The following is a 72,089-nucleotide window of genomic DNA, read 5'->3' on the forward strand; positions in this document are numbered from 1 at the left end:
CAAATCCCTTTGACTGATGCTATTAAATTGCCTCCTTATTCAAAGTATATGAAAGATATTGTTACTAATAAAAGGAAAATCCCCAATGAGGAGATTTCCACTATGCTAGCTAATTACTCTTTCAATGGCAAAGTTCCAAAGAAGTTGGGCGACCCAGGTATACCTACTATTCCTTGTTCTATTAAGAATAATTATGTTAAAACTGCTCTATGTGACTTGGGAGCCGGTGTTAGTGTTATGCCCTTTTCTCTTTATAAGAGGCTTTATTTAGATAAGTTGATACCTACTGATATATCTTTGCAAATGGCTGATAAATCTCTTGCTATTCCTGTTGGTATATGTGAGGACGTTCTGTTCAAGTTACTAATAACATGCTTGATATTAACTGATTTTGTTGTGTTGGAAATGCCTGAAGATGATAATATGTCTATTATTCTTGGGAGACCTTTTCTTAACACCGCGAGGGCTGTTATTGATTGCAATAAAGGAAAGGTTACTTTCAATGTTGATGATAAGGAGCATACCGTCTATTTCCCCAAGAGGATTGATAAAGTATGTGGAGTTAATACTATTTCTAATGTGAGAACTATCAAAATTGGAACTATCGATTGTCCTATATATGAGCCTAAAGAAGGATATCAAAATCTTATGATTGGATCCATATCAATACAATTCAAGGTAACATGATTGATTTGAGGTTTATTTCTTCTTATGCTATGTAAAATTTATTTGGTGGCAAGACTTGATCAACCTTGTTAACAAATACTTTTTATATGCATAGAGGAGGTAAACAACATCTCTTTCTTCCTCCACTTGTTCTACTTGCTGTAGCACTTTTTTTTTTTGCAAAGTTCCTTAGCTAATTAGAGATTTCAAAATTTTTCCTGTCCAGTAATAATAAACTTAATGCCCAGAAATGTGCATTTTTCAAAGTTTTCAAAAATTCACAAAAATTATACCGTTGGTCCTATTTTTCGAAAATGCACACGGGAGCACATGGGGATGACCGGTGGGGCACCCCGGGTGGCACCCCACGGCCGGCGCGGCCGGCAGGGGGGCGCGCCACCTTGGTGTGTGGGTCCCCCTTTGCCCCACTTCAGCATCTCTTCCTCCCACACTCTTCTCTCTCCCGAAAAAATCAACACCAGCTTTCTCTCACTCGCGTTTTTGCTCAAGAGCTCAGGATTTCTCGATCTCTTTGCTCAGCCCAGATTTCTGTCTGAAATTTTGTACATTTGCTCTCCGGTATGTGACTCCTCCGATTATCCAAGTAGAATTTTGTTTGCTTGAGTATATCTTGAATATTTTGCTGCTGTAGGTAACATGTTTAGTGAGCTTGCATGCTTGTTCTAAGATGTATAAACTAGTTTTGATGCATGATTAGTACTCTAGCAAGTTCTTATAGTAGTTCCCCTCAACTATATGTCACCAAATCAAATTTTATATCATTTGTTGAAAAATTTCAGAAAATAGAGTGGAATAGATATCAACTAAACCAACAAGAATTGGAGGTGCAACAAGTCATGATAGTGAACCGCGAAGAGGGAGTATACCCCTCTTACTACCCGTGCACAAACTTCATGAGAAGTGCAGGAATATTGGAAGATGTTCAGAATCTAATTTCTCGTGCAGGGTTGAATGATTTTGTTGATGGAGAACCATGCCAATATGCAAAATTGACTATGTCTGTTGTGCAGGATTTTAAGTTCAATTGGTCGCAATCTAACCCCATGGTTCAGTATAAGATTTATAATAAAACTGTCAACTTGCCATTCAATGATTTTTGTACAGCAATTAGAGTACCGCAATGGGGATCATGCGAGAAGATAAGGGGATCGCCGCGAGAGCTCTTAAGCCTCTTCGAGATGATTTGTCATGGAAGGAGTTTCTCAGAGGATGGTGGCAAAATCACTAGCATTCAACTCCCAGCTATCCGCTACTTTTCTTATTTCATTACTAAATGCGTTCTTGCTAGAAAGAATGGTAGTAAACTATCTATCCAGGATTTAGCTTTTCTAGCTGCTGCACTGCAAGGTAGTAAGACCTATAATTTGGGTGCGTTGATAGCTTATAGACTTGATACTAACCGTGAGAAGGGCGGAATCTGTGGAGGTCTCATCGCCTCTCGTTTACTAGCTTTGCATGGTGTAGAACCTCACCATCTTGATATTCAACTTTCCGTAGAAAAACTTGACATAGTCTTCATGATTAAACATGAATTTGTTTCTGATTCATCTAACTTGAGCAACCTGTCTTACAAGATAACATTTTACAAGAAGACTTGGAGAACAACTAAGAAAACTGAAAAACTAGTAAGATTGCTCGCTGCTGTTCTATTTAACCTTGATTCCAGGGAGGATTGGTCGGTCACAGAAGGTGCACTGAATGCACACATAGAGGGAGGAGGCCATCATGCAAGAGGCAACACGGAGGAGGCCGAGGAACACCTCGACTCGTTATCCGATGCAGCAAGTTCTTCGCATCAACATTTTGGACATGTGGAGCCTCCACGCTTTTCTTCTGCACAGGGACCCTACTATGACTACGCCATGTATGATCCACCGGCGAGGAACAGCGACCCTCGCTGGGGTTGAACTCCACTTAGGCCAAAAGCCTAAGCTTGGGGGGAGGTATACCGGCATCACTCATTCTTTGCATACTATGGTTGCTGGATACTTGTATATACTTGTTTAGTTTCTTCGAGTGGTTTTCTAATGAGAGGAAGATGATATTTGGGGAAGTGCTGCCTGAAAACAGATTCTGGACTGTTACAGAAAAAATTCTCAAAAATATCCAGAATGATATTTTGCGAAGCCAATTTTTGTGAATGTTCCCCAGGTTATTATCTAACTTTCATTAGTTTAACACTTTTCGATTTGAGCAATGGAAGAATTTCTTAAAAATCGAGTACTGTACTGCTGTCAAGTTTGACGAATTTCTGCTGCTTTGTGTTTATGTGACTCTTCTAGTTTCCATTTTCTTGTTTTTGCTTTGTTTCTTTCCTAAAACCCAAAAAGACCAAAAATATTTCTGTTGTTTCTCTTCATCATTTGTTTGTTTTGGTTTCTTGCATTTATTTTATTTTATTTGCTATCGTTGGTTTGCTATAAGAAAATCCAAAAAAGATTTTGCTTTGTTTGCTTGTTTCCTTTTGTTCTTGTTTCCAATTCGAAAACTCCAAAAATATTTGCTGTTCTTCTTTGGTTTGTAAAGTTCATTATGAGTTCAATGGTCTTCGGTGGCTGGAGCGTGGTTTTCATTTCGTATTATCCGAGCTGCGCAAGTGAAAGGCAATAATGACGATCTACGCCAATTGGATTGTGGTGAGAGGCTGGTATGAACTCCATTTGTTTTCATTTTTGTACATATACTCATCCATGTGATCATGCTTAGTTGGTTCATGTGAGGTATATGTCATTTAAGAAAGTCTATTAGTTCATGATCTCTCATGTTTAGCTCCAATTTATTAATATGAGTAGCATGTCATGGATGTTTGCTTGCATTGTTTTATTCATAAGTTGGTATGACATTGTGGTATCCTCCTCTGAATAATTCATTTATATCGACTTGGCACATGCTCACGCATGCATATGACTGAACAAAAGTCAATTAAGCCTCTATGATTTACATTGCTTCAGAGTTCTTGTATCACTTTTATGCCCCGTTAATTTATTTTGCCGCAAGCATGATTATGACAGTTACTGCTCTCTTGATTTGTCGCTCCCTAGTCTTTTGCTAGCCTTCACTTATACTGAGCGGGAACGCTGCTCGTGCCTCCAAACACCTTAAAACCAAGTTGTTCCAAAGTGTCCACCATAAATACCTATGCATGGCATTTCAAACCATTCCAAGTAAATTCTCATGCGCTACCTTTAAAACCTTCAAAATGCTTCTCAATTTGTGTTAATGTTTCATAGCTCATGAGGAAGTATGTGGTGTTTAACTTTCAACCTTGTCATTTACTCTTGACGGACTTTCATTATGGACTAGTGGCACATCCGCTTATCCAATAATTTTGCAAAAAGAGCTGGCAATGGGGTTCCCAGCCCCGATTAATCAAACTTCATTAATAATTCTCTTCACATGTTTTGCTTCGATTCATCAGTAAGCAACTTAATTTTGCAAATAGACACTCCTCCATGGTATGTGATTGATGGAAGGCACCCGAGGATTCGGTTAGCCATGGCTTGTGTAAGCAAAGGTTGGGGGGAGTGTCACTCATAATAAAACTAAAATACGTGTGTAAACAAAAGAGAAGAGGGATGATCTGCCTTGCTGGTAGAGATAATGTCCTTCATGGGAGCTGCTCTTGAAAGTCCGGTTGGCGAGGTAGTTGGTGTACCCATTACCATTCGTTGACAACAACAAACACCTCTCAAAATAATTTTACTCCTGTTTAAAAAATGAAAAGCTCTAGCGCATGTTAATCCCTGCTTCCCTCTGCGAAGGGTCAATCTTTTACTTTTATGTTGTGTCTCCATTCTTTCTTTGAGCACTTTCTTGAGAGCACAACTGTCATTCTTAGTATAATATGCTTGTCTCAAAATATGATTGATTGCGGTATAACTTTGATGCTTTTATCTTTGACAATCACTATTTCTAGTCTTTCTATGAACTTCAGAGGTGCCTGAGCATTTATGTTTTGCTGATCAAATATGGGCAAGCGAGATACCACTTTATCATACTCTTTTATGAACATTGCAATCCTGCTTATAGACATGATTCATGATGCTTATTATTAATTGTTGGTACCTTTCCATGATTGACATAGCTATTAGATGATCTTATTTGCATGTATCTTATTATGAACTGCCTAAGTGTTAGCCATAGCATGAGGATATTTAAATCATAAGAACAAATGTGTTCGTGAAAGTTCTTTTATCGCGTCAGTTGTTAACTGAATTGCTTGAGGACAAGCAATAAGCTAAGCTTGGGGGGAGTTGATACGTCCAAAACGTATCTACTTTCCCGAACACTTTTGCTATTGTTTTGCCTCTAATTTGTGTATTTTGGATGCAACTAACACGGACTAACGCTGTTTTCAGCAGAACTGTTCTGGTGTCTCGTTTTTGTGCAGAAATCCAACTTTCAGGAAAATCCTCGGAATTTATGCGAAAGGTCCTATTTTTCCAGAAGACTCACGGAGCCAGAAGGGCAAGCCAGGTGGAGGCCCGAGGGCCCCACACCATAGGGCGGCGCGGCCCAGGAGGGGGGCGCGCGGCCCTAGCGTGTGGCCCCCTCGGCCGGCCTCCGACGCCCTCCTCTGGACTACTTAAGGGGTTCGATCTAAAAATCGCGACCAAGAAGTCGAAGTCGCCGAAACCCTCCGATACGCCGCCACATCGCGAAACTCCGTCTCGGGGGCCGAAGTCTCTGTTCTGGCACTCCGCCGGGACGGGGAATTGGAGGAGATCATCGCCATCATCACCACCAACGCCTCTCCATCGACCAGCAATGTTTCCCCCATCCATGTGTGAGTAATTCCCCCGCTGTAGGCCAAAGGGGATGGTAGGGATTGGATGAGATTGGTCATGTAATAGCATAAGATTGTTAGGGCATAGTGTCTAGTGTCCGTAATTGGTACTTTGATGATATTGTTGCAACTTGTTATGCTTAATGCTTGTCACTAGGGCCCGAGTGCCATGATCTCAGATCTGAACATGTTATTGTTTCATCATGATATTCATTGTTTTATGAGCTTACCTGCAAGTTGTATACACATGTCGCTGTCCGAAACCAATGGCCCCGAAGTGACAGAAATCGGGACAACCGGAGGGGATGGTAGTGATGTGAGGATCACATATGTTCACGGAGTGTTAATGCTTTGCTCCGGTAATCTATTAAAAGGAGTACCTTAATATCCAGTAGATTCCCTTGAGGCCCGGCTGCCACCGGCTGGTAGGACAAAAGATGTTGTGCAAGTTTCTCATTGCGAGCAGGTACGACTATATATGGAACACATGCCTATTGATTGCTTTGTACTTGGACACCGTTTTATTATTATCTGCAAATGCCCTGCTATGATTGTTACATGAGTTTCTCTCATCCATGCAACACCCGTTATCCGTCCCCGTGCCTACAGTATTTTAATCCTGCTGTTTACTATAATCACTACTGCTGTCTGTGTTACTCTGTTGCTGTTATTTCACTACGCTCATTGCTATAAAACTGTTACTACTGATAAACTCTTGCGAGCAAGTCTGTTTCCAGGTGCAGCTGAATTGACAACTCCGCTGTTAAGGCTTTCAAGTATTCTTTGTCTCCCCTTGTGTCGAATCAATAAATTGGGTTTTACTTCCCTCGAAGACTCCCGCGATCCCCTATACTTGAGGGTTATCACTGCCACCCTACTTTCCACGGTTATTGTTGCAAGTCGTCAAACACCTGACACATAGGGTGAACATGTGTCGCATTGTCCTCATTGCAAGCATTACCGTCTTCGCCATTACGAACCTCGGACAGCAGCCACAATGACTTTCTCCACTTCTGTCGGTTTCGTAAACATCTTTCTTAAGACATGTCCCATGGCACCGACAAGAAGGTGAAGCTTCCACTACTAGGAAAAGGCCTAGCCGTAAGATGGGTGTTAGTAGCGCACCAGGAGGGCAGTGCGCCACTACTACTTAGCAGTGGCGCACCGGAAAGTGGTGGGCCACTATAAAAAATGTAGTAGTGGCGCACCTCTTCTGTGGTGCGCCACCACTAAGTTTGACCATGGGTTAGACCCAGCCTTATACATAGCAATGGCGCACCATGTAGAGGTGCGCCACAGCTATTTTATGTAGCAGTGGCGCACCTCTACATGGTGCGCCATTGCTATGTAAAGGGGATGATGGACATGTTCGGGCATCACTTAGTAGTGGCGCACCATGCTTGGTGCGCCACTGCTAAGTGGTGCCCAAACATTTCCACACCCCCCCCCCCCCCGTGGATCGCCTTTTCGGGTTTGGAAAAAATAAAAGAAATAGATAGAAATTTCAAAAAATAAAATCCTTCGAGATGCCCATGTAATATGTCATCTAGGTTTAGTGAAATTTTAAAAAAATGAATTTTGATATATTATGCAAAATGGCGTCATCTTTCGGTAAAACGGGATTTCTGGTTGCATACGACCTCCGATGAAAAACTTTTTTATATCAAAATCTATCTACGCGAAATTTCCTATTCGAATTCAACGGCCTACGGCCGTTTGGACAAAAAATGGATTCGTCAATTGGAAAACAGAAACAGGACTTTTTTCAGGTTTAAGATTTGGGTGAAAAATTTTCAAAAAATAGAAAAAAAGTAGCGGTGGCGCACCCATGCCTTGGTGCGCCACAGCTAAGCTTCCCGCCCACGAATTTCAAAAAGGCCGGGATTCAAAGTGGAAGGAGCCAGCCACTTACCCCCTCCTCCCTCCTCCCTCCTCCTCCACACATTCTCCTGCTCTCATTCTCCTCTCCACTCCTCCTCCTCTCCTCCTCTACTCTCCTCCTCTCTTCACCTCTCCTACCCCTCTCCTCCTCTCTTCATCTCCCGCGACCTCCTCACTATGTCGAACTCCGGTGACCTCCTCCGCTATGGTGACCTACGGTGACCTTACTCTCCGACGATCCTCCGGCGACCCTCCGGCGACCCTCCGGCGAACCTCTGGCCTCCATTACCTCTAGCCTTCTACATCCTCTTGTTCATCCTCTTCTACATCCTCTTGTTCATCCTCTTCTACATCCTCCATCTCCACAACTCTCTTCACCTCTCCTACCTCTCTCATCCATCCTCACCGGCGGCTAGGCTAAGAAAAATGAGAATGAACATTGCACAAATAATTCTAGCAACAAAAACGAGAAAAAATAACGAGCCAAAAAAAATTTCGAAAAAAGTGTGCCAGATCCAGATCCAGATCCAGATCTAGAAATTTCAAATTTTAGTAGTGGCGCACCTTGTTTCTATCCAGTGGCGCACCTCAGACATTTAGGAGTGGCGCACCATGAAGCTAGTAGTGGCGCACTACCTGGTGCGCCACAGCTAAGCCAAGTAGCAATGGCGCACCACTAGTGCGCCACTACTAAAAGTTAGCAGTGGCGTGATAGTAGTGGCGCACCAGCAGTGCGCCACTGATGGGGAATAGTGGTGCGCCACTGAATAGCCATTTCCTAGTAGTGTTCGCACCTCACCCAAATGAATTCACTTTGGCTGAAGATAAGAGCATGCATGCTCGCATCAATTCTACTCTAGATATCCAGTAGTGCCTTGCGCCAAACCACGGAAATCTCTAAGACGAAGACCAAAACTCAACGGCGACCATATCGAGGAGGCTGACATGAATCAGATCGGCTCCTTGGTTCTCGAAGGATAGTATGGCAGGGCTACCTTTATTTTTTTATGCTGACAAGCTGCCCCCCCCCCCCGCCATCCACACCAATGGCCCCGACCGCCCCCAACGAAGGAGCAGGCCACCACCATCATGCCCGGGACTGCTGCCCCTGACATCCTCGTGCCGCGGGACTAGCCTAGGAGTTCATCTATGTGCCTTCGTTGGTGGCGTCGTGATGCAGCAAGCGCAACAATGATCACGGCCCCTCCAGACCCTAGCCCAGTGGGGCCCTACCCACCACCACCAACCGATGCCATCGTCTGTCGCCAAAGTTGCTTGCCGAGATCTGCTAGCCGCCGACGCCTCACAACACCATTGATGTCTTGGTCCATGTAACATCCCAAATTTCAATAAAAGAAAGTTAGAAGAATTCCAGAGAGCAAAATTTCAAACCAACAAAAACTTTTTAAATTGCATATAGTGCCATGCATAGGACTTGTGCATTTGATTGATATGCCATGATGAGTGTTATTATGTGTATAAGCTAAACCCTAAAACCCTAATGTTATCATGAGAAGATCACCAACCAAATAAATCAAAAAGAGAAAGAAATCAAATAAATGCAAAACCCTAAAAACCCTCACATATGCCCTATGGCATTTTTATAAATTTTGACCCTAGACCAATTTGGTCTTCACCATTAGTTGAATAATGTTACTAAACACTTATTACAACTTTTGGAATCAAAGAATCACAAATCAAATGAATTTCAAATACAAAACTTGCTCACATATGATAATGGTCAAAACTGCCAATTATAGTCTGATCACTACTTTGAGCCATTGCAATTCAATTTTCTCAAACTAAATCTTGCTAACTCTTTTCACCACATCCAAGTCAACATCAAAGTGAACACTTTTTGTAAAGATCACCATGCCAAATTCTTTCTTGATCATGAGCTATGCTCAACCAAAGTTGCAACATTTTAACATATGCAACAATCTCACACTTAGCTATTTTTGCAAATTTGTGAATTCAACAATGCCACCACCACACTTCACCACCTCTGGTCATTTCTAACTAAATGAAATGCTCACAATTCAAAACTTGCAACCATGTGAATTAAATCAAATTTGGACAAATTTTGCAAAATATCAAATATGGAACTATTACACACTATTTCAAATAGTGTTCTACCTCACCCTAATCTACCCCAAACCACCCTAACCGGTCCCCTTATCCCCTCTCTCACTCAAGGCACCACAGCAACCCTAGTGGTGCATGCATAGCATGCATGCACACACCATGCCGGCCATGGCGCCACCTTGCCGAGCCTCCCCTCTCTCCCTTCACTCACCACCCTGGCCACCTTGCCCTAGCTCGCCACCTCGCTTGTCTACGTCGTCTAGCACCAACAGAAGCAAGGTAGACGCCCTAGCTACGCCGGAGGACGCGCGTCCAAAACCGCCAGTATGCCGCTCGCATCGCGACCATGCGCGCCATGGACGCGCACTGGCCACGCGCCACCCCGCCAGTACATGCAACCCCTGGCCGCTCCAGCACGTCGTCGAGCACCGTCGTGACACCTCAGCCGCGCCAGACACGCTCGGAACCAAGACCCTGGACCATCGCCGCCGGAGACGACGACACGATCCCGCGAACGCCGCCGCCAGACATGGAAGCAAAGCGAGCTCTCCAGACGCCGCCCGACCAAGCTGTCGCCACCGTTCGCTTCGCCTGGACAAGGAGAACGTCGCTGCACCCTCACCTAGCCCAACCGCTCGCCGGAATCGCCGCGCGCGTGTCGACTCCAACCCTGCCCCGCAGCACCCAAGCTCCTCTATAAATACCGAGCTCCCCTGAGCAATCCAGGCACACCATCACCCTCTCCTCCCATCCTTGACTCTCCACCACCACTCCACCCATCGAATCGAAGTTGGAGCAGCGCCAATCGAGCGATCGGAGCCGCGGAAGCCCTGGTGCAATCGCCATTGATCCAGGCCTCCTCGAGTTGCGCCACTGCTACAGGCTTCTTCCCCTTCACCGACAACCTCGAACGGAACACCGCCGCCGCTCGCCGGACCCACGGTTCGCCCTCCGACCCCCTAGGCTCGCCGCGCCAGCAACCCTCTCTCGCCGGAGAAGACGATGCACTGGCACCGTCCGATCCTGTTTTAATCCAACGCCCCTCTTTAATCCATACCGATTCGGGTTTAACAGCCGCTGACATGCGGGACCCACTCTGTCAGCAAGCCCAAGCGCACCAGCTGCGTTACTGGGTCGATTTGCTGTGTTTTGAATTGATTCAGCCCATTTAGCTTTCCCGCCAGCCCAGTTAATTCAAATCTCATTTAATCAATTCCAAATGAATTTCAATACTGCCCAAACTTTGAAATTCAATAGATTTAAATGGGCTTAACCAAATTCAATGAATTTTATATTGTTGGAAAGCTAATGAAAATATCTATACAATGCCACTGGTCCCATGACCAGATCAGTTGTAGAATTAATTTGATAAAAAGAAGAAGGCAGGGACTTTTCCTTATTCAAACAATTATTAAAAATCAACAAAAATAGATATTAAGTTAATTACAACTCTAATAGCTCACATTTGACTTACACTAATTGATTATGCAATAAAATGGTGTGGTCACTTTGCATGATCATGCCCTAGTTTAATTAATGGACAATATGGCTAGTTTATGTAGTTGATATTGTCCAAAACTATTAAGTAAATGATATGAAGTCTTATACTTCATTTAAACTTTGTCTCACATGAATTCATGTGATGTTTGGACCCCTGGCCAAACTCACTTATATGAATTACTTGGAGATTTAAATCGTATGTGGCACTATTAAATAGTATGAGGTGGTCTACCTCATTTAAATCATTTTCTCAAATGATAATGATGAATGTTTGACTTAGGTAAATATAAGTTCATATAGGATTGGTTGATAAATTAAATCTTAAGAAGATTTCAATGAGAGGAAATTATTTCTCAAGAACCCTATGGAAACTATCATTTACATATTAAATAAAAAGAAGTAAATTCTCCTCAAGCAACACAACCCATGCACTCTAATTAGATTATTTGTGTGCATAGAATAGTTTGTGTGTTTATATGTGATACATGGAATAGCCATTGAATTAGTGAGTAATTATACTCGTATTCAAATTTAGACGCTAGCACCGGAGATTACACTGAAGAAGAAGGTTGCTACCAAGAGGAGGAGGAGGAGAATTTTGAGAACTACCAAGGCAAGCTAATATTCTTGCAAAGTGCAAAGCCCCTTGGGGCAAGGCACCATGAATCTTACCTTTTCTTACATAAGCCTATCCAAGTTTATACATTACAAGTTTTTACCTGTTTTCTCAAGAAGTTACTTTTATAGTTAACTTTGGTCAAAGTAAGGAAGTTTACTAGAGTAGTAAAGTTAGCCCCCATCAAGCAAAGCAAGATAGCACCCCTCATGATATAGAGCTAGTGCTAATGAATAAAACTTGACTACTCTAGATGGGAACAATGTGACTTGAAATGAATTTGAAACCTTGGAATGAGAAAGCATTCCATTGAATGATTTTTGAAGGTGAATATGACAAAGAGAAGATGGTGATTTTTGATAAACATGATGTTGGTTTGAATGCGATACCTTTCCAATTAGTAAGTACCCCCACAATACCTGATTATGGGTAGGGCTTAACTCGGAAGTTTATGCATCTTAGTATGGGTTCCCTCCGAACACACGTCATAGGGGTTACGCTTGAGGCTGCCTCCGTTGTTGAGAAATGATGTGAAATTGAGGTGAATTGTACGGCCAAGCCCCGTGCGGTTCCCGGGTTGATAGTTGGTCTTCACCGGGAGGCCAAGCTCATGGGGAGAGGTGCTCATACTAGGATTTGTAAGTGAAAGGTTATGGTTGATGATCCGCGTATTGTGTTACGATGATTCGGGGTAATCCCGACGGATGAAATCAAATGTTGTGGCACAAGTGTGCAACCTCTGCAGAGTGTAAATCTATTCGAATAGCCGCGTCCACGGTTACGGACGGTTGGAAAGGCCATACAGTTTCCGATGTCATATCTTTGAAAATGATGTTGAAAGATGATGGTGAAATGACTTGTGGTGAATTGAATTGAAATCACCACTTGAATGGTGGGAATGACACTAATGTTCCCACTTGAGTTAGTTAGCACTTGAATAAGTTTTTCTCAAATACTTGTGAACTAAAATTGGCTTTATGCAAATAAACTAGAGCTTAGCAAACCTTACTAGGATGTCTAGCACTTACATTATTATTAGTTTGTGAGTACTTGAAGTACTCACGGCTTTGTCCCTGGCTATTCAAATGGCCAGAGTATGAAGATGAACAAGGAGACGACCAGCAGGACGCCTACGACAACTAGGAGTCTTCCGACGTCAAGCGTTGGCCTGTGGACTAGAGAGTCCTTGTATCTTACGCTTCCGCTATGAACTTGTGTTGTTCGTTGATCAATAGATCAACTATTCGTGTAATATGGATCATGTGATTCCAATTTGTAAGACATTATGGTTTGTAATGAATGATGAATATGATACTTAACTATTATGCCTCGCAACAACAATATTCCTGGGATTGCGATGTATGGCATAATAGGCATGCGGACTTAAAAATCCGGGTGTTGACAAGTTGGTATCAGAGCCATTGTTTGACCTTAGAAGACCTTAGTTAGAATGGGTGTTCTGAAAAACCTAACTTTGAAATCAAATGAAAGAAAATATTTGTGAAAATTTACTTACACTCTTGTCTTTGAGACTTTGCCAAAATTTGATGAATCATGTTCTATTTTATTTGAATCAACTTAAAATTTTGCCACACTTTGCACTCTCTAACTTACTCATCCAATTCTCTTTCAGATGGAGCCGAGTGAACCCATCAACACCAAGTTTTACTAGCTTGGGAACAGAGGGAGCTTGATCTTCGAGCACGACCTCAACGCCGTCTCTGACTTCCTTGGGCGCCCACACCCCGAGTTCCACGGGGTTCAGCTGGACGACACGCCCGGAGGATAGTTGCAGTGGGTGATCACTGCCGACTTGAGGGGCAAGATGGAGCCTCCCACCTCGGAGAGGATCCTCTTCTCCTTCCGCGAGAGCAACTGGCTCGACAGACTCGCACGTGGCCTTCAGGAGGCACTTGCGCGCCTCTGTGGACAGAACGTGGTGCGCATCCTTGCCTCTCGCTTCGCGCATCTCGTGAGGCGTGATGCCATGGGAGTGCCCATGGAGCTGCAGCCACACCCGGAGTTGAGGCACCACGCTGAGCACCTGGACTTCATGCTCTATCAGACTCAGAAGGACCTCGACGCCACTCGCGCTTACGCGAACCAGACCCATGCTCACATCATCGAGCATGGTGAGGTGATCAAGCTACTCAACAACGACCGCAAGAGCCTTCGCCAGCAGCGTGCCAAGAAGGATGCTACGATTGTGCGCCTTCGCGCCAAGATCGCGTCACTTGAGGCCACTGTCAAGGCCCAGGAGGATCAGATCAGAGAGCTGGAGGATGACGACGGAGGCATCGATCTTCAGGGATGAGGAGCCTTCCTGAGCAACGACGACGACTTTGAGGAGGACGAGTTCACCGAGGAGGAGGACTACGAGTTCCTGGAGGCAGGACCTGACGACTACGTCCCGATCGATGTCGAGGATGAGGAGTAGTTGCACTAGTTTCACTTATGTAGGTGTGAGTTGTATCCCGTCCTTTGTATCGTACATGAGAATGGTTCTTAAAACCATTGGAGTATGTGTGTGTTAGTTTGTACTATGTGTTGAAGGAATGAATGTTATGTTTGTCATGAAAAGATTACAAGTTTTCAAATGTTTTCAAACATTACCAAAATGAACCATAGAATGTTCCCTCTCATCTCATGATCTTCTATATCTTCAGATGGCCCCTCCCAATCGCACCAACGACGTGATGATGCAACTGCTGCAAACCCTGCTTGCCGACAGGGAGACAGAAAGAGCTGAACGCCAAGCCAACATCACCGCCTTGCAGACCATCGCCAACCAAGGCCATGGAAATCATGACCACCCTGGATCCAAACTCAAGAACTTCCAGAACACCAATCCCCCGGTGTTTAGCAAGACCGAGGAACCCCTCGACGCCGACGACTGGCTCCAGACTATGGAGAACAATCTGGAAGTAGCCGGAGTGGAAGCCAACGAGAAAGTCTTGTTTGCAACCCATTATCTCGCTGGACCAGCCCGCGCTTGGTGGACAAGCACCCGTGCCATGAACGGAGGTCAATTCATGACTTGGGAGGATTTCAAGCTAAAGTTCAGCAAGTACCATGTACCCCCGGGTCTTATCAAAAAGATGAGGGATGAGTTCCGTGAACTGAAACAAGGTCGCATGACGGTGGTTGAATACCGCGACAAGTTTCTTACACTGTCGAGGTACGCCCCTGATGAGACCGACACCGTTGAGAAGAGGAAGGAGAGATTCCTGAACGGACTGCATGATGAGATGCACACTGTCCTCGTCAACATCCCTTCGCCGACCTTGAAGCCCTTGTTGACTCTGCCATCTAGATGGAGGGCAAGCTGAACCAAGCCAATGAGAACCGCAAGCGCCGCATGGCGAATCAAAGTGGGTCTAGCCATACCCAGAAGTTTCGCCCCAGCTCAAGTGGAGGTTTCACTCCGAGAAACAACAAGCCACCGATGCAGAACTCGCGCCCCGGTTATCAGAACCGGAGTGGAGGAAACTCCAAGCCAGGAGGCTACAACAACAACAACTACAACAACAACAACTACTACAACCGCGCTCCGCCCAGAGCCCCCAATAACAACAACAACACCAACACCGCCCCCACAACCGGAAGTAACGCCGTCCCCGTTGCGAACAAGCAGGACAAGGCCACCATCACTTGTTATGAGTGTGGTGTAGTGGGGCACTACTCCAACGAGTGTCCCAAGCGTCTCGCCAAGCTCACCGGCAACACCGCTGCACCTGCTCAGCAGCAACGCCGTGTCTCCACCGGCAAGAAGTTCGCCCCCAACAACCCCAATAACCGCAACGGCCGCCTCTACCACATGAACGCCAAAGAAGCCCAGGAAGCACCAGATGTTGTACTGGGTATGTTTTCTGTCAACCACATCCCTGCCAGAGTGTTGTTTGATTCCGGAGCATCTCATTCTTTTGTCACCGAAGACTTTGCATCAACAAGTAAAATTCAACCCCTCCGTTTGAAGCATGTTATGATAGTTCAAATCCCCGGATCAACCACCAAAGCCAGAAAATTTTGCAAAAATGTACCAATCAAAATCCATGATGTAGATTTCTATGCCAATCTAATCATTCTGGGAACCAAAGGTTTGGAAGTCGTCCTCGGAATGGACTGGATGTTAAAACACAATGGACTGATAGACTGTGCCAAGAAAGCCATAACCATGACTAGCAGCACCGGTATCGTAGTAGAGCACGTCTCTGAAAAACTACCCAGAAAATTTACCTGCAACCAAAGTGTATCCAAGCCAACTCTGGATCAAATCAGTGGTCGTTTGTCGCTACCCCGATGTGTTTCCGGATGATCTACCCGGTATGCCCCCGGATCGGGATATCGAGTTTATCATCGAGTTAATCCCCGAACTCGGACCCATAGCCCGAGAGCCTACGAGCATGAACGCAACCGAGCTTGTGGAGCTGAAGAAGCGGATAGATGATATGTTGGCCAAAGGTCCGATTAGACCGAGTGCATCCCCCGGAGATCCCCCGTCTTGTTTGTGGACAAGAAGGATGGTGCAAATCGTTTATGTACGGACTATCGTAAGCTTAACGATGTCACCATCAAAAACAAATACCCCCTACCCAAGATAGAAGACTTGTTTGATCAACTCACCGGAGCCAAAGTTTTCTCCAAGATCGACCTTAGAACTGGATACCATCAGCTGAAAATCCGAGCCACCGACATTCCAAAAACTGCCTTTACCACCAGATATGGGTTGTACGAGTACAATGTCATGTCGTTTGGACTGACCAATGCCCCCGCTTATTTCATGAATCTCATGAACAAGATCTTCATGAACTTTTTGGACAAGTTTGTCATTGTCTTCATCGACGACATTCTCTTCTACTCCAAGTCCGAAGAGGAACATGAACAGCATTTGGAGACCGTCCTAGAAACCCTTAGACAGCACAAGTTATATGACAAGTTCAGCAAGTGTGAGTTTTGGTTAGAAGAAGTTGGATTTCTGGGACACATCTTGTCTGCAGGAGGAATTGCCGTAGATCCCTGTTGCGGTCAGAAACCCACCGGCGAGCAGCGACGGGCAACACAGTAGAGCCGGGAGGCTCCCGAGATCGCGGGCCGGCCCCGGTCCCTCCGAGCGACGGCCCGCAAAGACTCGGCACGCACGTCCGATGCTGGTGCAAGGGCGTGCCACCCGACCTATACCGGTCGGGAAGGTGATGGAGATGCCTCGCTTAGTTTCCTCGCATGGCATACACATAAACATTAAATACGAGCCTCGATCGGCTCTCGAGCTGTCTCCGTGAATCGGCTCAAAGAGCCGATCCACCCATGATTCGCACGAGGTGTACGAATATATGGTGGTCCCGCTTGATCAAAGTAAAGCTAAAACGATCTACTACGATTTAGGGTTTTCACCACATAATCGGAACATCCTACTCGTGATTGAGCCTCGCGGCCACGCACGGTGTTCGTAAACCGACCCTAGGCAAGGCCTAAAAACCAACACGAGGTTGATCCCCGGAACATCCCGTCTAGGGCTAGCAAACTGCACCCTACGCGCCACTGGATCCTTCAACCCGCTTGTAAGGCCTAACTATGCAGATATTAAACTAATCCTTGAAGAACAAGGAGCAACCATAACGGATCGGATCTACTAAATAATGATCAAGCGGGGTGCCGCCCTTACACCTAAGGTAGGCGTAAGGGCGGCTAGATGTCTAAGGGTTGCACGACGATAGCATATGATACGATGAACAATGCTAACCCTAACACATCTAAGATAACTACATTGCTCGCCATCAAAAAGGCTTCAGTACGAGCAACGCATGAACAGCGAATAAACTTGTACTGCCTAGATTACAAGATGCGATCTAGGCAGCATGATGCTTACCCGGAAGAAACCCTCGAGACAAGGGAGTTGGCGATGCGCCTAGATTGGTTTATGATGAACGTGATTGTTGTTTATTTCATAAATCCTAGATACATATTTATAGTCCGTAGACTTTCTAACGTGGGAATAATCCCCACCGTGCACGAGACAAACTCTAACTAACCGACACATATCCTACTATATTACAGATACAAGGGCAAACTAGCCCAAACTTTGCATATAAGGCCGATTCACGTATATCCTTCCATGTATATTCTTCAAGCCCATCTTGATCGCGGCCCACCTCTGATTCGGTCAAATTCTGGTGATAACACATGCCCCCCTGGTTTTGGAATTGATAATTCCAAAATCACTCTGCTTTTTTCTTCGTCGGGTCATGTCGTGGCAGAGCAAAACCGTCGCAGTATCCATCATCATGATGCCTTGCCTTCTCAACTTCTCCGCATGACCTGGCAGTTTTTTTTTGTTGGGCACCACTCCCTCGGAAACTGCTATGGCATTGAATTTCCACTATATCCCCTTTTATTTAACCGCTCCACACAGTTTGCTTCTTCATCCCCTTCGCATTAGCACTCCAAAAGCCCTCCTGTGCCACCATGTCTTCTTCCTCCTCTGCCTCATCGGATCTTTCCATCCAATCCTCCTCTTTCCGCGAGCCGACGCCGGAGTGGAACCCGGAGGAGGCCCACGCGGCCAACATCCGCCGCGCCATCGAAGCCGGGGAGGAGTCTAGTCACGACTTCTCCGTCTGGTCCGAGGACGACAAGTCCTCGACTGACGGGGAAAGTGACCTCCGCTTCCTCGCCGACGGGGAAACGGAGGAGGAGAGCGATGACGATTGCTTCTCCTGTGACGACTTCACCTCCCCCGAGGGAAACGGAGGAGGAGAGCGATGTTTCATCATCGGCTTTCCTTTGCTTGGGGCGCCACTCCATTTTTTGTGGTCGACCCTCTTCATCCAGGGTTCGCTGAATTTTCGCGGCCAGATCAGGCCGCGCCTTCCTTAGCGTGTTCAGGTATAACCTTTCGGCTTCCTCCAAGCCACGCAGTCGCTGAACCCTACGCTTTTGGGAACGACTGAGTCCATCAGGGCACCACCTTGGTCGGTGGTACCTGTCTTCTTCTTCTTCATCATCGTCTTCCAAATCCTCGAGATCTTCCACCCGAGGGGACTCAGCGTGCTTGTTCCGAGGTGGGAGAGGCCCTAGACGCTTGAACACGGACACGTTAGCTGCATCCTTCCTCTTCTGTCTACATTCTGGGCAGTTGCCGATTGTAGGCAATCGGCTCATTCCTGAATCCCAGCAGTGTCTGAAGAAGAGACAGTCCCAGTGCCTATCCTCGTCGTCTTGCTCCCTTGACTTTTCCTTGGCACGGCGCTCGTATCTCTCCTCGTCGCGGTCATGCCGATGACGTCTCCTGGCGTCCCTAGCCAGACGATCCCTTTCATCATCGTCGTTGGGTCGTCGGCGTTGGTCATATTGACTCACATACTTGTTGAGGAGGTGATCAGAGAGAGGTCGCCTATATCTCACGTTCCTCACTTCTCCCTCTGTGATGTAGCGCTTGCCATCGTGACGGAGCCGATCGCGTGGAACGGCTTCCTCTGTGTCCTTGCTACGAGAGCAGCTGCCCTCGTCTCCGTCCTTACCAGAGTGGTGTCCAAGTCCTACCATGCTGATGTTGAACGAGAAACTTGGCTGGCACCCTCCAGGGTAAGTTTACTCCACCATGTTAACGGTGGGGAAGGGGTGAGTGTCGACTTTCATGGCGTACTGGTTGAAAATTAGACGTCCTTGTTCTATCGCCATTTGGATCTGCTGACGCCACACCCTGCAGTCGTTGGTGGTATGGGAGAACGAGTTATGCCATTTGCATTATGGCTTTCCGTTCAGCTCCTGTACTGTGGGGATTTTGAGGCCTTCAGGTATCTTCAGCTCGCTTCTCCTTGAGTAAGAGGTCGAAGATTTGCTCAGTTTTAGTCACGTCAAAATCAAACCCTCCGGGCGGACCCGGTGGCTTAACCCATTTGCGGGACACGGGGTTGCCCCCGAGTCCATTCAGCCACTCGCTACCTCTTGATCTCCCGCAGAGCCTTCGTCTTCATCCGCCTCAACCGGGACTACCGCACGCTTGAATTTGTCCTGGTACAAGTCCGGGTGGCGCTGTTCATATAACGATAGTTTCGAACCATGTGCGCCGGTGAAGGGTAGTCTCGCTTGGGAGGCCATATCCTTGATTGGTGATGCAAGGCCCACCACCGCCAACTCGACCGCTTCTTTTTCGGTCACACGAGCCGAATAACATCGGTTCCTAACAAGTCCGAAGCGCCGGACGTATTCTGCCACGCTTCTCCACGCTTCGACGTACTTATGCTAGATCGGCAATGCCGGCCTCGGAAGCCTCCGAGTGATACCGCATGTGGAACTGCTCTTCCAACTGCTTCCACGTCCGGATTGAGTCCGGTGGCAGCGATGTGTACCACCCGAAAGCCGATCCCGTGAGGGATCGTGCGAAGAACCTCACACGCAGCTTCATCCGCTGCCGAGATCGTGCCCAGCCGTGCCAAATATCGGCTCACATGCTCGATGGAGCTGGAACCATCTGATCCATTAAACTTGGAGAAATCAGGGAGCCGATATTTGGGTGGTAGCGGGATCAACTCGTACTCGTTGGGGTACGGCTTGGAATAGCCGATTGTCCTCCTTTTCGGCACCATGCCGAACCGGTCTCTCGAGATGGTACCGATTTGATCCGCGGTGCTGGCTGCAGGAGTCGAACTCCGAAGATTCGCCGGAGTGGCATACTTAGCCAGCCATGCTTGCTTTTCCAGCTCCGAGCCAACTGCAGGAGCTGAGCTCGGAGGTTTGTCGGAGTGGCATACTTAGCTAGCCACGTCCGCTTCTCAAGATCTGTTCCCGAAGTTCCTCCCGTTGTTCCGGAGGTCCCTCGTCGTTGCGGTCCGGTTTGCGAGGGCCCGATGCATCGCAGTCTGGCACGTATGTGCATGTGTACCCGTGAGGGATCTCCTTCGGCGCCTCATGCAAGAACTGGTAGTCACTAGGGTCACCACCGATCTTGTAGACGACGTATGCCGGTGAACTCGGCACTTCTGGTGCTGCCAACGCGAATGGCAGCGGTGGACGGGACTCGGAGTGGCATCTCTCCTTGGTAAGTCCCGAGAGCTGGTCCCGACGGAGAGTACCGATGCCTCATGATTTCCTGGATCACCCGAAGAGCGACACGCTCCAAAGTGTTCACCAGGCTCTCAGAATGGCGGTGCAGCGAGTGAGCTACCATGTAGTTAATCTCCTGACGCAGGGACCTGGTGCGTTCTTCTGACGGGGCGGACAGGTCCACTCCATCGAGCGCACCTTTAGGTGAGAACCCTTTCCACCTGACGCCATGTGAGCGGGTTCTGTGAAAAGAGCCGATGAGGTCGGCTTCGAGGATCGCTTTGACCTCGTCATACTTCTTCTTGAGCTCCTCGGTCAGATCCTCGTACGTGACTGGGGTGCCGTCCGCCATCTCCGATGTAGATGGCGATGCGGTTGATGTCGAAGACGGTCCCATCGGGCGTGCCAGAATGTGTTGCGGTCAGAAACCCACCGGCGAGCAGCGACGGGCAACACAAGAGAGCCGGGAGGCTCCCAGGATCTGCGGCTGGCCCCGGTCCCTCCGAGCGACGGCCCGCAAAGACTCGGCACGCACGTCCGATGCCGGTGCAAGGGCGTGCCACCTGACCTATACCCGGTCGGGAAGGTGATGGAGATGCCTCGCTTAGTTTCCTGCATGGCATACACGTAAACATTAAATACGAGCCTCGATCGGCTCTCGAGCTGTCCCGTGAATCGGCTCAAAGAGCCGATCCACCCATGATTCGCACGAGGTGTACGAATATATGGTGGTCCTGCTTGATCAAAGTAAAGCTAAAACGATCTACTACGATTTAGGGTTTTCACCACATAATCGGAACATCCTACTCGTGATTGAGCCTCGCGGCCACGCACGGTGTTCGTAAACCGACCCTAGGCAAGGCCTAAAAACCAACACGAGGTTGATACCCAGAAGTTTCGCCCCAGCTCAAGCGGAGGTTTCACTCCGAGAAACAACAAGCCACCGATGCAGAACTCGCGCCCCGGTTATCAGAACCGGAGTGGAGGAAACTCCAAGCCAGGAGGCTACAACAACAACAACTACAACAACAACAACTACTACAACCGCACTCCGCCCAGAGCCCCCAATAACAACAACAACAACACCAACACCGCCCCCACAACCGGAAGTAACGCCGTCCCCGTTGCGAACAAGCAGGACAAGGCCACCATCACTTGTTATGAGTGTGGTGTAGTGGGGCACTACTCCAACGAGTGTCCCAAGCGTCTCGCCAAGCTCGCCGGCAACACCGCTGCACCTCGCTCAGCAGCAACGCCGTGTCTCCACCGGCAAGAAGTTCGCCCCCAACAACCCCAATAACCGCAACGGCCGCCTCTACCACATGAACGCCAAAGAAGCCCGGGAAGCACCGGATGTTGTACTCGGGTATGTTTTCTCGTCAACCACATCCCCGCCGAGTGTTGTTTGATTCCGGAGCATCTCATTCTTTTGTCACCGAAGACTTTGCATCAACAAGTAAAATTCAACCCCTCGCTTTGAAGCATGTTATGATAGTTCAAATCCCCGGATCAACCACCAAAGCCAGAAAATTTTGCAAAAATGTACCAATCAAAATCCATGATGTAGATTTCTATGCCAATCTAATCATTCTGGGAACCAAAGGTTTGGAAGTCGTCCTCGGAATGGACTCGGATGTTAAAACACAATGGACCGATAGATCGTGCCAAGAAAGCCATAACCATGACTAGCAAGCACCGGTATCGTAGTAGAGCACGTCTCCGAAAAACTACCCGGAAAATTTACCTGCAACCAAAGTGTATCCAAGCCAACTCTGGATCAAATCAGGGTCGTTTGTCGCTACCCCGATGTGTTTCCGGATGATCTACCCGGTATGCCCCCGGATCGGGATATCGAGTTTATCATCGAGTTAATCCCCGGAACTGGACCCATAGCCCAGAGAGCCTACAGCATGAATGCAACCGAGCTTGTGGAGCTGAAGAAGCAGATAGATGATATGTTGGCCAAAGGTCTGATTAGACCGAGTGCATCCCCCTGGAGATCCCCCGTCTTGTTTGTGGACAAGAAGGATGGTGCAAATCGTTTATGTACGGACTATCGTAAGCTTAACGATGTCACCATCAAAAACAAATACCCCCTACCCAAGATAGAAGACTTGTTTGATCAACTCACCGGAGCCAAAGTTTTCTCCAAGATCGACCTTAGAACTGGATACCATCAGCTGAAAATCCGAGCCACCGACATTCCAAAAACTGCCTTTACCACTAGATATGGGTTGTACGAGTACAATGTCATGTCGTTTGGACTGACCAATGCCCCCGCTTATTTCATGAATCTCATGAACAAGATCTTCATGAACTTTTTGGACAAGTTTGTCTTTGTCTTCATCGACGACATTCTCTTCTACTCCAAGTCCGAAGATGAACATGAACAGCATTTGGAGACCGTCCTAGAAACCCTTAGATAGCACAAGTTATATGACAAGTTCAGCAAGTGTGAGTTTTGGTTAGAAGAAGTTGGATTTCTGGGACACATCTTGTCTGCAGGAGGAATTGCCGTAGATCCCTGTTGCGGTCAGAAACCCACCGGCGAGCAGCGACGGGCAACACAGTAGAGCCGGGAGGCTCCCAGGACTGCGGCTGGCCCTGGTCCCTCCGAGCGACGGCCCGCAAAGACTCGGCACGCACGTCCGATGCTGGTGCAAGGGCGTGCCACCTGACCTATACCTGGTCAGGAAGGTGATGGAGATGCCTCGCTTAGTTTCCTGCATGGCATACACATAAACATTAAATACGAGCCTCGATCGGCTCTCGAGCTGTCTCGTGAATCGGCTCAAAGAGCCGATCCACCCATGATTTGCACGAGGTGTACGAATATATGGTGGTCCTGCTTGATCAAAGTAAAGCTAAAACGATCTACTACGATTTAGGGTTTTCACCACATAATCGAAACATCCTACTCGTGATTGAGCCTCGCGGCCACGCACGGTGTTCGTAAACCGACCCTAGGCAAGGCCTAAAAACCAACACGAGGTTGATCCCCGGAACATCCTGTCTAGGGCTAGCAAACTGCACCCTACGCGCCACTGGATCCTTCAACCCGCTTGTAAGGCCTAACTATGCAGATATTAAACTAATCCTTGAAGAACAAGGAGCAACCATAACGGATCGGATCTACTAAATAATGATCAAGCGGGTGCCGCCCTTACACCTAAGGTAGGCGTAAGGGCGGCTAGATGTCTAAGGGTTGCACGACGATAGCATATGATACGATGAACAATGCTAACCCTAACACATCTAAGATAACTACGTTGCTCGCCATCAAAAAGGCTTCAGTACGAGCAACGCATGAACAACGAATAAAGGCAGCATGATGCTTACCCGGAAGAAACCCTCGAGACAAGGGAGTTGGCGATGTGCCTAGATTGGTTTGTGGTGAACGTGATTGTTGTTTATTTCATAAACCCTAGATACATATTTATAGTCCGTAGACTTTCTAACGTGGGAATAATCCCCACCGTGCACGAGACAAACTCTAACTAACCGACACGTATCCTACTATATTACAGATACAAGGGCAAACTAGCCCAAACTTTGCATATAAGGCCGATTCACGTATATCCTTCCATGTATATTCTTCAAGCCCATCTTGATCGCGGCCCACCTCTGATTCGGTCAAATTCTGGTGATAACAATCCCGCCAAAATCAAAACTGTTATGGAATGGCAAGCCCCAACCACCCAAACCGAGGTCCGCGCTTTTCTTGGATTAGCCGGATATTACCGCGGATTTGTAGAAGGCTTTTCGAGCATCGCTCGACCAATGACCCAACTACTGAAGAAGGACAGGAAGTTTGAGTGGACCGACAAATGTGAAGAGAGCTTTCAACAACTCAAGAGTAGATTGACAACCACCCCAATCCTGATCATGCCCGATATCGCAAAGCCCTTTGACGTATATTGCGACGCCTCCAAGACTGGTCTTGGATGTGTACTTATGCAAGAAGGCAAGGTTGTATCCTACCTTTCAAGACAGCTAAAGCAACATGAACAGAACTACCCAACCCACGACCTCGAACTTGCAGCCGTGGTCTTAGCCTTGAAAGTGTGGCGTCATTACCTCATGGGTAATCGATGCGAGATCTACTCCGACCACAAGAGCCTCAAATACATATTCACCCAGAAGGAGCTGAACATGAGACAACGCCGATGGATCGAATTGATCAAGGATTACGACATGGAGATTCACTACCACCCCGGCAAGGCCAATGTGGTAGCGGATGCCTTGAGTCGACTGCCATGCCAGTTGAACTCCATGCTCGCAACCGAACATCCCGGCTTACATCGGAGTTTGAACAGTTCGGACTAGAACTTGTTAGTGAAGGATTCCTAGCCGACATAGAACCGCAACCCACCTTGGTTAGTCGGATCAAGGAAGCCCGTAAGGACAACGCTAGCATTGACGGAATCAAGAAACAGATAGCCGCAGGAAAAGCCCCCGGATTCACCGTAGACGAAGCCGGAGTTCTTTGGTACAAAGAACGTCTCTGCGTACCATCGGACTCAGACTTGAAGCAAGTCATCCTGCAAGAAGCCCATGACACCCTTTACTCAATCCACCCCGGAGGTACCAAGATGTATCAAGACCTGAAGGAGCAATTCTGGTGGCACGGAATGAAGAGAGAAATCGGCAGCTACATCGCTAAGTGTGACATCTGTCAGAGAGTCAAGGCAGAACATCAACGACCCGCCGGACTGTTGCAACCACTACAGATTACGGAATGGAAATGGGACTCCGTAGGAATGGACTTTATCACCGGACTGCCCAAATCCAGTAAAGGCAATGATTCCATATGGGTAGTTGTCGATAGATTGACCAAAGTCGCCCATTTCATCGCCGTAAAAACCACCTACCAAGGCCCAAAGTTAGCGGAACTATACATCTCCAGAATAGTCGCCCTGCATGGAACCCCAAAGTCGATAGTGTCAGATAGAGGATCACAGTTCACCTCAAGATTCTGGCAGAAAGTGCATGAAGGACTAGGAACCCGTCTGAATTTCAGCACCGATTATCACCCTCAGACCGACGGACAGACCGAGAGAGTCAACCGGATATCGGAGGACATGCCGAGAGCATGTGTACCGGAATACGGATCCAAGTGGGAAGACCGCTTACCTTATGCAGAATTCTCTTACAACAACAAGCTACCAAGCTAGCCTACAGATGGCCCCCTTTGAAGCCTTGTACGGAAGGAAGTGCCGTACCCCCTGAACTGGTCGGAAGTCGGAGAAAGCCAAGTTTTTGGCCCAGATGTTCTTCGTGAAGCCGAAGAGAAAGTACACAAGATCCGAGAGTACCTCAAGACGGCGCAATCAAGACAGAAGAGCTACGCCAACAAGAGACGTCGGGAGATGACCTTCGAGATCGGAGACTTCGTCTATCTCAAGGTATCCCCCTTGAAAGGAATGCAAAGGTTTCAACTGAAAGGAAAGCTCGCACCCCGATATGTCGGACCTTTCAAAGCCCTCAGCCGCCGAGGTGAAGTATCTTATCAACTGGAGTTGCCTGAAGAAATGTCGGCTGTGCACGACGTGTTTCACATCTCACTCCTCCGGAAGTGCCTTGAAGTCCCTGAGAAGACCGAAGTGTTCAAGAACATCGATCACCGATCGGTGGATATCAACAAGGATCTGACTTACCGCGAAGTGCCGATTCGCATCCTGGAGGAATCTTACCGAACCACCCACACCCGAAGCATCAAGTTTCTGAAGATGCAATGGAGCAATCATACCGAGGATGAAGCCACATGGGAACGCGAAGACTTCATGAAGAAGGAGTACCCAGATCTCTTTAGTACCTAACTTTCTTTTCGATCTCGGGACGAGATCTTCTGTAAGGGGAAGGGTTTGTAACATCCCAAATTTCAATAAAAGAAAGTTTGAAGAATTCCAGAGAGCAAAATTTCAAACCAACAAAAACTTTTTAAATTGCATATAGTGCCATGCATAGGACTTGTGCATTTGATTGATATGCCATGATGAGTGTTATTATGTGTATAAGCTAAACCCTAAAACCCTAATGTGATCATGAGAAGATCACCAACCAAATAAATCAAAAAGAGAAAGAAATCAAATAAATGCAAAACCCTAAAAACCCTCACATATGCCCTATGGCATTTTTATAAATTTTGACCCTAGACCAATTTGGTCTTCACCATTAGTTGAATAATGTTACTAAACACTTATTACAACTTTTGGAATCAAAGAATCACAAATCAAATGAATTTCAAATACAAAACTTGCTCACATATGATAATGGTCAAAACTGCCAATTATAGTCTGATCACTACTTTGAGCCATTGCAATTCAATTTTCTCAAACTAAATCTTGCTAACTCTTTGCACCACATCCAAGTCAACATCAAAGTGAACACTTTTTGTAAAGATCACCATGCCAAATTATTTCTTGATCATGAGCTATGCTCAACCAAAGTTGCAACATTTTAACATATGCAACAATCTCACACTTAGCTATTTTTGCAAATTTGTGAATTCAACAATGCCACCACCACACTTCACCACCTCTGGTCATTTCTAACTAAATGAAATGCTCACAATTCAAAACTTTCAACCATGTGAATTTGTTATCACCAGAATTTGACCGAATCAGAGGTGGGCCGCGATCAAGATGGGCTTGAAGAATATACATGGAAGGATATACGTGAATCGGCCTTATATGCAAAGTTTGGGCTAGTTTGCCCTTGTATCTGTAATATAGTAGGATACGTGTCGGTTAGTTAGAGTTTGTCTCGTGCACGGTGGGGATTATTCCCACGTTAGAAAGTCTACGGACTATAAATATGTATCTAGGGTTTATGAAATAAACAACAATCACGTTCACCACAAACCAATCTAGGCGCATCGCCAACTCCCTTGTCTCGAGGGTTTCTTCTGGGTAAGCATCATGCTGCCTAGATCGCATCTTGTGATCTAGGCAGTACAAGTTTATTCGCTGTTCATGCGTTGCTCGTACTGAAGCCTTTTTGATGGCGAGCAACGTAGTTATCTTAGATGTGTTAGGGTTAGCATTGTTCATCGTATCATATGCTATCGTCGTGCAACCCTTAGACATCTAGCCGCCCTTACGCCTACCTTAGGTGTAAGGGCGGCACCCCGCTTGATCATTATTTAGTAGATCCGATCCGTTATGGTTGCTCCTTGTTCTTCAAGGATTAGTTTAATATCTGCATAGTTAGGCCTTACAAACGGGTTGAAGGATCCAGTGGCGCGTAGGGTGTAGTTATCTAGCCCTAGACAGGATGTTCCGGGGATCAACCTCGTGTTGGGTTTTAGGCCTTGCCTAGGGTCGGTTTACAAACACCGTGCGTGGCCGCGAGGCTCAATCACGAGTAGGATGTTCCGATTATGTGGTGAAAACCCTAAATCGTAGTAGATCGTTTTAGCTTTACTTTGATCAAGCAGGACCACCATATATTCGTACACCTCGTGCGAATCATGGGTGGATCGGCTCTTTGAGCCGATTCACAGGACAGCCTGAGAGCCGATCGAGGCTCGTATTTAATGTTTACGTGTATGCCATGCAGGAAACTAAGCGAGGCATCTCCATCACCTTCCTGACCAGGTATAGGTCAGGTGGCACGCCCTTGCACCAGCATCGGACGTGCGTGCCGAGTCTTTGCGGGCCGTCGCTCGGAGGGACCAGGGCTAGCCGCAGTCCTGGGAGCCTCCCGGCTCTACTGTGTTGCCCGTCGCTGCTCGCCGGTGGGTTTCTACCGCAACACATTCTCGGCACGCCGGTGGGACAGTCTTCGACATCAACCGCATCGCCATCTACATCCGAGATGGCGGACGGCACCCCGATCACGTACGAGGATTTGACCGAGGAGCTCAAGAAGAAGTATGACGAGGTCAAAGCGATCCTCGAAGCCGACCTCATCGGCTCTTTTCACGGAACCCGCTCACATGGCATCGGGTGGAAAGGGTTCTCACCTGAAGGCGCGCTCGATGGAGTGGACCTGTCCGCCCCGTCGGAAGAACGCACCGGGTCCCTGCGTCGAGAGATTAACTACATGGTAGCTCACTCGCCGCACCGCCATTCCGAGAGCCTCGGTGAACACTTTGGAGCGTGTCGCTCTTCGGGTGATCCGAGAAATCATGAGGCATCGATACTCTCCGTCAGGACCAGCTCTCGGGACTTACCAAGGAGAGATGCCACTCCAGTCCCGTCCACCGCTGCCATTCGTGTTGGCAGCACCAGAAGTGCCGAGTTCACCGGCATACGTCGTCTACAAGATCGGTGGTGACCCTAGTGACTACCAGTTCTTGCATGAGGCGCCGAAGGAGATCCCTCACGGGTACACGTGCACATACGTGCCAGACTGCAGTAACTGGGCACTCACAAACCGGACCGCAACAGACAGGGACCTCCGGAATAACAGGAGGAACTTCGGGAACAGATCTTGAGAAGCGTGACGTGGCTGGCTAAGTATGCCACTCCGACAAACCTCCGGAGCTCAGCTCCCGCAGCTTGGCTCGTAGCTGGAAAAGCAAGCATGGCTGGCTAAGTATGCCACTCCGGCGAATCTTCAGAGTTCGACTCCTGCAGCCAGCACCGCGGATCAGATCAGTACCATCCTGAGAGACCAGTTCGGCATGGTGCCGAAAAGGAGGACAATCGGCTATTCCAAGCCGTACCCCAACGAGTACGACTTGATCCCGCTACCACCCAAATATCGGCTCCCTGATTTCTCCAAGTTTAATGGATCAGATGGTTCCAGCTCCATCGAGCATGTGAGCCGATATTTGGCACAGCTGGGCACGATCTCGGCAGCAGATGAATCTGCGTGTGAGGTTCTTCGCACGATCCCTCACAGGATCGGCTTTCGGGTGGTACACATCGCTACCACCGAGACTCAATCCGGACGTGGAAGCAGCTTGGAAGAGCAGTTCCACATGCGGTATCACTCGGAGGCTTCCGAGGCCGGCATTGCCTATCTAGCACAAGTACGTCGAAGCGTGGAGAACCGTGGCAGAATACGTCCGGCGCTTCGGACTTGTTAGGAACCGATGTTATTCGGCTCGTGTGACCGAAAAAGAAGCGATCGAGTTGGCGGTGGTGGGCCTTGCATCACCAATCAAGGATATGGCCTCCCAAGCAGACTACCCTTCACTGGCGCACATGGTTCAGAAACTATCGTTATATGAACAGCGCCACCCAGACTTGTACCAGGACAAATTCAAGCGTGCGGTAGTCCTGGTTGAGGCGGATGAAGACGAAGGCTCTGCGGGAGATCAAGAGGTAGCAGTGGCTGAATGGACTCGGGGGCAACCCCCGTGTCCTGCAAATGGGTTAAGCCACCAGGTCCGCCCAGAGGGTTTGATTTTGACGTGACTAAAACTGAGCAAATCTTCGACCTCTTACTCAAGAAGAAGCAGCTGAAGATACCTGAAGGCCTCAAAATCCCCACGGTACAGGAGCTGAACGGAAAGCCATACTGCAAATGGCATAATTCGTTCTCCCATACCACCAACGACTGCAAGGTGTGGCGTCAGCAGATCCAAATGGCGATAGAACAAGGACGTCTAATTTTCAACCAGTACGCCATGAAAGTCGACACTCACCCCTTCCCCACCGTTAACATGGTGGAGTGCACTTACCCTGGAGGGTGCCAGCCAAGTTTCTCGTTCAACATCAGCATGGTAGGACTTGGACACCACTCTGGTAAGGACGGAGACGAGGGCAGCTGCTCTCGTAGCAAGGACACGAGAGGAAGCCGTTCCACGCGATCGGCTCCGTCACGATGGCAAGCGCTACATCACAGAGGGAGAAGTGAGGAACGTGAGATATCAGCGACCTCTCTTTGATCACCTCCTCAACAAGTATGTGAGTCAATATGACCAACGCCGACGACCCAACGACGATGATGAAAGGGATCGTCTGGCTAGGGACGCCAGGAGATGTCATCGGCATGACCGCGATGAGGAGAGATACGAGCGCCGTGCCAAGGAAAAGTCAAGGGAGCAAGACGACGAGGATAGGCACTGGGACTGTCCCTTCTTCAGACACTGCTGGGATTCAGGAATGAGCCGATTGCCTACAATCGGCAACTGCCCAGAATGTAGACGAGAAGAGGAAGGATGCAGCTAACGTGTCCGTGTTCAAGCGTCTAGGGCCTCTCCCACCTCGGAACAAGCACGCCGAGTCCCCTCGGGTGGAAGATCTCGAGGATTTGGAAGACGATGATGAAGAAGAAGAAGACAGTACCACCGACCAAGGTGGTGCCCCGATGGACTCGGTCGTTCCCAAAAGCGTAGGGTTCGGCGACTCGCGTGGCTTGGAGGAAGCCGAAAGGTTATACCCGCACACGCTAAGGAAGGCGCGGCCTGATCTGGCCGCGAAAATTCAGCGAACCCTGGATGAAGAGGGTCGACCACAAAAAATGGAGTGGCGCCCCAAGCAAAGGAAAGCCGATGATGAAACATCGGCTGGCACAAACATGGTGTTCATCCTTCCGACGGAGTTTAGTGCTCCGAGATTAGACGAAGCACCCGTGGCACAACTTGACCGCAGCCCACGGCCGGTTATCTTTGAGAAGTCACGAGAAAGAAGCTACGGACATCCGAAGGCCCCGTACTTGCGAGGTTATATCAATGGGCAGCCTCGTCAACAAGATGCTCGGTGGACACCGGAGCGGCAGTCAACATTATGCCATACTCCATGCTACGACGGTTGGGACGCTCTAGCTCGGATCTGATCAAGACCAACGTGACACTGAGCGATTTCAACGGCCAAGCGTCTGACGCACAAGGTGTTCTGAACGTGGATTTGACCGTAGGGAGGAAAACCATCCCTACGACGTTCTTTATCGTCGACAGCAAGAGCACCTATGCTGTCCTGCTAGGAAGAGATTGGATCCACGCCAACTGTTGCATTCCATCCACGATGCACCAATGCGTAATACAGTGGGATGGAGATGAGGTAGAGGTCGTCCATGCAGATGACTCAGCCGAGATTTCAACGGCTGGCATGAACGCTTGGGAAACAGCAGGCCAAGAGCCACTCTCAGGCATCAATTTGGACGACTGCGAGCGCATCGACGTGACAAAGGATGGGGTAGGCTGGTCTTATCCACCGGCCTGACCGTGTAGCAAGAACAAACCGATGGGCAAACGTGGCGAGGCCGATCCTTGGGATCAGCCCCAAAGATCTATGGAGGAACATTGCAAAACCTTCATTGAGCGATTCGATCAACGTGGAGGCCGATTCCAGCAATCGGCCAAAATTATCCTCACCACACAGTCTGCCTGTGTTCAATGTCGATCTGATGGGCAGCGGTTTTATGTCGGCTGATGAGAGTCAACATTAGTCCTAACGGAGTCGACGTTCAAATACAGTGCCTTGGCTAACTACAGAGCCGATATCCGCAGTAACCTGGCAGATTCGGCTCGGGGGGCACCTAGTCAGACGAACATGTGCAGATGAACATGTGTGCAGTGAAATATTGGGGGCCGATAGAAAAAATCGGCCAGTAAAAAAATTCTCATGGTATACAGCCGATGCACGGACATCGACTTTAGAGCTAAGAAACAAAGCCGATGCACAGCCATCGACTCTAGTACAATTACACAAGATCTACCAGCTGCGTGTTCGAGACACGGATTTCGACCAGGTCGGTTTTCAGTTCAGCTGTGAGGCCTTCTGCTTACTCGAGGGAGTGAACAATGAGCCGATTTTGGTGCCTGAACCTTCTCTTCAAGGACTTCCAACCCTTTGCGCCAGTTCAGCAGTACTGTCAGAAGCGTCAGTTTTGGCATACAAGGCAGCCTTGTGCTCATTAAGCCGTTGGTACTTCATCTACAATATCGGCTTTCAAAGGAAGAAAGGTGATCGGCTCTGGTGCATCTACCGTCGGCCTGGCTAAGTTGACCACTTTCTCAGCTACGCTCGTAGGAATAACTAGGACCTCTGCATGGTGGCTGTCTCAATTGCCTGAGTTCAAGGTCCTTTGTCTGATCTGTGCATCCTCACCGATGTTCTCGCCTTGATTGAGGCTCGGGGGGCAGCTGGCCTGGTAGATGCTCTGTTTTATAAGCCGATTGGGGTGTCATCGGCTGATCCTTCGTCGCAACCTTCTTCAAAAATGGTGAATTCTTGCAGAAGAGGATCACTGGACCTGGTGGGAGGAATTTAAGGGCTCTCTTGAAGACTCCACATTATCCACCAGATCTCAAAGTCATCAGTTGAAGAATTGAAGGATGGATTGTGAAGGACCGATGCGTTGCTATCGGCTCATTAAGCATTGGCTAAGTGGACAAATCGGCAAAATCAGTATGAGGGGAAATCGGCTAAATTAGCTCAAGGGAAATCGGCAAAATCCAATTGGGGGAAATTCTTCATTGATAATCAGGATTTCTTACATAAAAGAGCTGATTGATCTCAAAAGGAAGTACTAGGGGATACATTGCCCCATCTACCACTACTGATCCTATGCTAAGGGTCCTATCTATGGGCCGTCGCTGCCCTCGTCGTCGCCGTCGTCGCCGCTGTTGGCGCTACTCCCGGCGGGCTCCTCGTCGCTGCTGTAGCGACCATCGACAGGACCCTCGTTGTCCTCGTCCTCTTCGTCAGCGTCGTCGTCGTCGCTGTCGAAGTCGCTGAGGTTCCCCGGCCAGGGGCAGAAGCGCTTGGCCGGCGGTTCGTCGGAGGAGGTGTCGTCCTCCTCCTCCTCCTTCTCCTCCTCCTCCTCCTCGGGGGAGGTGAAGTCGTCACAGGAGAAGCAATCGTCATCGCTCTCCTCCTCCGTTTCCCCGTCAGTCGAGGACTTGTCATCCTCGGACCAGACGGAGAAGTCGTGACTAGACTCCTCCCCGGCTTCGATGGCGCGGTGGATGTTGGCCGCGTGGGCCTCCTCCGGGTTCCACTCCGGCGTCGGCTCGCGGAAAGAGGAGGATTGGATGGAAAGATCCGATGAGGCAGAGGAGGAAGAAGACATGGTGGCACAGGAGGGCTTTTGGAGTGCTAATGCAAAGGGGATGAAGAAGCAAACTGTGTGGAGCGGTTAAATAAAAGGGGATATAGTGGAAATTCAATGCCATAGCAGTTTCCGAGGGAGTGGTGCCCAACAAAAAAAAACTGCCAGGTCACGCGGAAAAGTTGAGAAGGCAAGGCATCATGATGATGGATACTGCGACGGTTTTGCTCTGCCACGACATGACCCGACGAAGAAAAAAGCAGAGTGATTTTGGAATTATCACTTCCAAAACCAGGGGGGCATGTGTTATCACAAGAATTTGACCGAATCAGAGGTGGGCCGCGATCAAGATGGGCTTGAAGAATATACATGGAAGGATATACGTGAATCGGCCTTATATGCAAAGTTTGGGCTAGTTTGCCCTTGTATCTGTAATATAGTAGGATACGTGTCGGTTAGTTAGAGTTTGTCTCGTGCACGGTGGGGATTATTCCCACGTTAGAAAGTCTACGGACTATAAATATGTATCTAGGGTTTATGAAATAAACAACAATCACGTTCACCACAAACCAATCTAGGCGCATCGCCAACTCCCTTGTCTCGAGGGTTTCTTCGGGTAAGCATCATGCTGCCTAGATCGCATCTTGCGATCTAGGCAGTACAAGTTTATTCGATGTTCATGCGTTGCTCGTACTGAAGCCTTTTTGATGGCGAGCAACGTAGTTATCTTAGATGTGTTAGGGTTAGCATTGTTCATCGTATCATATGCTATCGTCGTGCAACCCTTAGACATCTAGCCACCCTTACGCCTACCTTAGGTGTAAGGGCGGCACCCCGCTTGATCATTATTTAGTAGATCCGATCCGTTATGGTTGCTCCTTGTTCTTCAAGGATTAGTTTAATATCCGCATAGTTAGGCCTTACAAACGGGTTGAAGGATCCAGTGGCGCGTAGGGTGTAGTTTGCTAGCCCTAGACAGGATGTTCCGGGGATCAACCTCGTGTTGGTTTTTAGGCCTTGCCTAGGGTCGGTTTACGAACACCGTGCGTGGCCGCGAGGCTCAATCACGAGTAGGATGTTCCGATTATGTGGTGAAAACCCTAAATCGTAGTAGATCGTTTTAGCTTTACTTTGATCAAGCAGGACCACCATATATTCGTACACCTCGTGCGAATCATGGGTGGATCGGCTCTTTGAGCCGATTCACAGGACAGCCTGAGAGCCGATCGAGGCTCGTATTTAATGTTTACGTGTATGCCATGCAGGAAACTAAGCGAGGCATCTCCATCACCTTCCTGACCAGGTATAGGTCAGGTGGCACGCCCTTGCACCAGCATCGGACGTGCGTGCCGAGTCTTTGCGGGCCATCGCTCGGAGGGACCAGGGCCAGCCGCAGTCCTGGGAGCCTCCCGGCTCTACTGTGTTGCCCGTCGCTGCTCGCCGGTGGGTTTCTGACCGCAACAGAATTAAATCAAATTTGGAAAATTTTTGCAAAATATCAAATATGGAACTATTACACACTATTTCAAATAGTGTTCTACCTCACCCTAATCTACCCCAAACCACCCTATCTGGTCCCCTTGTCCCCTCTCTCACTCAAGGCACCACAGCAACCCTAGTGGTGCATGCATAGCATGCATGCACACACCATGCCGGCCATGGCGCCACCTTGCCGAGCCTCCCCTCTCTCCCTTCACTCACCACCCTGGCCACCTTGCCCTATCTCGCCACCTCGCTCGTCTACGTCGTCTAGCACCAACAGAAGCAAGGTAGACGCCCTAGCTACGCCGGAGGACGCGCGCCCAAAACCGCCAGTATGCCGCTCGCGTCGCGACCATGCGCGCCATGGACGCGCACTGGCCACGCGCCACCCCGCCAGTACACGCAGCCCCTGGCCCCTCTAGCACGTCGTCGAGCACCGCCGTGACACCTCAGCTGCGCCAGACACGCTCGGAACCAAGACCCTGGACCGTCGCCGCCGGAGAGGACGACACGATCACGCGAACGCCGCCGCCAGACATGGAAGCAAAGCGAGCTCTCCAGACGCCGCCCGACCAAGCTTTCGCCACCGTTCGCTTCGCCTAGACAAGGAGAACGTCGCTGCACCCTCACCTAGCCCAACCGCTCGCCGGAATCGCCGCGCGCGTGTCGACTCCAACCCTGCCCCGCAGCACCCAAGCTCCTCTATAAATACCGAGCTCCCCTGAGCAATCCAGGCACACCATCACCCTCTCCTCCCATCCTTGACTCTCCACCACCACTCCAATCATCGAATCGAAGTCGGAGCAGCGCCAATCGAGCGATCAGAGCCGCGGAAGCCCTGGTGCAATCGCCATTGATCCAGGCCTCCTCGAGTTGCGCCACTTCTACAGGCTTCTTCCCCTTCACCGACAACCTCGAACGGAACACCGCCGCCGCTCGCCGGACCCACGGTTCGCTCTCCGACCCCCTAGGCTCGCCGCGCCAGCAACCCTCTCTCGCCGGAGAAGACGATGCACTGGCACCGTCCGATCCTGTTTTAATCCAACGCCCCTCTTTAATCCATACCGATTCGGGTTTAACAGCCGCTGACATGCGGGACCCACTCTATCAGCAAGCCCAAGCGCACCAGCTGCGTTACTGGGCCGATTTGCTGTGTTTTGAATTGATTCAGCCCATTTAGCTTTCCCGCCAGCCCAGTTAATTCAAATCTCATTTAATCATTTCCAAATGAATTTCAATACTGCCCAAACTTTGAAATTCAATAGATTTAAATGGGCTTAACCAAATTCAATGAATTTTATATTGTTGGAAAGCTAATGAAAATATCGATACAATGCCACTGGTCCCATGACCAGATCAGTTGTAGAATTAATTTGATAAAAAGAAGAAGGCAGAGACTTTTCCTTATTCAAACAATTATTAAAAATCAACCAAAATAGATATTAAGTTAATTCCAACTCTAATAGCTCACATTTGACTTACACTAATTGATTATGCAATAAAATGGTGTGGTCACTTTGCATGATCATGCCCTAGTTTAATTAATGGACAATATGGCTAGTTTATGTAGTTGATATTGTCCAAAACTATTAAGTAAATTATATGAAGTCTTATACTTCATTTAAACTTTGTCTCACATGAATTCATGTGATGTTTGGACCCCTGGCCAAACTCACTTATATGAATTACTTGGAGATTTAAATCATATGTGGCACTATTAAATAGTATGAGGTGGTCTACCTCATTTAAATCATTTTCTCAAATGATAATGATGAATGTTTGACTTAGGTCAATATAAGTTCATATAGGATTGGTTGATAAATTAAATCTTAAGAATATTTCAATGAGAGAAAATTATTTCTCAAGAACCCTATGAAAACTATCATTTACATATTAAATAAAAAGAAGTAAATTCTCCTCAAGCAACACAACCCATGCACTCTAATTAGATTATTTGTGTGCATAGAATAGTTTGTGTGTTTATATGTGATACATGGAATAGCCATTGAATTAGTGAGTAATTATACTCGTATTCAAATTTAGACGCTAGCACCGGAGAGTACACTGAAGAAGAAGGTTGCTACCAAGAGGAGGAGGAGGAGAATTTTGAGAACTACCAAGGCAAGCTAATATTCTTGCAAAGTGCAAAGCCCCTTGGGGCAAGGCACCATGAATCTTACTTTTTCTTACATAAGCCTATCCCAAGTTTATACATTACAAGTTTTTACCTGTTTTCTCAAGAAGTTACTTTTATAGTTAACTTTGGTCAAAGTAAGGAAGTTTACTAGAGTAGTAAAGTTAGCCCCCATCAAGCAAAGCAAGATAGCACCCCTCATGATTTAGAGCTAGTGCTAATGAATAAAACTTGACTACTCTAGATGGGAACAATGTGACTTGAAATGAATTTGAATCCTTGGAATGAGAAAGCATTCCATTGAATGATTTTTGAAGGTGAATATGACAAAGAGAAGATGGTGATTTTTGATAAACATGATGTTGGTTTGAATACGATACCTTTCCAATTAGTAAGTACCCCCACAATACCTGATTATGGGTAGGGCTTAACTGGAAGTTTATGCATCTTAGTATGGGTTCCCTCTGAACACACGTCATAGGGGTTACGCTTGAGGCTGCCTCCGTTGTTGAGAAATGATGTGAAATTGAGGTGAATTGTACGGCCAAGCCCTGTGCAGTTCCCAGGTTGATAGTTGGTCTTCACTGGGAGGCCAAGCTCATGGGGAGAGGTGCTCATACTAGGATTTGTAAGTGAAAGGTTATGGTTGATGATCCGCGTACCGTGTTACGATGATTCAGGGTAATCCCGACGGATGAAATCAAATGTTGTGGCACAAGTGTGCAACCTCTCGCAGAGTGTAAATCTATTCGAATAGCCGCGTCCACGGTTACGGACGGTTGGAAAGGCCATACAGTTTCCGATGTCATATCTTTGAAAATGATGTTGAAAGATGATGGTGAAATGACTTGTGGTGAATTGAATTGAAATCACCACTTGAATGGTGGGAATGACACTAATGTTCCCACTTGAGTTAGTTAGCACTTGAATAAGTTTTTCTCAAATACTTGTGAACTAAAATTGTCTTTATGCAAATAAACTAGAGCTTAGCAAACCTTACTAGGATGTCTAGCACTTACATTAGTATTAGTTTGCGAGTACTTGAAGTACTCACGGCTTTGTCCCTGGCTATTCAAATGGCCAGAGTATGAAGATGAACAAGGAGACGACCAGCAGGACGCCTACGACAACTAGGAGTCTTCCGACGTCAAGCGTTGGCCTGTGGACTAGAGAGTCCTCGTATCTTACGCTTCCGCTATGAACTTGTGTTGTTCGTTGATCAATAGATCAACTATTCGTGTAATATGGATCATGTGATTCCAATTTGTAAGACATTATGGTTTGTAATGAATGATGACTATGATACTTAACTATTATGCCTCGCAACAACAATATTCCTGGGATTGCGATGTATGACATAATAGGCATCCGGACTTAAAAATCCGGGTGTTGACAGTCCGTGCAGGCATCGCCGCCACTGTGAGATCTACGCCACCGCACCAGGGAGGCCCGTTGTGATATCCACGCCCCCTGCGCTAGGACGCCGATCGAGGAAGCTCAACCGCCGATGGTTTCCATAGAGAGGGGTCAAGCGATCGCCCAACCTAACTCGCTGTCACTAGTACCACTGCTAACATATTCAAAAAAGTAAGCTCCCGCGAATACAGGTTAGACTTCAAAGTATTTGGATAGGATGAGCTTACGATTAGGCACAACTAGCTACCCGACTGGACAAACTGGTTTTTATCAATAAGAAAATAGATTGATTGATTTATACCAGAGTCATATGACTTAGCTCCGCTCGGCTCATTTAACACGCTGCGACGAGTCAAGGCAGACCCGAGCGGAGCTAAGACATATGCTAGGACATGTATAGGTCTCATTTTCTCGTACACATACAACATAAGAGTCTCAATTATTAAAAGCTCTAACTCGAGTACGGCATTTGTGAGGATGGACTATAGGTAGCTCATATTTTCTGAAAAAGTTCCATATTTTGAGGTTTTGAAAAAGAGAAAAAATCTGAAAATAAATATGGATGTAGTTGGGGATATTTATTACAACTATGTAATTTTTTAATACGAAATACATTGTACTCTAGTCCACACAATAATCACAAAAAAAATAGATATGAGGATAGTGAATTGTAGACATTTTCCAAATCCCCAAAATTTCCAGAATTTTTAATCTTTTGTAACCCATAGTACAACGAGTTTTGTATTAAAAATTTACACGTTTGTAGGGTACATACTTACCGACAATCAGATTTTTTCAGAATATTACAAAACTTTGGAACACCATTTTTTATTTTTTAGAATGAGCTATGTGTAGTTTGAGCTCCAAATTGAGTTTCTGGTCTAACTCCCACCATAATAACAATATTAAGAGTAAAATTTTGTCCCACCCTTTGATATGAAAGAATGAGCCACGTGCGTTTTGGGTTTTATAATAAGGAATTTAAAATTGAATATATACGAGTTAGCCTAAAATACAAAATTAGTCAAGTAGACAACCATTTCATGCTGTTTAAATTTAGTTCCTTGATTATTATGCTACAATGAATGGAATTTTGCATATTTTGTTACATAAATTTAAGTCAAACATGTCTTACATTACATCCTTATGCGGGGAGGGGGGGGGGCAATTGCCCCCTCTCTCCGCTTGGCCATAATTAAGCAATAGCATAGTATAAGTGTTTTGCTTTCGCCTTGCCAAAATTTTGAATCGTACTCCACAATTGTCCGCCACGGCCGTGCTGCCGGAACTTTGACTAGCGACAATGCCAGCGATGACGGGAGGATATGTGAGGACGGGAGAGGGCGGCGGTGCTCTGGAGCGGCCATACGCTGCCGCACGGGAGGGTTCTAGAGGTGGAGTTGAGGAAGACAAGCGTGCATGTCTAATCTTAACCGCTTAGTCGAGAAGGGTTTAGTCCCTTCTTGGTTCCGTCTTAGTTTGTTTGTTTATTTTTCATGTTCTTGCATGCCCTGATGTAAATCCTTTCCTCCAAAAACAGAGCATACCAATCAAGCAAAGCCATAGAAGGCTAAAGCTTAGACCGATCAACTTACAAATAAGAATATCAAATAGTTAATGTTGCGTAGCCCGTCTGATTTTCTTGTCAATTGCAGATGTTTTGGTAATTAGCTGTGCATCATGACCTGGTTTCTTCTAATCTTCTCTATACTAATTCAGCGAGCCCTAGAAGGCCAAATCTTAGGTGTCGATCAACTTACAAAGAAGAAGAAGATCAAACCAGTAACACTTGTCAATGTTGCCTTGCTAGCTCGTCTGGTTTCCCTGTTGCTAATTGCAGATGTTTTGGTGATTAACTGCAGCATCTTGACTTGGCATCTTCTCTGTCATCTTTTAATGTGCAACATTAGACGTGACTAGGAAGTGTGGCGCGGCGCACGCCGCGCCCGTGGCGGTGATCATGTGGTACATAGTTTTGGTATGCAGCACTGGTACAAAGAAGGTTAAAAAATTGATAGCATATATATTTTAAGCGAGCAGTTCAACTTATATTGCATTATGTGGCACATTGATTTGGAAATAGATGGAGGAAAATGGCTGGTACCAATGAGAAGAAAGCTTATTGATGGACACGTCCTACCGTGCCATGGAAGACACTATAGGATAATATGGTGTTGAATGACAGCCAGGTATAGAAGGCCAGAAAGTGGCGGTAGATTATTATACATAAAAAATAAGCGTCCGGCTCTTTTAGTGGCTCGGCAAGCTCATTGTCGGGCCGTTTTATTTCTTGGGATGGATCCAAGATTTAGCCGATTAACTGATAATAATTTCACACTCAAAAAATTATAATAATTATCTATGATTGTGTCAGTTTTTTTGGTTTTGGGATTTTCTCTATCTAGCAATACAACATAGGTTCTAGTAGCAATACACACTGCCATACTACATACAGTTCACTTCTACCATTTATGACAGGATAAAAGCTTAAGTCTTTTAGAGTAAAATGTTCAGGAGCTGGAGCTCTGTGTCCTTGTACCCATACATCAAGAATTGAGCGCGTACATTAGAAGGGATAAACTCACAAACATGCTCCAAGTGAGCCATATATCGGTGCCCATGATCCTGTAGCCGTGAGTACCTTGACCATAGTCGCCAGAAACCTCATCCAGATATCGCTTTCCATAATTTTTGTAGTTGTCTGAGCGTCTAACCACAAAAGAAATGGCAGTGTATGTGGCCTCATACAAATGAGAGTTCTTCAAACCTCCCATAGATGAGAATGTTGTGCAATTCTTGGCGATAGGAGGCAGTATGTCAGTTGGGCTCATGGTCCCTCAAGAATCTGTTGCAATTTTCCTTCATGCTAAATACAATACATTGCTCAAATGCAGCTCAAATTTCTTCATTGTTTTCCCTGAAAACAAAAAATGTTAGGCAACATCCAAATAGACCACAGAACAGCAGAATTACATATATTGATAATAGTGCATTTCAGTTTGTTCCCATTTAGAGCAAATAGAATATCTTGGATAGTTTGTAGGACTAAGGTGTCAGAAAAAATAGACCAAACAATCTTTGAAATATCACCTTCAAAAAATAGACGATCCACACATTCAAACTCGGAACACAACAAACATTTGTTCAAGAAGAATCATAAGAAGTCGGCACTGGTGAAACAACAACCCCAGAGAGAGAGAGAGAGAGGCTGCTCCCGAAACAGAACTGGTTTCATCAACTTAACGCTTTGAAGGAAATCTGGGAGCCATGGAAGTGTAATATCCTGAAAACGGAGACTGTTGCAACTTCCAAATATACTACAGAACTGTACATACAAATTGATAATAGTGCGTTTCAGTTTCTTCCTATTTAGAGCAAATATAATATCTTGGATCGTTTTTCAGATCACACTCTAAGGTGTCAGAAAAAAATACCAAACAGTCTAAGCAATATCACATTAAAAAAATAGACGATCTTCACACTCGGACCACAAGAAACATGTGTTATTTTATCACCAACAGTTTGACAATATCCAAGTTATCTCTCGTAAGCAACTTATTAGGAAACAATAGCCACACATACACATATTTTATGAGCCATGGCAATCTTCCACATTTTAGAGGAATTTTTTTTTGGGACATCACCACAATTGAAAACATCGTAAAAGCTTTTGAGTGAATAAATGGTAGATCCAGAGAGAAGGACCAATGAGGAGTGCTCTGTTCATTAGTAAACAGGACAGCGGACATAACTTCAAGAAGGTCGGCCCATAATCCTATCATGATATAGCTGCCAGATCTTCTAAAGTTAAGTTTCAAGTCAACCCCATCCCAAGCATGTGAGACACAAACATCAGGCTCATTACAGATATAAAACAAATGTCAATATTGAGTTTAGAGGGAGTAGTCCCCAGTGTACCAATCTTTCTAAAATTTTGTATTTTCCTAATTACCTAGAGAACATTTGTAAGAAAAGAGGCCCCAGCAGCCCACATACATTCTTTCCAGAAAGGGGATTCTTGGATTGATCTAGATCGAGTAAAAAGTGGTAGGGCTCATATTACAAAAATGCAGCATGGGCAGGACACTCGCACTGTTGGAGAAAATGATGCTACAGTCATACTTACTATACCAAACAGAGAAATCCACTAATTAAACTAAATTGACTGATATTTTCAATTGCAAAAATAGAAAAAAGCTTGTAAATACTTCTTCATGCATTACCTCAGTTGCAGGATTGTCCATGGTTAGCAAAACAGTCTTATCATCCGGATGGGTTATCAGCAAGACAACCTAATCATACCCCAAGAACACTGCCAATCAGATCTTAAGCCTGTGAATGGCCACACCATATTCAATAGCAGACATCCATATCCGTATCTCTTGTTTTCTTATCTGCATACAGGGGGCAGATAGTTACACATTTTTCGCATGTCCATATCCGTCCATATATCCCACTATCAGTTAGATAGTTACGAACTTAATGATCACGCTATCAGTTAGAAGAAAGCCAATCAGATTTTGAAGGAAGACATTAGCTAATCATACCAGCTAGATTTATTGAAATTATATAATTTCACCAGCAATTATAATTATAAACTTAATGGTCACACAGATTTTTTAAAAAGAAAAGGCAGGCAACCAAAGGAGGTGGCAATGCATGAAACTTACAAACAACCTACGATGACATAGACAACAATCTAGGATGAACTATTTGTTGGCTGAGAGAATAGACCTGGTGGATTTTGAAGAACCACAGGACTCTATTCAGTGACAATTGAGTTAATTCATTATTTGAAATTTTCTTTACCTATACAGCCACAGTGAAAATGCATCAGTAATCACATATGATCTGAGGAACACACTCAATTATGTCTTCCTTGCATTTCAGTGAACACCGTGCGCGTATATGAAGGCATGTTAGCTACAAAGAGCTCAGATCCACAGCTCCTTTAGCCCCAACAACAGAATCCAACAACGGCACTCAAACGAAATATACAGATCTATCCGAAAGTTGTATGCTTTCAGGCTGACAATATGCGGCATCCATCTGCTCCTCCATCTTCTCTGTAGCCACTTGATCCTCTGCAGCCCTGATTGAGTAAAGGACAGGATTAATTTTCTACCGCAAGTGCCTAAAAGAAGTGTTCAAGGTCCAGATTTTCCTAATGTTTATTTGCAGCCAGGCCATGCATCTATAGGACTTCAGCCAAGCAAATTAACCAACCTAAATATGAAAAATAAGCTACCAATAGACTGGAATTGAAGTGAGAGAGAGAAAGTAATACCTGGCCTGATGCACTGCCCGTACTCCAACGATCTATCTAGTTGCCAATCTGATATATGCACATTTCACCAAACAAAAATCCCCAAAATTCACAGGAAAGACATGAACAGAAAAGTAAAAGCATGTGAACAAAAAAGAAAACGAAAATTCCAACAGCGGAGATCGAGCTCAGATGGTATCGCAGCATCTCCATCCTCGTCGCCGCCCCGATGTGGTCACCGTCCAGGCCGTCTCCGCCCCCGCTGCGCCTGTTTTTGGATGAGAAGGAGGAGACAGGAGAGAGGAAACCGATGGGAGGAGGGAGCGGTCCGGCAGACGCGGGCTCTCAGCAGCGGGGACTCCCAGCAACACAACCAGGAGCGTGATGTGCTCCTCCAGCCGGCGTCGGCCCCCTCGGTCTGGCTATCACCAACGCATGGTGACGCACCCGGCGCTGCTCCTCCAGGTACGCCTTGTGGCGCATCGCCGATGGTCGTGGCGGCGGACGGGCGGGACTGGCGAAACCCTAGGTCATCCCTTCCGTGAAGATAGGGTATAGAGGAAGAAGCTCCAGGGGAGAAAGATGGAGGTGAAGATTGAGTTGGGTAGGGAGGAAATCCATAGAAGAGCTCGATCTGGGGAAGAGTCGAGAGAGTACGCGTCTACATTCCAGAACTCTGTTTGTTCGGTGGTGGGTCCTACCACCGTTTTAATCGTTTGAACGAAAAACACACGCGATGAGTGAGCGCTTACCCGTACGTGTCTACAGTGAAAATAGCTGACGTGCCAATGCCTGATTGGATAGAAACCTACCATCTACATGACCTGAATTTCTACAGTACCCAAATTTTTATGGTGAGAGCAAAAGGGTTCAGCTTTTATATATAGTATAATGTGGCTATCGTGCTTATTCCACTATGCACTGCACCCGGTACACAAGGTGCATGCATGTAGCATCAGCCAGAGTTCGGAAAGCGAAAGAGAAGTCCTGCACTGCACACTGCAGAGCTAATCTGAGCACATCTCCAGCGGCGCGACGAAAACGAACGCTGAGCGACCGGTTGCGTCCTGTCTTGACCGAGAATGCGTCAGCCACCTTCTCCAGCGACGCGACGCAAAGTGATCGGATCGTCCGCAGAGACGCAAACCTGCCGCCTGAGGACGCTACGCGGACGCGCAAAGTGTCCGCTCGCGTCTCCACCGGGGCCGTCTAGCAACGAGTCTGCATCGAGGGCATCGCTTCGGCGGTCAGCGCTTCCGCGTCTGCGCCGCAGCCTTTGCCATCAATGGCGCGGCTGCCTATTCTGCGCGCGCACTAGCGGGCGGCGGCTGGGCTTCTGCGCCGCCTTCAATGGCATCGTATCCCGCGCGCGGCCGCCCTTAAAAGACCACCGGCCGCGTTCCTCCTTCGGCCATACCTCCACTCGCACCACCACCGCCGCAACGCCATGGGAAAGAAGAACGACTTCGAGGCCTCCGGCAGCGGCAGCAAGAGGGTGCCGCTCCCCGTCACGCTGAGGAGGCTAATGCACGGCAAATGGTTGCCGTGCGAGGCCTGGTCGTGCAACTACCTGGCGGCTGGCGGCTTAGCTGCCGCCGGGTGCCCATCCCTCCAGTCCCTGCGCGCGAGCCTGACCGGACTGCGAAGATCCGGCGAAGGAGGCGGTACCTGCCGCCGGACCTCCTCGCCGGTCCGGCGTACGCCATCGACTCCGACAGTTGGCGTACGTATCTGTCGACCGAGACGGATAAGAGAAGAAGGGCGGGGTTCATGGGCGACAGGGATTTTCCCTTCGGGGCTGCACCGCCGACTCGTCCAAGAAGAGACGAGGCGCCGAGGCGTCGTCAGCAGGCGCCGACGCGCGCGCAGTACAACGACGACGACGACCGCGACGACGAGGACGACTACATTGAGGCGCTCGCGTACCATAGCGAGGAGGTGAAGGACGACAGCGACGACTACGTCGCGGCCGTCTTCCACGAATGGCAGCAGGCCGTGGCGGAGGGCCGCAATTTCGAGTTCCCGGAGAACATGACGAACGACGAGATGGCGAAGTTTGGCGTCCTCGTCTCCGAGAACGACGCGCCTGTGCAGCCGCCGCTGCCCCGCTACGCCACCGGCGTCATGCCGTCGGGCCTGTCGGAGGATAAAGCCCTTTGACAGGCACTACAGGACTCGGCGGCGCCACAACCGCCGCCGTACAACCCCTGGGCTCCTCCTCCACAGCCGCAGCCCTGGGCGCCTCCTCCACCGCCTCCACAGCCGTATCCTTGGGCGCCTCCACCGCCGCCACAGCCGCAGCCCTGGGCGCTTGCACCGCCGCCACAACCGCAGCCCTGGGCGCCTCCATCTCCAGCACCGTCGGCGCGCCCGACGTACGCTACCCCGGATGGCAACTGGCCGTGGGCGATACCGGAGCTCATCGTGCTCGACAGCGACGAGGGGCAGCAGTAGGCGTTAGGTTTTTTTTTCATGTTTTAACTATGTAAATTATATGTTAAAAAATGATTCGGCTAAAAAATGCGTCGTGTCGCTGGAGTCACCCCCGAGGCAAACGGACGCCCGATCAATTTCGACCATTTCGGCCGATGCAAACAGACGCACGCGGAAACTAAAATGTGTCGCGCCGCTGGAGATGCGCTGATGGCAGCGATGGGATGGAGCGCGCCAGCATGCGCGCTACGGACAACACCTGCTGTAGATGACATGATAAGCCTATCACCAACAGGGGAAGGGAAGAGCAATGGCAAATAGATCTGAGGAGACAACGAAGGAAATGCAGTGTCCCTGTAGCGGCATTCTGTTCCTCGCGCCGTATAGCAACACAAGACGCCTCGGTAGGTGGTTGTGCTAGCACACAGAACCAGTTTTGCATGCCGACTTGTTGCCTTGTTGGTTGTTTTAGGGCGCCCCATCTATTTTACTATTCACGAGTGTCCATTTACGTCGCTTTGTGGATATGAAAATAATCGTTTTTATCCACGCGTCCGTTTGTGTTTGAAATGACTCCAACAGGATAACGTATTTTTTTTACTTGTTTTCTCTCCTCTTCTCCATTTAAAATATACTTCCAAATATTACATATTGGAACATGGTTTTACACAAACTAATACATAATTAGAAACATGGATTACACAAACAAAAATGCGCCTGATGCGTATATTTGAGCTAGGTTTGCGTCACCGGTGACGGCCCGGTCACTTTGCGTCACCCGTTGGAGTTGGTACCAGACACATTTTTCGACCCAGCGGATGTAAACGATCGCTCAGCGTCCGTTTGCGTCGCCCCGTTGGAGATGCCCTTAGGGAATGCAAAGCGTGATGTCCTTTGACATGTGCAACACATTGCGATCAGTTTGGCTTAGAGCATCTCTAGCATAGCCCTTATTCTTCGGAACCGAAAAAAGTTAGTTTAGTCTCCCGAAAAACAAAATGCGAGCGGTTTTGGAGGTGACGCAGAACAGCACCTGTATTTGGAATCGAAAACATCGAATTCAAAATTTGCCGGTAAAGTGATCATCGCAAACAAGCTTAAAAACTGAAATTAAAACATAGTTGGGGCATAATTCGATACATATGATCGCTAAATACATTGCATTTGAGGTGTTCATCGGCGACTGATGACCCACAAGTATAGGGGATCGCAACAGTCTTCGAGGGAAGTAAAACCCAATTTATTGATTCGACACAAGGGGAGACAAAGAACACTTGGAAGCCTTAACAGCGGAGTTGTCAATTCAGCTGCACCTGGAAACAGACTTGCTCGCAAGAGTTTATCAGTAGTAACAGTTCTATAGCAGTAGCAGTAGTGAAATAACAGCAGCAGAGTAACAAAGACAGCAGTAGTGATTTTAGTAAACAGCAGGATTAAAATACTGTAGGCACGGGGACGGATGAACGGGCGTTGCATGGATGAGAGAAACTCATGTAACAATCATAACAGGGCATTTGCGAGATAATAATAAAACGGTGTCCAAGTACAAAGCAATCAATAGGCATGTGTTCCATATATAGTCGTGCGTGCTCGCAATGAGAAACTTGCACAACATCTTTTGTCCTACCAGCCGGTGGCAGCCGGGCCTCAAGGGAAACTACTTGGATATTAAGGTACTCCTTTTAATAGAGTACCGGAGCAAAGCATTAACACTCCGTGAACACATGTGATCCTCACATCGCTACCATTCCCTCCGGTTGTCCCGATTTCGTCACTTCGGGGCCATCGGTTCCGGACAGCGACATGTGTATACAACTTGCAGGTAAGATCAATAAACAATGAATATCATGATGAAACAATAACATGTTCAGATCTGAGATCATGGCACTCGGGCCCTAGTGACAAGCATTAAGCATAACAATTTGCAACAATATCATCAAAGTACCAATTACGGATACTAGGCACTATGCCCTAACAATCTTATGCTATTACATGACCAATCTCATCCAATCCCTACCATCCCCTTCGGCCTACAGCGGGGGAATTACTCACACATGGATGGGGGAAACATGGCTGGTTGATGGAGAGGCGTTGGCGGTGATGATGGCGATGATCTCCTCCAATTCCCCGTCCCGGCGGAGTGCCGAACGGAGACTTCGGCTCCCGCGACGGAGTTTCGCGATGTGGCGGCGTTCGGAGGGTTTCCGGCGACTTCGACTTCTCCCCGTGCGTTTTAGGTCGAGGCCGATAAATAGTCCGAAGGAGGGCGTCGGAGGCCGGCCGAGGGGCCACACCACGGGGCCGCGCGGGCCCCCCGGGCCGCGCCGCCCTATGGTGTGGGGCCCTCGGGCCTCCACCTGGTTCGTCCTTCGGCTCCGTTAGTTCTCTCGGGAAAATAGGGCCTTTCGCATAAATTCCGAGGATTTTCCCGAAAGTTGGATTTCTGCACAAAAACGAGACACCGGAGCAATTCCGCTCGAAAACAGCGTTAGTCCGTGTTAGTTGCATCCAAAATACACAAATTAGAGGCAAAACAATAGCAAAAGTGTTCGGGAAAGTAGATACGTTTTGGACGTATCAACTCCCCCCAAGCTTAGCTTATTGCTTGTCCTCAAGCAATTCAGTTAACAACTGAGCGATAAAAGAACTTTTACGAACACATTTGCTCATATGATGTATATATTCTCATGCTATGGCTAATACTTAAGCAATTCATAATGAGATACATGCAAATAAGATCATCTAACAGCTATGTCAATCATGGAGAGGTACCACCAATTAATAATAAGCATCATGAATCATGTATATAAGCAGGATTGCAATGTTCATAAGAGAGTATGATAAAGTGGTATCTTGCTTGCCTGTATTTGATTGGCAAAACATAAATGCCCGGGCACCTCTGGAGTTCATAAAAAAGACTAGAAGTAGTGATTGTCAAAAGATAAATGCATCAAAGTTATACCACAATCAATCATATTTTGAGACAAGCATATTATACTAAGAATGACAGTTGTGCTCTCAAGATAGTGCTCAAAGAAATAATGGAGACACAACATAAAAGTAAAAGATTGACCCTTCGCAGAGGGAAGCAGGGATTAACATGCGCTAGAGCTTTTCATTTTTATAAAGACAGGAGTAAAATTATTTTGAGAGGTGTTTGTTGTTGTCAACGAATGGTAATGGGTACACTAACTACCTCGCCAACCGGACTTTCAAGAGCGGCTCCCATGAATTATTGCATATTTATGTGGCACTCCTTCCAACCTTTCTTACACAAACCATGGCTAACCGAATTCTCGGGTGCCTGCCAACAATCTCATACCATGAAGGAGTGCCTTTTTATTTTAGTTTTATTATGATGATGACACTCCCCCCAACCTTTGCTTACACAAGCCATGGCTAACCGAATCCTTCGGGTGCCGTCCAACAATCACAAACCATGGAGGAGTGTCTATTTAAGTTAATTAATTCGGGACTCGGGAATCCCATTGCCAGCTCTTTTTGCAAAATTATTGGATAAGCGGATGTGCCACTAGTCCATATGAGAGTCCGTCAAAAGTAAATGACAAGGTTGAAAGCTAAACACCACATACTTCCTCATGAGCTATGAAACATAAACACAAATTGAGAAGCATTTTGAAGGTTTTAAAGGTAGCGCACGAGAATTTACTTGGAATGGTTTGAAATACCATGCATAGGTATTTATGGTGGACACTTTTGGAACAACTTGGTTTTCAGGTGTTTGGAAGCACGAGCAGCGTTCCCGCTCAGTACAAGTGAAGGCTAGCAATAGACTAGGGAGCGACAAATCAAGAGAGCGATGAATCGTCATAATCATGCTTGCGGCAAAATAAATTAACGGAGGCATAAAAGTGATACAAGAACTCGAAGCAATATAGATCATCGAGGCTTAATTGACTTTTTGTTCAGTCATATGCATGCGTGAGCATGTGCCAAGTCGATATAAATGAATTATTCAGAGGAGGATACCACAATGCCATACTTACTTATGAATAAAACAATGCAAGCAAACATCCATGTCATGCTACTCATATTAATAAATTGGAGCTAAACATGAGAGATCATGAACTACCAGACTTTCTTAAATAACATATACCTCACATGAACCAACTAAGCATGCTCACATGGATGAGTATATGTACAAAAATGAAAACAAATAGAGTTCATACCAGCCTCTCACCACAATCAGATTGTCGTAGATCGTCATTATTGCCTTTTCACTTGTGTAGCTTGGATAATATAAAATGAAAACCACGCTCCAGCCACCAAAGACCATTGAACTCATAATGAACTTTACAAACCAAAGAAGAACAACAAATATTTTTGGTGTTTTCGAATTAGAAACAAGAACAAAAGGAAACAAACAAACAAAGCAAAATCTTTTGGGTTTTCTTATAGCAACTAGCAATAGCAAATGAAACGAAGCAAATGCAAGAAACCAAAGCAAACAAATGGTGAAGAGAAACAACAGAAATATTTTTGGTCTTTTCGTGTTTTGGGAAAGAAACAAAGCGAAAACAAGAAATAGCAAACTAAAAGAAACACATAACAACAGGATGACAGAAATCTGCCAAAACCTGACAGCAGTACAGAAATCGATTTTTACAAAAATCTTACTTTGCTCAGCTCGAAAAGTGTTCAACTAATGAAAGTTAGATAACAACCTGGGGAACCTGCACAAAAATTGGCAGCTCAAAATAATGTTCTGGCTGTGCGCACGAATTTTTCTAGTAACAGTCCAGAATCTGTTTTCAGGCAGCACTTCCCCAAATATCATCTTCCTCTCATTAGAAAACCACTCAAACGAACAAAACAAATATGTACAAGTATCCAGCAATCAAAATATGCAAAGAATGAGTAATGCCAGTATACCTCCCCCCAAGCTTAGGCTTTTGGCCTAAGTGGAGTTCAATCCCATCGAGACCATGAGGTAGTATCTCCGTAGTACGACGAAGAAGGATCATATTCCGGGTATGTGCTGGAAGAAGCACCCGGATACGTGACGGTGTGGTCGTAGGAGGCCCCGGCGTCCTCGGAGTCATGTTGTTGGTGGAAGTCTTTTATCTTCAAATGTTCATCCACTTCCTCCTTCGTGCACGACCATGATTGCCTCGTCAATACCGAACAAACCTGGTTGGGGAAGAGGAATTTCCTTCTCATCCCCGTCGAAAAACAACATTCTATAAACCATATTATCTAAAGTAGAATCAGTAGTAACAAAATGATGACTCTTCATAGCAGTAATATCGAGTCTCCTAGGGGCCAATGGCACATCATTAGGATCAATAGGAAGACTTAGATATGTTAAAACGCGCAGTGCGATAGTTCCTCCAAAAATAGGCCCCCTGTTAGTCAGGCGGCGAGCAATAAGAGCACCATGGTGATAATATTCAAGAAAGCAAGATGGTAACTAGAAATGTTGCTAGTGTTCTCCCTACCAAGAATGCTAGTAGCAATGTAGTATGCAAAATACTTAATGGCGGGGAGTTGAATGTTCCTTATCTTGCCACGCTGAATGGTGCGACAATCATCATCGGTGATCCCTCGATAGAGCTCCAACAGGTCCCGGGGTTGTCATCAATCCTACTTGCTGTACCTACAGGGACAATATCCAATGCACGACAAAAATCCTCCAATTTCATAGTAACAGGATTACCATAGATCCTGAATGCAACCGTCGGCTCATATTGTTTGTTGTTGAACTGGAAACTCTCGACGAAGATTTTGGTGAGCATGTAATATTGCTCCCTTTCATCTCCCACATAGGTGGTTAACCCTGCCCTGTTGACAAGGGTTAAGAAATCCTCCAATATCCCTGCATTCCTAAGAAAATCATAGCATGGAAAAGACGAAGCATTAGGAGCCCCGTTGTCCTCTTCGGGTGCGAAGCTAGGCGCGATGATGTCTTCATTGTATGATCGCCTAATCCGGGTGGCGGCCCTAGAAGGCCTCCCGGTGCTGGTTGTCCCTTTCTTGAACAACTCTCCAAAGTTGAACTTCTTCATAGCTTCTCTGAAATTTTTAACAAATGATATAAAATTTGATTTGGTGACATATAATTGAGGGAAACTACCATAGGAACTTGCTAGAGTACTAATCATGCATCAAAACTAGTTTCTACCACTTAGAACAAGCATGCAAGCTCACTAAACATGTTATCTACAGCAGCAAAATATTCAAGATATACTCAACCAAACAAAATTCTACTTGGATGGGTGGAGGAGTCACATACCAAGGAGCAAATGTGCCAAATTTCAGCAGGAAATCTGGGCTGAGCAAAGAGATCGAGAAATCTGGAGCTCTGGAGCAAAAACGCGAGTGAGGGGAACTTGGTACGAGTTTTTTCGGGAGAGAGAAGGTGCTGGGAGGAAGAGATGGCAAAGTGGGGCAAGGAGGGGCCCACACCACATGGTGGCGCGGCCACCACCTTGGCCGCGCCGGCCTGTGGTTTGGCGCCCTCTGGTGCCCCACAGGTCATCCTCCGGTGCTCCCAGTGCCTCGTCGAAAAATAGGACCAACGGTATAATTTTTGTGAATTTTTGAAAACTTTGAAAAATGCACATTTACGGGTATTTAATTTATTATTATCGTCAGGAAATTTTTTGAAATCTCCAAATAACTAAGGGACTTTGCAAATTAAAAATGCTACAGCAACTAGAGCAAGTGGAGGAAGAAAGAGATGTTGTTTACCTCCTCTATGCATATAAAAGGTATTTGTTAACAAGGTTGATCAAGTCTTGCCACCAAATAAATTTTACATAGCATAAGAAGAAATAAACCTCAAATCAATCATGTTACCTTGAATTGTATTGATATGGATCCAATCACGAGAGTTTGATATTCTTCTTTAGGCTCATATATAGGACAATCAATAGTTCCCACTTTGATAGTTCTCACATTAGAAATAGTATTAACTCCACACGCTTTCTCAATCCTCTTGGGAAAATAAACGGTATGCTCCCTATCATCAACATTGAAAGTAACCTTTCCTTTATTGCAATCAATAACAGCCCCTGCGGTGTTAAGAAAAGGTCTCCCAAGAATAATAGACATATTATCATCTTCGAGCATTTCCAACACAACAAAATCAGTTAATATCAAACGAGTTAGTAGTAACTTGAACAGGAACATTCTCACATATACCAACAGGAATAGCAAGTAGATTTATCAGCCATTTGCAAAGATATATCGGTAGGTATCAACTTATCCAAGTAAAGTCTCTTATAAAGAGAAAAAGACATAACACTAACACCGGCTCCCAAGTCACATAGAGCAGTTTTAACATAATTATTCTTAATAGAACAAGGAATAGTAGGTATACCAGGTCGCCCAACTTCTTTGGAATTTTGCCATTGAAAGAGTAATTAGCAAGCATAGTGGAAATTTCCTCATTGGGGATTTTCCTTTTGTTAGTAACAATATCTTTCATATACTTTGAATAAGGAGGCAATTTAATAGCATCAGTCAAAGGGATTTGCAAGAATAAAGGTTTCATCCAATCACAAAATTTATTGTAGTGTTCTTCTTCCGTTGATTTTAGTTTCTTAGCAGGAAAAGGCATTTGCTTTTGCACCCAAGGTTCTCTTTCATTACCATGTTTCTCAGCAATAAAATCTTCTTTAGTGTACTTTTTATTTTTAGCATGCTTTTCAGGTTCTTCTTCAACCTCTTCTTTATCAGGAGTATCATTCTTATCATTATCTTTATCATGTTCATTACCACTTTCAGTTTCAGTATCAGAAATAGAAATACTATTAGGATCATTAGCAGGTTCAGAGGATTCTACAACATTTTTATGCTTCTTCTTCTTTTTCTTCTTAGAATGAGCACTAGGTTCAATGCGTTGAGAATCTTGTTCAATTCTTTTGGGATGCCCTTCAGGATATAGAGGATCCTGGGTAGAGACACCACCTCTAGTTGTTACTTCATAAGCATGTTTTTCTTTAGAATTATTCCCTAACAAGTCATTTTGCACTTTAGTGAGTTGATCAATTTGAGTTTGAATCATATGAAAATGTTTAACAAGCATCTTAACATCATTGGAGGTTCTCTCCACAATATCATGCAATTCACTAATAGCTCGAGAATTTTCCATTAAATGATTCTCTACTCTCATATTAAAATTTTCTTGCTTAACAATATAATTATCAAACTCATCTAAGCATTGTGCAGGAGGTTTCGAATACGGAATATCTTCCCTAGTAAAGCGTTGAAGGGAGTTTACCTCAATCATGGATGAAGGGGGAATTATCTCACATATATCTTCTATGGGGGAAGATTCTTCACATCTTCAGATTTAATACCTTTCTCCTTGAGAGACTTCTTGGCTTCCCTCATATCTTCATCATTCAATTTAATTAAACCCCTCTTCTTCAATATTGGCGTTGGAGTTGGTTCGGGTGTAATCCAATCATCATGATTCAGGCTTATTTTAGCCAATAATTCTTCGAGCGTCGTCTGGAGTTCTTTTCCTGAAAACACAACCAGCACAACTATCCAGGTATGCCCTAGACTCAATGGTTAGTCCGCTATAAAATATATCAAGTAAATCATGCTTTTCCAGATCATGATTAGGCCGAGCTCTAATAAGAGAGCAAAATCTCGCCCAAGCCTCGGGCAATTTCTCTTCATCTCCCTGGTCAAAATTATAAATTCTCTGCAAAGCAATATGTTGAGCACTAGCAGGAAAGTATTTGCGGAAGAAAACATCAAGCAGTTCTTTCGGACTTTTAATAGAATTAGGTGGCAAATTATTATACCAAGTTTTAGCGTCATCCTTTAATGAGAATGGAAAGATTTTAGCAACAAAGTAAGTACGCATCTTGACATCATCAGAAAACAAGCTACTAAGAGTAGATAACTCAGTCATGTGTTCAACAGCACTTTCTTTTTTAGTACCACAAAAGGGTGTTTTCTCAACAATAGCTATATGAGATAGATCAAGAGAAAAATCATAATCTTTATCCTTAATGTTTATAGGAGATGTGGCAAATTTAGGATCAGGAGACAGTTTATATCTAACGGCATGTTCTGCAAGCAACTTTTTAATTTTTCTTGCATCGGTAGTAGCATTGCATTTTTCAATAAAATCATCATTAAGCTCCACATAATCTTCATCGGGATCACTAAAATAATCAAGTTCGGGTGAATTAACAGGTGTAGTAGCATTAGGAGTTTCAGTATTTTCAATTTGTCTAGACCTAGCAATTGTAGCATCTAGAAAGGATCCCAAAGAACCACTATCATCAAGCACAGCAGAAACATTATCAATATTATGAGAGTTTTCAGATTCAGCAGAAGTACCCGCATGTGAAGCATGTGGCGGTGAAACAAGTTTATCAATCACAGATGGTGAATCAAGTATAGCGGAGGTACTCAGAATTGTACCTTTTCTTGTAGTGGATGGTAATATGGCGATCTTAGTATCGCGAGGTTTACCCATGATGGAGAATTTGCAGCGAACAATATTAATCCAAGTGAACTTCCAAATAAAGCTATGCTCCCCGGCAACGGCGCCGAGAAAATAGTCTTGATGACCCACAAGTATAGGGGATCGCAACGAGTCTTCGAGGGAAGTAAACCCCAATTTATTGATTCGACACAAGGGGAGACAAAGAACACTTGGAAGCCTTAACAGCGGAGTTGTCAATTCAGCTGCACTGGAAACAGACTTGCTCGCAAGAGTTTATCGATAGTAACAGTTCTATAGCGATAGCAGTAGTGAAATAACGAGCAGCAGAGTAACAAAGACAGCAGTAGTGATTTTAGTAAACAGCGAGGATTAAAATACCGTAGGCACGGGGACGGATGAACGGGCGTTGCATGGATGAGAGAAACTCATGTAACAATCATAGCAGGGCATTTGCGGATAATAATAAAACGGTGTCCAAGTACAAAGCAATCAATAGGCATGTGTTCCATATATAGTCGTGCGTGCTCGCAATGAGAAACTTGCACAACATCTTTTGTCCTACCAGCCGGTGGCAGCCGGGCCTCAAGGGAAACTACTGGATATTAAGGTACTCCTTTTAATAGAGTACCGGAGCAAAGCATTAACACTCCGTGAACACATGTGATCCTCACATCGCTACCATTCCCTCCGGTTGTCCCGATTTCGTCACTTCGGGGCCATCGGTTCCGGACAGCGACATGTGTATACAACTTGCGAGTAAGATCAATAAACAATGAATATCATGATGAAACAATAACATGTTCAGATCTGAGATCATGGCACTCGGGCCCTAGTGACAAGCATTAAGCATAACAAGTTGCAACAATATCATCAAAGTACCAATTACGGACACTAGGCACTATGCCCTAACAATCTTATGCTATTACATGACCAATCTCATCCAATCCCTACCATCCCCTTCGGCCTACAGCGGGGGAATTACTCACACATGGATGGGGGAAACATGGCTGGTTGATGGAGAGGCGTTGGCGGTGATGATGGCGATGATCTCCTCCAATTCCCCGTCCCGGCGGAGTGCCGAACGGAGACTTCGGCTCCCGCGACGGAGTTTCGCGATGTGGCGGCGTTCCGGAGGGTTTACGGCGACTTCGACTTCTCCCCGTGCGTTTTTAGGTCGAGGCCGATAAATAGTCCGAAGGAGGGCGTCGGAGGCCGGCCGAGGGGCCACACCACGGGCCGCGCGGGCCCCCCGGGCCGCGCCGCCCTATGGTGTGGGGCCCTCGGGCCTCCACCTGGTTCGTCCTTCCGGCTCCGTTAGTTCTCTCGGGAAAATAGGGCCTTCGCATAAATTCCGAGGATTTTCCCGAAAGTTGGATTTACGCACAAAAACGAGACACCGGAGCAATTCCGCTGAAAACAGCGTTAGTCCGTGTTAGTTGCATCCAAAATACACAAATTAGAGGCAAAACAATAGCAAAAGTGTTCGGGAAAGTAGATACGTTTTGGACGTATCAACTCCCCCAAGCTTAGCTTATTGCTTGTCCTCAAGCAATTCGAGTTAACAATCGAGCGATAAAAGAACTTTCACGAACACATTTGCTCATATGATGTATATATTCTCATGCTATGGCTAATACTTAAGCAATTCATAATGAGATACATGCAAATAAGATCATCTAACAGCTATGTCAATCATGGAGAGGTACCACCAATTAATAATAAGCATCATGAATCATGTATATAAGCAGGATTGCAATGTTCATAAGAGAGTATGATAAAGTGGTATCTTGCTTTCTTGTATTTGATTGGCATAACATAAATGCCCGGGCACCTCTGGAGTTCATAAAAAAGACTAGAAGTAGTGATTGTCAAAAGATAAATGCATCAAAGTTATACCACAATCAATCATATTTTGAGACAAGCATATTATACTAAGAATGACAATTGTGCTCTCAAGATAGTGCTCAAAGAAATAATGGAGACACAACATAAAAGTAAAAGATTGACCCTTCGCGAGAGGGAAGCAGGGATTAACATGCGCTAGAGCTTTTCATTTTTATAAAGACGAGAGTAAAATTATTTTGAGAGGTGTTTGTTGTTGTCAACGAATGGTAATGGGTACACTAACTACCTCGCCAACCGGACTTTCAAGAGCGGCTCCCATGAATTATTGCATATTTATGTGGCACTCCTTCCAACCTTTCTTACACAAACCATGGCTAACCGAATTCTCGGGTGCCTGCCAACAATCTCATACCATGAAGGAGTGCCTTTTTATTTTAGTTTTATTATGATGATGACACTCCCCCCAACCTTTGCTTACACAAGCCATGGCTAACCGAATCCTTCGGGTGCCGTCCAACAATCACAAACCATGGAAGAGTGTCTATTTAAGTTAATTAATTCGGGACTGGGAATCCCATTGCCGGCTCTTTTTGCAAAATTATTGGATAAGCGGATGTGCCACTAGTCCATATGAGAGTCCGTCAAAAGTAAATGACAAGGTTGAAAGCTAAACACCACATACTTCCTCATGAGCTATGAAACATAAACACAAATTGAGAAGCATTTTGAAGGTTTTAAAGGTAGCGCACGAGAATTTACTTGGAATGGTTTGAAATACCATGCATAGGTATTTATGGTGGACACTTTTGGAACAACTTGGTTTTCAGGTGTTTGGAAGCACGAGCAGCGTTCCCGCTCGGTACAAGTGAAGGCTAGCAATAGACTAGGGAGCGACAAATCAAGAGAGCAAGAATCGTCATAATCATGCTTGCGGCAAAATAAATTAACGGAGGCATAAAAGTGATACAAGAACTCGAAGCAATATAGATCATCGAGGCTTAATTGACTTTTTGTTCAGTCATATGCATGCGTGAGCATGTGCCAAGTCGATATAAATGAATTATTCGAGAGGAGGATACCACAATGCCATACTTACTTATGAATAAAACAATGCAAGCAAACATCCATGTCATGCTACTCATATTAATAAATTGGAGCTAAACATGAGAGATCATGAACTACTGGACTTTCTTAAATAACATATACCTCACATGAACCAACTAAGCATGCTCACATGGATGAGTATATGTACAAAAATGAAAACAAATAGAGTTCATACCAGCCTCTCACCACAATCAGATTGTCGTAGATCGTCATTATTGCCTTTTCACTTGTGTAGCTTGGATAATATAAAATGAAAACCACGCTCCAGCCACCAAAGACCATTGAACTCATAATGAACTTTACAAACCAAAGAAGAACAGCAAATATTTTTGGTGTTTTCGAATTAGAAACAAGAACAAAAGGAAACAAACAAACAAAGCAAAATCTTTTTGGGTTTTCTTATAGCAACTAGCAATAGCAAATGAAACGAAGCAAATGCAAGAAACCAAAGCAAACAAATGGTGAAGAGAAACAACAGAAATATTTGTGGTCTTTTCGTGTTTTGGGAAAGAAACAAAGCGAAAACAAGAAATAGCAAACTAAAAGAAACACATAACGACAGGATGACGAAATCTGCCAAAACCTGACAGCAGTACAGAAATCGATTTTTACAAAAATCTTACTTTGCTCAGCTCGAAAAGTGTTCAACTAATGAAAGTTAGATAACAACCTGGGGAACCTGCACAAAAATTGGCAGCTCAAAATAATGTTCTGGCTGTGCGCACGAATTTTTCTAGTAACAGTCCAGAATCTGTTTTCAGGCAGCACTTCCCCAAATATCATCTTCCTCTCATTAGAAAACCACTCAAACGAACAAAACAAATATGTACAAGTATCCAGCAATCAAAATATGCAAAGAATGAGTAATGCCAGTATACCTCCCCCCAAGCTTAGGCTTTTGGCCTAAGTGGAGTTCAATCCCATCGAGACCATGAGGTAGTATCTCCGTAGTACGACGAAGAAGGATCATATTCCGGGTATGTGCTGGAAGAAGCACCCGGATACGTGACGGTGTGGTCGTAGGAGGCCCCGGCGTCCTCGGAGTCATGTTGCTGGTGGAAGTCTTTTATCTTCAAATGTTCATCCACTTCCTCCTTCGTGCACGACCATGATTGCCTGTCAATACTGAACAAACCTGGTTGGGGAAGAGGAATTTCCTTCTCATCCCCGTCAGAAAACAACATTCTATAAACCATATTATCTAAAGTAGAATCAGTAGTAACAAAATGATGACTCTTCATAGCAGTAATATCGAGTCTCCTAGGGGCCAATGGCACATCATTAGGATCAATAGGAAGACTTAGATATGTTAAAACGCGCAGAGGCGATAGTTCCTCCAAAAATAGGCCCCCGTTAGTCGGGCGGCGAGCAATAAGAGCACCATGGTGATAAGATGTCTGACCGGTAAGTGCAATATTCAAGAAAGCAAGATGGTAACTAGAAATGTTGCTAGTGTTCTCCCTACCAAGAATGCTAGTAGCAATGTAGTATGCAAAATACTTAATGGCGGGGAGTTGAATGTTCCTTATCTTGCCACGCTGAATGGTGCGACAATCATCATCGGTGATCCCTCGATAGAGCTCCAACAGGTCCCGGGGTTGTCATCAATCCTACTTGCTGTACCTACGGGGACAATATCCAATGCACGACAAAAATCCTCCAATTTCATAGTAACAGGATTACCATAGATCCCGAATGCAACCGTCGGCTCATATTGTTTGTTGTTGAACTGGAAACTCTCGACGAAGATTTTGGTGAGCATGTAATATTGCTCCCTTTCATCTCCCACATAGGTGGTTAACCCTGCCCTGTTGACAAGGGTTAAGAAATCCTCCAATATCCCTGCATTCCTAAGAAAATCATAGCATGGAAAAGACGAAGCATTAGGAGCCCCGTTGTCCTCTTCGGGTGCGAAGCTAGGCGCGATGATGTCTTCATTGTATGATCGCCTAATCCGGGTGGCGGCCCTAGAAGGCCTCCCGGTGCTGGTTGTCCCTTTCTTGAACAACTCTCCAAAGTTGAACTTCTTCATAGCTTCTCTGAAATTTTTAACAAATGATATAAAATTTGATTTGGTGACATATAATTGAGGGAAACTACCATAGGAACTTGCTAGAGTACTAATCATGCATCAAAACTAGTTTCTACCACTTAGAACAAGCATGCAAGCTCACTAAACATGTTATCTACAGCAGCAAAATATTCAAGATATACTCAACCAAACAAAATTCTACTTGGATGGGTGGAGGAGTCACATACCAAGGAGCAAATGTGCCAAATTTCAGCAGGAAATCTGGGCTGAGCAAAGAGATCGAGAAATGCGGAGCTCTCGGAGCAAAAACGCGAGTGAGAGGAACTTGGTACGAGTTTTTTCGGGAGAGAGAAGGTGCTGGGAGGAAGAGATGGCAAAGTGGGGCAAGGAGGGGCCCACACCACATGGTGGCGCGGCCACCACCTTGGCCGCGCCGGCCTGTGGTTTGGCGCCCTCTGGTGCCCCACAGGTCATCCTCTGGTGCTCCCAGGTGCCTCGTCGAAAAATAGGACCAACGGTATAATTTTTGTGAATTTTTGAAAACTTTGAAAAATGCACATTTCTGGGTATTTAATTTATTATTACCGCCAGGAAATTTTTTGAAATCTCCAAATAACTAAGGGACTTTGCAAATTAAAAATGCTACAGCAACTAGAGCAAGTGGAGGAAGAAAGAGATGTTGTTTACCTCCTCTATGCATATAAAAGGTATTTGTTAACAAGGTTGATCAAGTCTTGCCACCAAATAAATTTTACATAGCATAAGAAGAAATAAACCTCAAATCAATCATGTTACCTTGAATTGTATTGATATGGATCCAATCACGAGAGTTTGATATTCTTCTTTAGGCTCATATATAGGACAATCAATAGTTCCCACTTTGATAGTTCTCACATTAGAAATAGTATTAACTCCACACGCTTTCTCAATCCTCTTGGGAAAATAAACGGTATGCTCCCTATCATCAACATTGAAAGTAACCTTTCCTTTATTGCAATCAATAACAGCCTCGCGGTGTTAAGAAAAGGTCTCCCAAGAATAATAGACATATTATCATCTTCAGGCATTTCCAACACAACAAAATCAGTTAATATCAAACAGTTAGTAGTAACTTGAACAGGAACATTCTCACATATACCAACAGGAATAGCAGTAGATTTATCAGCCATTTGCAAAGATATATCAGTAGGTATCAACTTATCCAAGTAAAGTCTCTTATAAAGAGAAAAAGACATAACACTAACACCGGCTCCCAAGTCACATAGAGCAGTTTTAACATAATTATTCTTAATAGAACAAGGAATAGTAGGTATACCGGGTCGCCCAACTTCTTTGGAATTTTGCCATTGAAAGAGTAATTAGCAAGCATAGTGGAAATTTCCTCATTGGGGATTTTCCTTTTGTTAGTAACAATATCTTTCATATACTTTGAATAAGGAGGCAATTTAATAGCATCAGCCAAAGGGATTTGCAAGAATAAAGGTTTCATCCAATCACAAAATTTATTGTAGTGTTCTTCTTCCGTTGATTTTAGTTTCTTAGCAGGAAAAGGCATTTGCTTTTGCACCCAAGGTTCTCTTTCATTACCATGTTTCTCAGCAATAAAATCTTCTTTAGTGTACTTTTTATTTTTAGCATGCTTTTCAGGTTCTTCTTCAACCTCTTCTTTATCAGGAGTATCATTCTTATCATTATCTTTATCATGTTCATTACCACTTTCAGTTTCGAGTATCGAAATAGAAATACTATTAGGATCATTAGCAGGTTCGAGAGGATTCTACAACATTTTTATGCTTCTTCTTCTTTTTCTTCTTAGAATGAGCACTAGGTTCAATGCGTTGAGAATCTTGTTCAATTCTTTTGGGATGCCCTTCAGGATATAGAGGATCCTGGGTAGAGACACCACCTCTAGTTGTTACTTCATAAGCATGTTTTTCTTTAGAATTATTCCCTAACAAGTCATTTTGCACTTTAGTGAGTTGATCAATTTGAGTTTGAATCATATGAAAATGTTTAACAAGCATCTTAACATCATTGGAGGTTCTCTCCACAATATCATGCAATTCACTAATAGCTCGAGAATTTTCCATTAAATGATTCTCTACTCTCATATTAAAATTTTCTTGCTTAACAATATAATTATCAAACTCATCTAAGCATTGTGCAGGAGGTTTCGAATACGGAATATCTTCCCTAGTAAAGCGTTGAAGGGAGTTTACCTCAATCATGGATGAAGGGGGAATTATCTCACATATATCTTCTATGGGGGAAGATTCTTCACATCTTCAGATTTAATACCTTTCTCCTTGAGAGACTTCTTGGCTTCCCTCATATCTTCATCATTCAATTTAATTAAACCCCTCTTCTTCAATATTGGCGTTGGAGTTGGTTCAGGTGTAATCCAATCATCATGATTCCGGCTTATTTTAGCCAATAATTCTTCAGCGTCGTCTGGAGTTCTTTTCCTGAAAACACAACCAGCACAACTATCCAGGTATGCCCTAGACTCAATGGTTAGTCCGCTATAAAATATATCAAGTAAATCATGCTTTTCCAGATCATGATTAGGCCGAGCTCTAATAAGAGAGCAAAATCTCGCCCAAGCCTCAGGCAATTTCTCTTCATCTCCCTGGTCAAAATTATAAATTCTCTGCAAAGCAATATGTTGAGCACTAGCAGGAAAGTATTTGCGGAAGAAAACATCAAGCAGTTCTTTCGGACTTTCAATAGAATTAGGTGGCAAATTATTATACCAAGTTTTAGCGTCATCCTTTAATGAGAATGGAAAGATTTTAGCAACAAAGTAAGTACGCATCTTGACATCATCAGAAAACAAGCTACTAAGAGTAGATAACTCAGTCATGTGTTCAACAACACTTTCTTTTTAGTACCACAAAAGGGTGTTTTCTCAACAATAGCTATATGAGATAGATCAAGAGAAAAATCATAATCTTTATCCTTAATGTTTATAGGAGATGTGGCAAATTTAGGATCAGGAGACAGTTTATATCTAACAGCATGTTCTGCAAGCAACTTTTTAATTTTTCTTGCATCTGTAGTAGCATTGCATTTTTCAATAAAATCATCATTAAGCTCCACATAATCTTCATCAGGATCACTAAAATAATCAAGTTCAGGTGAATTAACAGGTGTAGTAGCATTAGGAGTTTCAGTATTTTCAATTTGTCTAGACCTAGCAATTGTAGCATCTAGAAAGGATCCCAAAGAACCACTATCATCAAGCACAGCAGAAACATTATCAATATTATGAGAGTTTTCAGATTCAGCAGAAGTACCCGCATGTGAAGCATGTGGCGGTGAAACAAGTTTATCAATCACAGATGGTGAATCAAGTATAGCGGAGGTACTCAGAATTGTACCTTTTCTTGTAGTGGATGGTAATATGGCGATCTTAGTATCGCGAGGTTTACCCATGATGGAGAATTTGCAGCGAACAATATTAATCCAAGTGAACTTCCAAATAAAGCTATGCTCCCCGGCAACGGCGCCAGAAAATAGTCTTGATGACCCACAAGTATAGGGGATCGCAACAGTCTTCGAGGGAAGTAAACCCCAATTTATTGATTCGACACAAGGGGAGACAAAGAACACTTGGAAGCCTTAACAGCGGAGTTGTCAATTCAGCTGCACCGAAACAGACTTGCTCGCAAGAGTTTATCGATAGTAACAGTTCTATAGCAGTAGCGGTAGTGAAATAACGAGCAGCAGAGTAACAAAGACAGCAGTAGTGATTTTAGTAAACAGCAGGATTAAAATACCGTAGGCACGGGGATCGGATGAACGGGCGTTGCATGGATGAGAGAAACTCATGTAACAATCATAGCAGGGCATTTGCGGATAATAATAAAACGGTGTCCAAGTACAAAGCAATCAATAGGCATGTGTTCCATATATAGTCGTGCGTGCTCGCAATGAGAAACTTGCACAACATCTTTTGTCCTACCAGCCGGTGGCAGCCGGGCCTCAAGGGAAACTACTGGATATTAAGGTACTCCTTTTAATAGAGTACCGGAGCAAAGCATTAACACTCCGTGAACACATGTGATCCTCACATCGCTACCATTCCCTCCGGTTGTCCCGATTTCTGTCACTTCGGGGCCATCGGTTCCGGACAGCGACATGTGTATACAACTTGCAGGTAAGATCAATAAACAATGAATATCATGATGAAACAATAACATGTTCAGATCTGAGATCATGGCACTCGGGCCCTAGTGACAAGCATTAAGCATAACAAGTTGCAACAATATCATCAAAGTACCAATTACGGACACTAGGCACTATGCCCTAACAATCTTATGCTATTACATGACCAATCTCATCCAATCCCTACCATCCCCTTCGGCCTACAGCGGGGGAATTACTCACACATGGATGGGGGAAACATGGCTGGTTGATGGAGAGGCGTTGGCGGTGATGATGGCGATGATCTCCTCCAATTCCCCGTCCCGGCGGAGTGCCAGAACGGAGACTTCTGGCTCCCGCGACGGAGTTTCGCGATGTGGCGGCGTTCGGAGGGTTTCTGGCGACTTCGACTTCTCCCCGTGCGTTTTTAGGTCGAGGCCGATAAATAGTCCGAAGGAGGGCGTCGGAGGCCGGCCGAGGGGGCCACACCACAGGGCCGCGCGGGCCCCCCCTGGGCCGCGCCGCCCTATGGTGTGGGGCCCTCGGGCCTCCACCTGGTTCGTCCTTCTGGCTCCGTTAGTTCTCTGGGAAAATAGGGCCTTCTGCATAAATTCCGAGGATTTTCCCGAAAGTTGGATTTCTGCACAAAAACGAGACACCGGAGCAATTCCGCTGAAAACAAGCGTTAGTCCGTGTTAGTTGCATCCAAAATACACAAATTAGAGGCAAAACAATAGCAAAAGTGTTCGGGAAAGTAGATACGTTTTGGACGTATCAACTCCCCCAAGCTTAGCTTATTGCTTGTCCTCAAGCAATTCAGCTTAACAACCGAGCGATAAAAGAACTTTCACGAACACATTTGCTCATATGATGTATATATTCTCATGCTATGGCTAATACTTAAGCAATTCATAATGAGATACATGCAAATAAGATCATCTAACAGACTATGTCAATCATGGAGAGGTACCACCAATTAATAATAAGCATCATGAATCATGTATATAAGCAGGATTGCAATGTTCATAAGAGAGTATGATAAAGTGGTATCTTGCTTGCTCGTATTTGATTGGCAAAACATAAATGCCCGGGCACCTCCGGAGTTCATAAAAAAGACTAGAAGTAGTGATTGTCAAAAGATAAATGCATCAAAGTTATACCACAATCAATCATATTTTGAGACAAGCATATTATACTAAGAATGACAAGTTGTGCTCTCAAGATAGTGCTCAAAGAAATAATGGAGACACAACATAAAAGTAAAAGATTGACCCTTCGCAGAGGGAAGCAGGGATTAACATGCGCTAGAGCTTTTCATTTTTATAAAGACAGGAGTAAAATTATTTTGAGAGGTGTTTGTTGTTGTCAACGAATGGTAATGGGTACACTAACTACCTCGCCAACCGGACTTTCAAGAGCGGCTCCCATGAATTATTGCATATTTATGTGGCACTCCTTCCAACCTTTCTTACACAAACCATGGCTAACCGAATTCTCGGGTGCCCGCCAACAATCTCATACCATGAAGGAGTGCCTTTTTATTTTAGTTTTATTATGATGATGACACTCCCCCCAACCTTTGCTTACACAAGCCATGGCTAACCGAATCCTTCGGTGCCGTCCAACAATCACAAACCATGGAAGAGTGTCTATTTAAGTTAATTAATTCGGGATCGGGAATCCCATTGCCGGCTCTTTTTGCAAAATTATTGGATAAGCGGATGTGCCACTAGTCCATATGAGAGTCCGTCAAAAGTAAATGACAAGGTTGAAAGCTAAACACCACATACTTCCTCATGAGCTATGAAACATAAACACAAATTGAGAAGCATTTTGAAGGTTTTAAAGGTAGCGCACGAGAATTTACTTGGAATGGTTTGAAATACCATGCATAGGTATTTATGGTGGACACTTTTGGAATAACTTGGTTTTCAGGTGTTTGGAAGCACGAGCAGCGTTCCCGCTCAGTACAAGTGAAGGCTAGCAATAGACTAGGGAGCGACAAATCAAGAGAGCAGTAACTGTCATAATCATGCTTGCGGCAAAATAAATTAACGGAGGCATAAAAGTGATACAAGAACTCGAAGCAATATAGATCATCGAGGCTTAATTGACTTTTTGTTCAGTCATATGCATGCGTGAGCATGTGCCAAGTCGATATAAATGAATTATTCAGAGGAGGATACCACAATGCCATACTTACTTATGAATAAAACAATGCAAGCAAACATCCATGTCATGCTACTCATATTAATAAATTGGAGCTAAACATGAGAGATCATGAACTACCAGTACTTTCTTAAATAACATATACCTCACATGAACCAACTAAGCATGCTCACATGGATGAGTATATGTACAAAAATGAAAACAAATAGAGTTCATACCAGCCTCTCACCACAATCGGATTGTCGTAGATCGTCATTATTGCCTTTTCACTTGTGTAGCTTGGATAATATAAAATGAAAACCACGCTCCAGCCACCAAAGACCATTGAACTCATAATGAACTTTACAAACCAAAGAAGAACAACAAATATTTTTGGTGTTTTCGAATTAGAAACAAGAACAAAAGGAAACAAACAAACAAAGCAAAATCTTTTTGGGTTTTCTTATAGCAACTAGCAATAGCAAATGAAACGAAGCAAATGCAAGAAACCAAAGCAAACAAATGGTGAAGAGAAACAACAGAAATATTTGTGGTCTTTTCGTGTTTTGGGAAAGAAACAAAGCGAAAACAAGAAATAGCAAACTAAAAGAAACACATAACAGCAGGATGACAGAAATCTGCCAAAACCTGACAGCAGTACAGAAATCGATTTTTACAAAAATCTTACTTTGCTCAGCTCGAAAAGTGTTCAACTAATGAAAGTTAGATAACAACCTGGGGAACCTGCACAAAAATTGGCAGCTCAAAATAATGTTCTGGCTGTGCGCACGAATTTTTCTAGTAACAGTCCAGAATCTGTTTTCAGGCAGCACTTCCCCAAATATCATCTTCCTCTCATTAGAAAACCACTCAAACGAACAAAACAAATATGTACAAGTATCCAGCAATCAAAATATGCAAAGAATGAGTAATGCCAGTATACCTCCCCCCAAGCTTAGGCTTTTGGCCTAAGTGGAGTTCAATCCCATCGAGACCATGAGGTAGTATCTCCGTAGTACGACGAAGAAGGATCATATTCCGGTATGTGCTGGAAGAAGCACCCGGATACGTGACGGTGTGGTCGTAGGAGGCCCCGGCGTCCTCGGAGTCATGTTGCTGGTGGAAGTCTTTTATCTTCAAATGTTCATCCACTTCCTCCTTCGTGCACGACCATGATTGCCTGTCAATACTGAACAAACCTGGTTGGGGAAGAGGAATTTCCTTCTCATCCCCGTCAGAAAACAACATTCTATAAACCATATTATCTAAAGTAGAATCAGTAGTAACAAAATGATGACTCTTCATAGCAGTAATATCGAGTCTCCTAGGGGCCAATGGCACATCATTAGGATCAATAGGAAGACTTAGATATGTTAAAACGCGCAGTGCGATAGTTCCTCCAAAAATAGGCCCCCTGTTAGTCAGGCGGCGAGCAATAAGAGCACCATGGTGATAAGATGTCTGACCAGTAAGTGCAATATTCAAGAAAGCAAGATGGTAACTAGAAATGTTGCTAGTGTTCTCCCTACCAAGAATGCTAGTAGCAATGTAGTATGCAAAATACTTAATGGCGGGGAGTTGAATGTTCCTTATCTTGCCACGCTGAATGGTGCGACAATCATCATCGGTGATCCCTCGATAGAGCTCCAACAGGTCCCGGGGGTTGTCATCAATCCTACTTGCTGTACCTACAGGGACAATATCCAATGCACGACAAAAATCCTCCAATTTCATAGTAACAGGATTACCATAGATCCTGAATGCAACCGTCGGCTCATATTGTTTGTTGTTGAACTGGAAACTCTCGACGAAGATTTTGGTGAGCATGTAATATTGCTCCCTTTCATCTCCCACATAGGTGGTTAACCCTGCCCTGTTGACAAGGGTTAAGAAATCCTCCAATATCCCCGCATTCCTAAGAAAATCATAGCATGGAAAAGACGAAGCATTAGGAGCCCCGTTGTCCTCTTCGGGTGCGAAGCTAGGCGCGATGATGTCTTCATTGTATGATCGCCTAATCCGGGTGGCGGCCCTAGAAGGCCTCCCGGTGCTGGTTGTCCCTTTCTTGAACAACTCTCCAAAGTTGAACTTCTTCATAGCTTCTCTGAAATTTTTAACAAATGATATAAAATTTGATTTGGTGACATATAATTGAGGGAAACTACCATAGGAACTTGCTAGAGTACTAATCATGCATCAAAACTAGTTTCTACCACTTAGAACAAGCATGCAAGCTCACTAAACATGTTATCTACAGCAGCAAAATATTCAAGATATACTCAACCAAACAAAATTCTACTTGGATGGGTGGAGGAGTCACATACCAAGGAGCAAATGTGCCAAATTTCAGCAGGAAATCTGGGCTGAGCAAAGAGATCGAGAAATCTGGAGCTCTGGAGCAAAAACGCGAGTGAGGGGAACTTGGTACGAGTTTTTTCAGGAGAGAGAAGGTGCTGGGAGGAAGAGATGGCAAAGTGGGGCAAGGAGGGGCCCACACCACATGGTGGCGCGGCCACCACCTTGGCCGCGCCGGCTCGTGGTTTGGCGCCCTCTGGTGCCCCACAGGTCATCCTCTGGTGCTCCCAGGTGCCTCGTCGAAAAATAGGACCAACGGTATAATTTTTGTGAATTTTTGAAAACTTTGAAAAATGCACATTTCTGGGTATTTAATTTATTATTACTGGCCAGGAAATTTTTTGAAATCTCCAAATAACTAAGGGACTTTGCAAATTAAAAATGCTACAGCAACTAGAGCAAGTGGAGGAAGAAAGAGATGTTGTTTACCTCCTCTATGCATATAAAAGGTATTTGTTAACAAGGTTGATCAAGTCTTGCCACCAAATAAATTTTACATAGCATAAGAAGAAATAAACCTCAAATCAATCATGTTACCTTGAATTGTATTGATATGGATCCAATCACGAGAGTTTGATATTCTTCTTTAGGCTCATATATAGGACAATCAATAGTTCCCACTTTGATAGTTCTCACATTAGAAATAGTATTAACTCCACACGCTTTCTCAATCCTCTTGGGAAAATAAACGGTATGCTCCCTATCATCAACATTGAAAGTAACCTTTCCTTTATTGCAATCAATAACAGCCTCTGCGGTGTTAAGAAAAGGTCTCCCAAGAATAATAGACATATTATCATCTTCAGGCATTTCCAACACAACAAAATCGCTTAATATCAAACAGCTTAGTAGTAACTTGAACAGGAACATTCTCACATATACCAACAGGAATAGCAGTAGATTTATCAGCCATTTGCAAAGATATATCAGTAGGTATCAACTTATCCAAGTAAAGTCTCTTATAAAGAGAAAAAGGCATAACACTAACACCGGCTCCCAAGTCACATAGAGCAGCTTTAACATAATTATTCTTAATAGAACAAGGAATAGTAGGTATACTCGGGTCGCCCAACTTCTTTGGAATTTTGCCATTGAAAGAGTAATTAGCAAGCATAGTGGAAATTTCCTCATTGGGGATTTTCCTTTTGTTAGTAACAATATCTTTCATATACTTTGAATAAGGAGGCAATTTAATAGCATCAGCCAAAGGGATTTGCAAGAATAAAGGTTTCATCCAATCACAAAATTTATTGTAGTGTTCTTCTTCCTTTGATTTTAGTTTCTTAGCAGGAAAAGGCATTTGCTTTTGCACCCAAGGTTCTCTTTCATTACCATGTTTCTCCAGCAATAAAATCTTCTTTAGTGTACTTTTTATTTTTAGCATGCTTTTCAGGTTCTTCTTCAACCTCTTCTTTATCAAGAGTATCATTCTTATCATTATCTTTATCATGTTCATTACCACTTTCAGTTTCAGTATCGGAAATAGAAATACTATTAGGATCATTAGCGGGTTCGGAGGATTCTACAACATTTTTATGCTTCTTCTTCTTTTTCTTCTTAGAATGAGCACTAGGTTCAATGCGTTGAGAATCTTGTTCAATTCTTTTGGGATGCCCTTCGGGATATAGAGGATCCTGGGTAGAGACACCACCTCTAGTTGTTACTTCATAAGCATGTTTTTCTTTAGAATTATTCCCTAACAAGTCATTTTGCACTTTAGTGAGTTGATCAATTTGAGTTTGAATCATATGAAAATGTTTAACAAGCATCTTAACATCATTGGAGGTTCTCTCCACAATATCATGCAATTCACTAATAGCTCGAGAATTTTCCATTAAATGATTCTCTACTCTCATATTAAAATTTTCTTGCTTAACAATATAATTATCAAACTCATCTAAGCATTGTGCAGGAGGTTTCGAATACGGAATATCTTCCCTAGTAAAGCGTTGAAGGGAGTTTACCTCAATCATGGATGAAGGGGGAATTATCTCACATATATCTTCTATGGGGGAAGATTCTTCACATCTTCGGATTTAATACCTTTCTCCTTGAGAGACTTCTTGGCTTCCCTCATATCTTCATCATTCAATTTAATTAAACCCCTCTTCTTCAATATTGGCGTTGGAGTTGGTTCAGGTGTAATCCAATCATCATGATTCCGGCTTATTTTAGCCAATAATTCTTCAGCGTCGTCTGGAGTTCTTTTCCTGAAAACACAACCAGCACAACTATCCAGGTATGCCCTAGACTCAATGGTTAGTCCGCTATAAAATATATCAAGTAAATCATGCTTTTCCAGATCATGATCAGGCCGAGCTCTAATAAGAGAGCAAAATCTCGCCCAAGCCTCAGGCAATTTCTCTTCATCTCCCTGGTCAAAATTATAAATTCTCTGCAAAGCAATATGTTGAGCACTAGCAGGAAAGTATTTGCGGAAGAAAACATCAAGCGTTCTTTCGGACTTTTAATAGAATTAGGTGGCAAATTATTATACCAAGTTTTAGCGTCATCCTTTAATGAGAATGGAAAGATTTTAGCAACAAAGTAAGTACGCATCTTGACATCATCAGAAAACAAGCTACTAAGAGTAGATAACTCAGTCATGTGTTCAACAAGCACTTTCTTTTTTAGTACCACAAAAGGGTGTTTTCTCAACAATAGCTATATGAGATAGATCAAGAGAAAAATCATAATCTTTATCCTTAATGTTTATAGGAGATGTGGCAAATTTAGGATCAGGAGACAGT

General features: G+C 45.1%; 1 long non-coding RNA gene across 1 annotated transcript; it reads right to left on the reverse strand.

Moving 5' to 3' along the window:
- Nucleotides 1–41,595: 41,595 nt before the first annotated feature.
- On the reverse strand, nt 41,596–44,099 carry LOC124668157. The gene is made up of 3 exons (XR_006991569.1): nt 43,387–44,099; nt 42,801–42,971; nt 41,596–41,860 (listed from the first exon to the last, which is right to left on the reverse strand). It is a non-coding gene; the product is annotated as an uncharacterized LOC124668157 (long non-coding RNA).
- Nucleotides 44,100–72,089: the final 27,990 nt, after the last annotated feature.

This window comes from Lolium rigidum, chromosome 6 (genome assembly GCF_022539505.1).
Source record: "Lolium rigidum isolate FL_2022 chromosome 6, APGP_CSIRO_Lrig_0.1, whole genome shotgun sequence".
In the NCBI taxonomy this organism is placed as follows: Eukaryota; Viridiplantae; Streptophyta; class Magnoliopsida; order Poales; family Poaceae; genus Lolium; species Lolium rigidum.